This window comes from Bidens hawaiensis, unplaced genomic scaffold (assembly GCF_021521415.1).
Source record: "Bidens hawaiensis isolate Kalapana, Puna unplaced genomic scaffold, B.hawaiensis_p1.1 tig00022738_1, whole genome shotgun sequence".
NCBI classification, from domain to species: domain Eukaryota; kingdom Viridiplantae; phylum Streptophyta; class Magnoliopsida; order Asterales; family Asteraceae; genus Bidens; species Bidens hawaiensis.
In genome coordinates this window covers 142,675-214,763 of record NW_027493556.1, presented here as the reverse complement: position 1 = coordinate 214,763, position 72,089 = coordinate 142,675, and the positions used below count along the sequence as shown (strand labels likewise).

Below are 72,089 nucleotides of genomic sequence, written 5' to 3'. Positions count from 1 at the left end.
GAGTTTATGCAAAGTCATGCTCGACCATAGTCGCTAACAAGAAGATAAAACATTTAAACCGATCTCAAGAAGACGACGAAGACGAGACTAACAAAACTAACTAAAATTCAGTTTAAATATTTAAACCACTAATCCAATCTTAATGTTTAATCTAAGTCAGCATCTCCATGTTATATGAAAAACAATTGTTTTATGTACTTCCAAGATTCGATGTAGAGTCACCAAATTTACTTAATTTAAAATTAATTAACTAGATCTCCGACAAATTATTAGTAGTGTGTGTTTTCTTGTTCTTGTTTTTGTAAGTGTTGGATTCGATGGTGATAAATGATAACCTTGGATTACTTTTTATTTTCATACTTTTTAGAATTTTGAGCCAACAACCGCAATTGTAATACCTTCAAATAAAATACTATGTACGAATTACTCACATGTAAAACATGTATAAAAGATAAGATGTTTCAGTTAAATTTTATCGGTGACAACTAATTTTATTGGGGCTGACTCATGAAAACTAAAGAGAACTCAATAGAAAAAACTAGAGAGAGATTATCAGAGAGGCGGTGCTATTATAAAAGAAAACTAAAAACTCAAGAGAGAAAACTAGAGAGAATATATATAAGGAATAAATTTCTTTTTTCAAGGATGACTTACAAGTAAGGGGAAACATTCATTTTATAAACAAGGAAAACTAACTAACCTCATAAAATAAAATACATGACATAAGGCCCATTCATGTAAACTAAACCTATAAAATAAGACAATCATCCAAAGTAAAGGGAAGAAATAACAAGAATGAATTATCTGGCAGAGTTAGACCATCCACAACACCCACTTTAGAGGGTGTTCTTGGACTCACGTGTAGAAGAGTAGAGATGAAGATGAGAAGCTCGTAAGGACGTCGCCTTTGAATAGATTCTGTGAGAGGGGAGGAAAGTAGGGGTTGTAAACGAGCCGATCTAAGCCCAAGCTCACCTATGCTCGATCATGTCTCATCTAAATTACGAAAGCTTAAGCTCAGTTTGTTTCGAGCAATATTATTAATGCTTGAGTTCTGCTGTTTAATATATAGTTATTAATATTCTTATGTATCATTTAACAAAACTAGATAAAACAGAGTGGGGGCTTATCCTCTTGCAAATTGCAATATTTTTTATAAATTCATTGGACCAAAACACCACACAACTCACCTTCTTCCAATCTAGCTGAAGAAACACTAATTGACCCCGGGCAGATTACGGATAATCTGGGGGTTAAATAGATGTTTCCCACAAGGGGTTAGATCCGGCAAAGATGGTTCTTCCGATGACCTGCAAAACAGACACTGTGAGCTCGTCACTGAGAAGGGGGGGGGTACCTCCTTGTGACCACCCTCCGGCGTGAGAATCAGACTAGATTGCTCTTGAGTATAAGTGTATATTAAGAGATTGCTAGAAAAGATAAGATGATAATAAGATATCCGATAATGTAAGATAATGTGTCCATACCATTCCAAGGTGTTGGAGTATTTATAGCCGAAGGTAGGTTTTCAAGAAGGTACAGCCGGCTGAATAGTATTCCTGTTCTGCCAACTGTGGGCTACGCACATGCCATGCTGGTGGTTGGTGGGTAGGCAGCGGCTGATAGTGACCAGGCCGGCTATGTACTATTCCTTTTCCACCAACTGCAGGCTATGCACGTGCTACGACAGGTTGGTGAGTAGGCAGCGGCTGATAGTGACATTAAGTAATAGAGCATGTTGCTCGTTGTACTGTTGTCAGTGAGCTGTCGCAGCTTTGGTCAAATCTTTTGTCCATACCTCGTCAGGTACAGTACAAAAGATCCTCCAGTAGCGTACGGAATGGCTCATTTGGGCGGGAGTTTTCCCGGCTTTGGGCGGGAATATTCCCGGCTTGCTCACTCCTTCTTCAGGTGACATTACTGAATTATTTAAGAGTTAAGTGCCTTGTGCGTGTAGCCTTGCTGCGCGGATAGCCTTCCCTGATGGCTAGTATCCGTTGCTGCGGGAACAGGTGGAGTACGTCGACCATTGGGAGGCTTTTCCTGCGGGAACAGCTTGCGTACTGCGTGTAAGGACGTCACGTCTCTGAGCATGGTGGGTCCTGCGGATCCAGTTGGTTTCTGCGTAGACGTCTCTCTTTCAAGGTGAGTCTTGCGAGTTTAGCCTTTGCGCAGACGTCCCTGTTGAAAGTGAGTCTTGCGGGTTCAACTGCGCAGACGTCCCTCTTTGAGGTGAGTCTTGCGGGTCCAACTGGGCTCTGCTGGGACCTACCTCTTCAAGTCCCCCCAGTCCAATGTTCTTCTCATGAATTGTTAATAAGTGAGGTGAACTTTTGGACTTAAGCAAAGGGTTTTGAAAAGGGTTTAGTTTTAAGGTTTTCCATGGGGATTCTTCCCGCGGAAGTCCTAATGTCACATGCAGAAATTCCTGACTTTTCTGCTTGATCTTTGGGTATGATGCGGGTAGGTCTGTAACCTCCTCGCAAGTCAGGAGCGTTGAGTTCCACTTGTGTAGATTCTCCTTGAGGTTTTGGTAGTTTTGAACATAGTGATCAATTATGTTTAAACAACCAATTCCATCTTGGAGCTTCAAACAATCTAGTTCTCGACGTTCCCGCTATGCGGGGATGTTATTCCCGTTTCCGCAAGCACTGCCCAGAAGATCCTTCTTGGTTTCAATTCCCTGCGGAATGCTAAGTATGTGAAGGGTTTCGCCTTGACACTATACCCGCACTCGTCTTATAGTTACTTTACTTCCAAGGTATTCCTGGCTTCAATTCCCTGCGGGTGCTAAGTATGTGAAGGGTTTTGCCTTGACACTGTACCCGCACCCGTCTTATAGTTACTTGGTTGCCGAGGTATTCTTGGCTTCAATTCCCTGCAGGTGCTAAGTATGTGAAGGGTTTTGCCTTGACACTGTACCCGCACCTGTCTTATAGTTACTTGGTTGCCAAAGTAAGGGGTATAGTCCCGCTTACTTTTGAATCTTTTTGAATCTTTTTGAAATTTGAAGAGTTGGTGAAAGGATAAGAACAATCCAAACTGTTGAAACGTCGTCCGACGGTTTCTTCTGACAGTGTCAGGACGTGCAGGAAATTATGGCGACGTGACAGTATATGGTCATTCCAGACGCTTTTTCAGGCGCGTGGGTGCGAGTTTTCGGGCGCGTGGCCGCGAAGTTTACGGCACGCGTCCTGTCAACAGCTGTTGCCAGCTTGCTTTTTCCACGTGTCATAATTTCATTGCACCGGCGTTTTTCTCTCTCTTCCGCATTAAATTCATCGCATTCATTGCGATGAGTATATAAAGGGAGGAGAGGTTGCATCTCAACTCACAGTTTCACCTCTCTTCTTCTTCTAAATGATTTCCGGCGAATACTCTAACTTTTCTGTCGAGCATTCTCCTGAAATCGTTCTTCTTTACATTCAAAACATGTCTTCCGTTCATGATCTTGAGGCTACCGCCGAGGAGTCTGACGTGTATGCCGAGAATCCGTCGTCTACTTCTGATAAGGACGATAAGAGTACTGCTGGTGAGTGCCAGTGTGCTCTTGCCGTCGACCTGTACCAGTACATTGTTAGGAAGTTCATGCTCGAGCCTTTCGAGCCTGAGTTTCCTAAGCCTCATCAGACTGTGTACGATGCCCCCAAGGGCAAAATAGGGGTGTATGCCGCATTCTTCATCTATGGGAATCTCAGGTTCCCATTGACGAAGTTTGTGTACCGTGTTTTGGAGAGACACGGTGTACATCTGACGGAGGTACACCCAATGGCGATCGCCAAGATTCTCCATTTTGAATGGGTGTGCCTCATTCTGGGCGTGGAGCCCCATGTCGACCGCCTGATGACCTTCTATTCCTGGAGGTGCATCCAGGGGTGGTATACCTTGGTCACTCGGATCAAGGGTTTGAAGATCTGCGCTACCGAGCGCAGTCTTCGGTCTTGGAAGCGGGAGTTCTTCTATATCTCCGCTCGCGTCGTCCCCATAGCGATGACGTTCAAGAACGGGAGAGCTCTCCCGAACCTTCACGCCTCCAACTACCAGGAGGCGGAATGGTTCTCCAAGATTTCCCGGGTCCAGTCTCCGGTTTACCGCTTTGCGGAGTCCGGGATGGTGATGCTCGGGATGAGCCGGGTGTGGAAGGATGCTGGGGCGGAGGCGCCACAGGTTCCCATCGTCCTTGAATACGGTTTGAACTCTATCCCTTACGGTATGCTTCATCTTCTTTGCTGATTTAAAGTTTTCTTCTAACTGTTTTTCTTTTGTTTTCAGAGGGAAACGACCTACAATCGCTCCTGCATCCGCGGGAAGCTGGTGGTCCCGCTCGGATGGGTACCCGTGCTCTTGATGAGAACGAGTTGCCCATCTTGGAGCAAACGGCGGATCGGTTTGTAGAGGTCTACCCGCCGGGCCACCCGATCATGAGCGCCACGCGGCCAGGTAAGGAGTTATTTAACCCTCGCCCTGTCAATGCTCAAACCTCTGCTGGAATTCCTCTAATTTTGTCATCTTCTGATGAGGAATCCGCAGATGGTCCTTTCTTCACGCGGAAGAAGATGGCTGCTGGCGGGAAGGGTAAGGCGAATGTTGCCTCCACTGCCGATCAGGGGAATCGGTCAGAGTCGGAGACCGAGAGTGAAGAGGTGGCGGGGAACCCTGGTGGTGATGAGACCACTGTTCCGGAGGTTGAGACAGCTGTCACCTCCGGGCAACCTAGTACAACGACGGTGACCGGCGTGAAGAGGCCGGCTCCATCGGGTTCGTCCCCGCCTATTCGCACCTTCAAGCTCAAGAGGACTCGTAAGTGTAAACTTAACTTTAACTTCATATCTTTCCGCCATTATATTTAAATTTGTTGTCTTCATGCAGGCGTGGATGCAACCGCGTTCCAGGGTGGAGCGGGGAGAAGTACCTCTGGACCCATGACGGTAGGTTTGGTCAACCTACCCGAGGCGATGACCCAGGCGACTGCGCCTGCTTCAAGTGTTGGTTCAGTTGCTCATTCGGTTGAGGCAACTGTTCCAACTGTGACGTCGTCTCCGCTGGCTGTCAGTGCCATATTCACTGATTCCTTCACTGAGCCGGCGGTGAGTTTTTCTGCGGGCTCTTCCGCAGTGGCGACCACGGTTGTGAGTTCACCTCCGTTGGTTTCTACGACGGCGGCTTCAACCGTGCCTCCGGCACCGGTGACCACCTCGCCCCCGGCCGGTTCAGCAGGTATGTCTGGGGCTTCTAGCCAATCTCTGCCTCCTTCCCATCTGCCTGACCTCTTGGATGGATATCCGTTAGGTTCGGGTGATGGGTTTGGCGGCTACAGGCCTGTCATCGACCCTACAGGTGCGTAGGGTTATTTTGGCCTGTTATTTTTTTTTTATTTTTTTTTATATCTCATCTTTTCCTAACTGTTTCTTGTTTTTGCAGTGTCGGATTCGAATGAGGTGTTTGTTCCGCGGTGGAACATCTGCCGGGGAACCACCCTTCGGACGGCTGTGGATTGCGTCGAGTGGGCGCGCCACGCCGCCCCCAGTGGTGCACTGGGAGAAGCTATGTCGAGCTACCAAGAGGGTAGGCTGACAAACGAGCTTCGAATTCTCCTTGCCCGGATGCAGCCGCGCGTCGAGCTGCTTTGTCGTGAAAACGACAAGTTAAAGGCGGATCGTATCCAAGAAGTAGCTCAGGCGCGGGCTATCCGGGAGGAGAACAGGAGACTCTCCGCCGTTGCTGCGGAGAAGGAGAAGGCCTTCACGGCCCTCGAGGTTGAAGTTCAGGCCCGTCTCGAGGCCCGTTCCAAGGCTACCCAAGCTGTTATTGAACAGTTTCGGTTGGCTAAGGAAACTGCACGGAACACAACTGAGAGGGCCACCAAGGCTGAAGCTGTTGCTGAGCCTCTACGCACTGAGAATGAGGAGCTCAAAGCCAAATTAGAGAGGCTCCAGCAGGCTCATGATGCCTTGGCCATGGAAGATGCCAAGAAGCTCCAAGAGATCTTGGACCAGAGGGGGGTGCTTGACCACACTGAGCGTAAGCTAAAGGGCGTCGAAGAGGCTGCAGCCAAAGATGTGTTGCTTGCCAACCTTACAAAGAACGAAGCCGAACGCGCCCGTAATGAAGCTCAAGCTGCCCTCCAGAAGGCTCTGGTTACCAAGAAATGGCTTCTACGAGAAGCGTTGTCGCAGGTATGCATAGCTTCATAATATCTTTACGCTTTTCTTTGTACTTAGAAAAGGTTTTGATACTTGTATTTTTGTTTTGTAGGTTGTGCATCGGGTCTTCACGGACACATCATATGACGATGCCTTGAGCGCAGCCCTCAACGCTTCTCATGAGCATGGGGAAAAGGCTGGCTTCCGCTTGGTCTAGGGTTCGTTGAGAAGGGCATCCCGCCTTCCAACTTCCCTTTATATGATGTGGATACTGAAGCTGTATATGACAAAGCAGTGAACCAGTATGCCGCCTTCCCGCACCCGGTGGTGGAGAAGGTGAACGAAGTTGCTGCTGCTGATGATGGGCTAACCATTCTCAAGACCTTCCTTGAACCGCCACAGCCAACTGATGGTGCGGGTACAAGTGGGTTTGGAGGGAGTGGCCCTGAAGCTTGATCTTTTAAATCCCTTCCCACTGTTAGGATAGATTTACGTCTTTGTATAGATTTATATTCTTGTAGGCGGGTAGATACCCGGCCATTCTTGTAACAGTTGAATTTTTATGGAATATAAATCTTTTGTGCGGGTAGGACCGTCACTCTTGCTTTATAAACGTTATACGACTTGCTCATGCATATTATAGTTTAATTTGGCACTTGTTTTGCCGCATAAACAATATATGATTCGCTTGTGCATACTTTAGTTTAACTTAGCAATTTCTTAAGTACTTTGGATAAGTTAACCATTCAACGTGGCAGATAATAGGTTAAAGTTTTGCTTCCTCTTTCGTGATTGTGCGGGTAAGACCGTCACTTTCACTTAGTAGGATGGCTAAACTTTACCTATATCTGACCTGCGTGGAGGTTTTCCTCATTTTTTCCTTAAGAGATTTTCTAAGTGTTCTGAATAAGTTAACCTTTCGACGCGCGGTTGTCAATAGGTTAATGTTCAGTTTCCTCTATCATGATTGTGCGGGTAGGACCGTCACTTTCATTTAGTAGGATGACCAAACTTTACCTATGACTGACCTGCGTGAAGGTTTTCCTCATCCTTTCCTTAGAAATTCTTGCCGTTTTTTGTGTTTATGCGGGTTTTGCCGCCTTCCACACGCAACGACTTCTTTTCACACTTATTTATGCGGTGAATACCGTCATATTAGTGTTTTGGATAAGTTAACCGTTCGACGCGCGGTTGTCAATAGGTTAAAGTTCAGTTTCCTCTATCATGATTTGTGTGGTTAGGACCGGCACTTTCATTTAGTGGGATGACCGAACTTCACCTATAACTGACCTGCGTGAAGGTTGTCATCTGTTTTTTGTGCTTACGCGGGTTTTGCCGCCGTCCACACGCAATGATTTCTTCACACTTATTTATGCGGTGAAAACCGGCATATCAGTGTTTTGAATAAATTAACCGTTCGACGCGCGGTTGTCAATAGGTTAGTTCGGTTTCCTCTATCATGATTTGTGCGGGTAGGACCGCCACTTTCATTTAGTGGGATGACCCAACTTTACCTATAACTGACCTGCGTGAAGGTTGGCCGTTTTTTGTGTTTATGCGGGTTTTGCCGCCTTCCACACGCAACGACTTACTTCCCCACTTATGTATGCGGTGAAGACCGGCATATCAGTGTGGAAAGTTCATAAGTATAAATGTAAGATTATCAGCGTCAATGTGATAAGGAGAATCATTTCCATTAGAAGTGGCTCTAGGCATTTTCTTTTACAAGTTTGGAATTGATCTACATGCAGACTGTGTAATTGAGCTCCCTTCCATGTTGTTTGGATGGGAGTGCCATCGAGCCAATATGCACTTGGTTCGGAATCTCGTTGTTTACGCAGTATGTAGTCTCCACAACATTGTAGCTGCAGTTTCGTGTTTTTCCCAACTAGGGTTCTACACGCGTTGGCCTGCTCAGCATCCTTTACGCCACGAGGTGTGCGAGTTCTCCATCTCTGACGAATGTCTCGATGATGTCCTTCAAGTCTATGCATTCGTCGGTGGTGTGGCCTTTTGTCCTGTAGAAGTCACAGAATTTGCTCTGATCAGCGTTGTGACGCTCTCGGATTATTGGAGCCTTTGGCCATGGGAGCCTCTCGGTGTCGAAAATCTCGGTGACGCTTTTGGTGAGCGGCGTCCACCGGGGGTTCCGGTTCGACGACTGCCTGTTGTCCTTTCCGCCTAACCGAGGGTGCGAGCCGGATGAGGTGTCGAAGTTTACCCTTGACTGCCAAATACCTAGCTTCCTCTTTTTGTTTAGTCGGGCGGTAAGGACGTTATTTTCTCTTGTTTTCTGGGTGTAGAGGTTTGTGCTTTGGGGAAGATCTCTACCCAGTTGCTTTTCCGTTTCCGCGAAGCACTTAGCTGCTGTCATGATGGCATCCCATGTAGATGGCATGCCATCTTTACCCGTTAAGGTGCGGATGAGCTCTGGGTCTTTCGCGCCCTCGATGAAAGCAGCGCGAACAAGATCTTCGCTAATACTGCCCAGACTTAGCTTCTTTGAGTTGAAGCGAGTGATGAAGTCTAGCAAAGATTCATCTTCCTCTCGGATGCAATTGAGGATTGTCCATTGCTCTTCGGTATACTTTCTTTGTTGGCTGAAATGTTGGCTGAACTTTTGTTGGAAGTCTGCCCAATCGTAGATGTGGTGGACCGGTAGACGGTCGAACCACGCTCTGGCTGCTCCAACCAGCGTCATCTGGAACATATAACACTACGTGGGTTCCGTCCAGTTGCTGACGGTTGCCCCCGCTATGAATCTGTTCAAATGATCGTCTAGGTCAGATATACCATCATATGTGCCTATATTGGACATTTGTTTGGCACTTTTCGGGACGATTGCTTCCGCAATGTCCCTTGCAAATTTGGACGTTCCCGCATTTGCAGCAGTTGGTCTGAAGGTTTTGGAGAAGTCACGCGGGTTTCCCGCCGCATTCCTTGGTTTGAAGGTTTCTCCGAAATGCCTTCTCGGTTGGAAGTCCGTTTCCTTACGCTTCCCTTTCGCCCTATGGCGAGGGTTTGCGTCGGTGTCGGATTCCTTCGAATCATCGTCCAAGTACTCGCACTCATTGCTCATGTTGAGCTGTTGTCGAGTGCTTCCGAATTCGTCAGCCTGTTGGAGTGAACGTAAGCGTTCATCCAACTCAGCTTGGAATTCCTTCTGACGTGCTTCGGCCCACGCTTTGACTTGATCGAGTGTTTGGCGGGGGAGCTTCGTCTGAAGTCTCTCCAACTGGGCATCGGTGAATCCCAGTGAAAGATTGTTTACTGCACTTGCCCCGGCTCGGGTGACCGGGGTAGTGTTCGTAAAATTTACTGCACTTGCCCCGGCTTGGGTAACCGGGGTAGTGTTCGTAAAATGTGTGTACTCGCCGGTGTTCCCCCCAGTAGCTGGGGTTGTGGTTACCGGGGTTTCTTGGTTACCCCCTGGCCTTGGGACCGGAGTAACGTTAACCATCTTTCCAGAAGTTTTGAAAAAAAAAAACTGAAAAAGATTCAAGTTCTAGCTTTTATGCACGGATGGCGCCAATGAAGAAACACTAATCGACCCCGGGCAGATTACGGATAATCTGGGGGTTAAATAGATGTTTCCCACGAGGGGTTAGATCCGGCAAAGATGGTTCTTCCGATGACCTGCAAAACAGACACCGTGAGCTCGTCACTGAGAGGGGGGGGGGGTACCTCTTTGTGACCACCCTCCGGCGTGAGAATCAGACTAGATTGCTCTTGAATATAAGTGTATATTAAGAGATTGCTAGAAAAGATAAGATGATAATAAGATATCCGATAATGTAAGATAATGTGTCCATACCATTCCAAGGTGTTGGAGTATTTATAGCCGAAGGTAGGTTTCCAATAAGGTACAGCCGGCTGAATAGTATTCCTGTTCTGCCAACTGTGGGCTACGCACATGCCATGCTGGGGGTTGGTATGTAGGCAGCGGCTGATAGTGACCAGGCCGGCTGTGTACTATTCCTTTTCCACCAACTGCAGGCTATGCACGTGCTACGACAGGTTGGTGAGTAGGCAGCGGCTGATAGTGACATTAAGTAATAGAGCATGTTGCTCGTTGTACTGTTGTCAGTGAGCTGTCGCAGCTTTGGTCAGATCTTTTGTCCATACCTCGTCAGGTACAGTACAAAAGATCCTCCAGTAGCGTACGGACTGGCTCATTTGGGCGGGAGTTTTCCCGGCTTTGGGCGGGAATATTCCCGGCTTGCTCACTCCTTCTTCAGGTGACATTACTGAATTATTTAAGAGTTAAGTGCCTTGTGCGTGTAGCCTTGCTGCGCGGGTAGCCTTCCCTGATGGCTAGTATCCGTTGCTGCGGGAACAGGTGGAGTACGTCGACCATTGGGAGGCTTTTCCTGCGGGAACAGCTTGCGTACTGCGCGTAAGGACGTCACGTCTCTGAGCATGGTGGGTCCTGCGGATCCAGTTGGTTTCTGCGCAGACGTCTCTCTTTCAAGGTGAGTCTTGCGAGTTTAGCCTTTGCGCATACGTCCCTGTTGAAGGTGAGTCTTGCGGGTTCAACTGCGCAGACGTCCCTCTTTGAGGTGAGTCTTGCGGGATTACTGAATTATTTAAGAGTTAAGTGCCTTGTGCGTGTAGCCTTGCTGCGCGGGTAGCCTTCCCTGATGGCTAGTATCCGTTGCTGCGGGAACAGGCGGAGTACGTCGACCATTGGGAGGCTTTTCCTGCGGGAACAGCTTGCGTACTGCGCGTAAGGACGTCACGTCTCTGAGCATGGTGGGTCATGCGGATCCAGTTGGTTTCTGCGCAGACGTCTCTCTTTAAAGGTGCGTCTTGCGAGTTTAGCCTTTGCGCAGACGTCCCTGTTGAAGGTGAGTCTTGCGGGTTTAACTGCGCAGACGTCCCTCTTTGAGGTGAGTCTTGCGGGTCCAACTGGGCTCTGCTTGGACCTACCTCTTCAGTTGTTTAGGGATTAAAAATTAAATATCTACAAAGATTATATGAGAAAACTATTAGAAAGGAACGAAAGTGTATAACATTTTTAAAACTTAATAAATGAATATAACAGTTTATCATGAGGGCACATTTTTATGCTTTAGTTATCCCCAGTCAAATACAAAAAAATCATTTATCATAGAACACACAAAAACTTATATATGCATGTTTGATCTATACATAAACATTTCCGTTGCGAAATTGAGGATTCGTAATAGGTTCTTGAAATCTATTAGAATTACCACGCGAAAAAAGGAAAGATAATTTATATCTTGAAAAGTTTTTATAAGTTATGTCACATTTCTGTTTAAATTTAACATGTGGAATGATTTAACAAGATAAAGCATAAAGTATATTGGTTTTTATGGCATTTGTCCCATATACACACACACTCACACAATTATAAATGTATGAAAACTAATTAATAAATAGTAATGAGATGAGCTCGAGCTTGAAAAACTACTTCTGAGTCAAGCTCGAACTTTAAAAATAAAAATCAAAAAGATCCGAGCTCGAGCTTTATGTAAGTTAAACGAGTCGAACGTGAACTTATCTGAGCTCAAGCTTGGCTCGTTTGCACCTCAAATGATAAGATCCTGGTTTAAGCCAATAAACCATTAAATAAGGTTTCTTCTTAACTATTACTTTTAGACTATGTGTAATGAATGGCAAGTCACTAGCCATATCAGCGAAAAAGTGTGTTAAATATTGCGTTGTGGGTGCCAAGGAGGGGTGTATGTATATTGCACTTCTGTGAGAGGGTTGGCATACACAAGAAGGGCGTATTATGGTGTTATGGACCCCAGTGATCAGCTAATGAAAACCCGTTATTTGAAGTGACCTGAAAACCACCACATAAAACCTTAACGTTTATTTCTCATCCGTCACTACTCATTTATTTTTTTAAATCTCATGTTAAATATAAATTCTTAATTCTTTCTTATTAATATTTTTTCTACACCCACGACAAAGTTATATAAAATAAATACATGAATGAATACTAAATGTAGTGTTAAATTTGATGAAACATTTTTTTCACTTGCTACTTTTTTAGAATTTATTCTTTTGGTCACCATCTAGCCCCTCATCTTCTGATTGAAATTCGAGTTTCAATCAAATTTCTCTAATGTATCTATAACAAATACACGAGACACGTTACATATTACATGATGGACTTTAATCTTTCGACATCTATAACAAATGGATGAGCCACGTTACAAGACCAACGTATATCACAAAACTGTAATCCTAGTACAATCAAACTCATATAAATACGATGCCCATAAACCTTCACAGCCCTCGCTTTTCTCGTACAAAAACAAAGCAGATTATTGATCGATAAAAACATTCATATTCTTTTTTGATGTTTATTGTCGGAAGTCAACCGAGGCAAAACCAAAAACTTAATCAAAACAATGAAAGAAACATTGTAAGGGTGCATTAGAGCGTTCATATTGAAATCTTTATTCTTATCCCTTATAAACTAAAAACACATTTATCAACAAAATTTTATCTTTTAAAATTTATCTACATTTGATTCCTTATATTAATCTCCATTCAATTAAATAATACTTATTTATTAATTTTTTTATTATATTTTCGTTTTTTTTTTCATTCACAAAAAAATGAAAAAATAATTTAAATAAGCCGAGTTACAACCAAGCAACGAGCTAAACTAGCCCTGGCTTGAGCAAGGCTCGTTATAAAACAAGTCGAGTTGAGCTGGCTCATTTAGATTTAAGCTTTTTTTCGAACAAACATTTTTTAATTTGAAAACCATTAAAACCATCAAACAAGTAAAAGTGTGAAAACCATATATTCAAGATTTTAAAGAGACGATATCTTTGATTAGTTAACAACACGAACTTTAATCTTTCGACATCTATATAACAAATGGATGATACACATTATACACGTAACAAGATTAACGTGTCACGAAACTATAATCCTGGTACAATAAATATGAAAATGTGACGCTCGTAAAGCTTCACAACCCTTGCTTTTCCTGTACAAAAAGCATGCAGATTACACACGATCAATCAACGTTCATATTCGTTTTGACCTTTTATTGTCGGAAGTCAACAGGGCGAAACTGGAAACTCGATCAAAACAATGAAAGAAGCCTTCTCAGCCTCCCTTAGATACTGTACACTTCCGTTCATAATCTTCACGAGTCGTTGACTTATGTAAAGTCCAAGACCTTCTCTCGACACATTTCGGTTACTATGAAACATGTCCTGAATCAACTTCTCCGGCATCCCAGGCGACGGATGGGTAATTCTGTCATTTCACATTCCACTTTAATATTAAAATATATATAGTTACTAAAAATCATCATGCACCGTGTATAAGCGCGTTGTGCAGTTATAGCAGTTCTCAACATATTATTGGTTTTAAAAGAGTAAACTCTGGTTTTTGTCCCTGTGGTTTATCTAAATTTGCGGTTTTAGTCCAATAGTTTCAAATTTGTGATTTTCGTCCCTGTGGTTTCATTTCACATTCAATTAAACCCGAATTTATTAACCCATTAAGTCTGGTCATTAAACCCATCAGCATATCCTTCACGTGAGGGGGCAGTTTTGTCCTTTTTTTCCCAAATACACCCCAGCCCCTCACGTGAGGGGAGGGGGGATTGCGAATTACGACTCGGGTTTATTTGGGGAGAAAAGGACAAAAATGCCCCTCACGTCCGCTGATGGGTTTAGCGACCAGACTTAACAGGGTTAATAAATTCGGGTTTAATTGTAGGTGAAATGAAACCACAGGGACGAAAATCGCAAATTTGAAACTATTGGACTAAAACCGCAGATTTGGACAAACCACAGGGACGAAAACCGCAGTTCACTCGTTTTAAAATAATCTTTATATGTTCAATTAATTACATAAATACCCTATGAAATATAAAGTTAAAACATACGCGATAAAAAAGATATTAATGACCTGAATTCGAGATGTGCGACTTGTATCTTGGCACCAATGTGTTCCATTTTATGAGTTACACGGAACAAAACCGAAGATCCTTCGAAATCGGGAGTGAAACTGAGAGCGTTAGATAAGAAATCCGAGAGTACTTGTTGAACCCTCAAATTGTCACCGAATACGGATAACGAAGTAACTTTTTCGGGTGCATCTAAAACGACTTCCACTTTCCGCTCACGGCTCAAACTCTTGACCTGGTTCAAAACCACCTCTAATGACTCCCCGAGTTTGAACTCGGCGCATTTCACTTCCATGTAACTGAAACAATGTATTCGCGTTAACTTAATTATGTGATATCGAAATATAAGATTCTCAATGTAATAATCAGATAATCATTTTATTGGAAATTTAAAAAAGAACTATATTTTTTTATTTTTCACAACAAAAATCCTTCAACCTGATTTTGGTCTCTCTCAACTTGAAAAAATATTACGCGTAAACGTCTACTAATTTTGTATGATTTAATTAGTAAACTTGTCTAAAATGCGTGTATTATGATTTTTTTTAATAATGACTTGTTAACTCTTAAATTTGTCAAAATTTAACAAAATGACATTTTAACCCTTTTGCAAATATACATATATATATATATATATATATGGTGAGGATCCTAAGAGCACCCTTTGGAAATTAAGAATTTTGAGAACCATTTTACAAAAAAAAAAAAACCCTTTAAAAAAATTATAAAACAAAAAAAAAACGGAAATTTTTAAAAAGTAAAAAAACCAAAAATTTTATTTTTCATCCCGGTTTCATATAAAAAGAGGAAAAAAAACCTTAATTATACACATATGTATATTTTTATTTAATCTCGATTTATATAATGTATACATATGTACATTATCATTTATCTTAATTGTACATATGTGTATACAGAATAATGTATAAAATTAAAAAATACGTATTATACATATATGTATAATTTTGCTAAACCGATATTTTTTTCCAATTTTTTTTAATTTTTTTTATGAAACCGGGATGAAAAATAAAAAAAAATGGTTTTTTTACTTTTTTTATTTTCGCTTTTTTGTTTTGTTTTATTTTTTTTTTCATTTTTCTTAAAAAGAATTTTTTTTGTGGTTCAAAATGGTTCTCAATTTCAAAATAGTTCTCACATGATCCTAATCCTATATATACATATATATATATAAAATATAAAAAAAAATAGAAACTTTAATATAGAAACTAGTTTAGTAAAAAAGAAATACAATTTTATGACAAAAACTATTAGATTATCGAAAAATGATGATTTTATCAGTAAATAATCAAATAATACAAACTAATTACCGCGGTTTCTAGGTAAAGTTACAACCAAAAACCACAGCAGTATCTGATAACGAACAAAATAAACAAGCTCGATTAAAAACCATACCATTGTTCGATACTCTCTATATCCGAATCGTCAACAATTTGTTCCAGCTGTTCACGACATAAGCATCCATTACGCAAAATCCGTATCTGCTCACCACACAACTCGGATTCCATCAAATCCTCGATAAACTTAATCCCATTTAAACCATTCTTAAGGTCATGTTTCAAATACGACACTTTCGTAAGACTATTCAACGCCGCCTGTTCCGACATCTTTTGCACCAGCATCGCGTGTTGCAGCTCGGGGCTCGTCACATGTATAAAACACAACACATCCGTAATCTTTCCGTCCCCGTTCACCCTTTTGGTAGCCGAAAGCAACCCCTCGACGTACTTATCGTTTTGGTCGAAAAACCCGAACATTAATTTATCCGTATCCAACCCGGAAATAACCTCGTTTAGTAATATCCGGAGTCGGGTCAACATATCGCCTTTGACCCGACACCCGAAATTACCATCGGTGAAAACTTCACCTAACAGCATTTTATTATCCGCCTCTTCGCGTGGAAAGCCCGTTAACTTTACCATCGCGTTGTTCCATTCCAAACATTTACCGTATTCATCCATCATGAAAATCGGCGGGATAAGTGCACACGGGCTTCGGATAATACTCGCGTAATCACCTTTCGCCTTCGTGTATTTTTCGACTATCATTTTCTGAGCGGTTAGATCTTGCCCGACAAAGCACACGCCTACGATCGTTTGCTTTAGATCACGGCTGCAACACGCGTTCGTCATAAGGGTAATTTGGTCATTTGGCTCTTGACTACCGAAACATTTAAACTTTATTTCAACGTCTTTTTCTTCAACCCCTGTCATTATAAAAAACGAAACCTCGTATTATTAACCGCTAATTATCTTGTTCTGATTATTCAATATAAACAAACGTAAACAAAATACCTCGTAAAGCAGACGAAAGCATGACTTTGACTTCTTCAACCGAATCGTCAACAACCAAATCAACTAACGGGACACCAACCGCTCGATCCAAGGGCAATCCGGTAATTTCCGCTATCTTGTCATTCCAACCACTAACATTCCCATTTCCATCAACCGCAAACACCGGACCGACGCGGTTTCAATCAACCGAACCATTTCATTAGCCACAACCCGCAACTCATCAACCCGTTGTATACTCATACCAACATCCGGAACTCTAACAATCTTCTTATCATTATCATCGTCATCACCCGCCACGTCACCACTACCCGCCACGTCATCATCTTGCAAAGACCCTCGTAATATCAACTGCAACGAATGAATCGCGTCCATCTCCACATCTTCCCACGGTAAGCTTCGGTTTTTCACGACTTCGAGAAACGCCTTAAACGAGGATCTCGGGTGCATTTTCCGCCAGTCGTCTTTATCATCCGGGTCGTGTTTCGCCCCACCCCATTTAACCTCCTTCGCCGCGTGGGACCGGAACCAAAACAAAAAATCTTTCGACGTTATTTTAACCGCCGCCATTCCACAAACCGCTTTCCCGAGAATCGGGGCGTTTCGATACCCAGCATCCATTAAACTATCCGTGCTTAAACCCGTGCTCCCGACATGTTCTTCCAAAAGCCAGTTCACGATATCTTTAACTTGCGATTCGGCTGGCGTGACACCGAGTAACCAAAACTTGTCTTTGTAATATAAAGCCGCCCCGTCACACGTAACGAGATCCATCACGTTAGGCGATTGCGTCATAATCCCGATCGGCGCGTCTCTCAAAAGCATATCGCAAAGAACCGTCTGCATTTTTAATATATGTTTTTCGCGTTGTTGACCGGCTAACTCGACTTCTTTGTTGATTTGAACGCCGAACACTTGGATCAAAAATTCACACGCGTAACGTAACGGAAACGATACGAACCGAGCACTCGAATGATGACAAACAACCAAACCCCATAACCATTTACCCTTTTGCGAATGTTGAATATTAACCCCACTTTGCGACTCGTTAACATTATCGTTATCGTCATCGTCCTCGTCCTCGTCATCACCTTCACCGTCGTTAATGGTAACCGGCATTACCAGAGACGCCAGCGAGCCCATATTCGCCATGTACTGCGAATGACACCCGTGTGGGGGCCGCAAACCCGACCCGGAAAGATTTAACGGTTCGGTTAAGTTCTTCGTTTGAATCACTTTAACCGGTTGAGCCAAACAATCACAAATCACTCTAACTTTATTCTTCATAAAAAGCGCCCGCGACGCCTGCGGGATGTCGGTCGCGGGATAATGCAACCCGAGATACGGTTCAAGTTCCGGTTTTTTACACTCGGCGATAACCTCACCGTGCTCGTCTTCATGAAACTTATACACCATAACTCGATCATAACCGGTTAACTCACTCACTTCTTTAACTAAAACATCACACAACCGCGATATATTCCCGCTTTGTAACGACTGCAGCCGCGAAATCGCTTTCGCGGCGAGCTTATACGATTTTAAAGCTCCGGCTGCAGTTACGGGTACTTCAGCGGGGTTTACAGGCTCTAAATCTATTATCAACCCGATATCATCTCGATGCAAAATTGCGTAAAACGGTTTATTCGAAGTTTTACAATGAACTAAAATCGGGTTTAGCAGATTAACCTCGGGGAAATTAACGGCTTTTTGAAGAGTGGACGCGCTTGACGATCTAAACAGTGTCCGAATATCCGTCCCGAATGTTAACACCTCCTGCTGCTCGATACTCGGGACAGCGTGCGGGGCGAGATCGAGCATCTCCAAGGTGTTTTCACTATAAGCTAACACACCTAAAGTTTGATCATCAATGGCTATCATACACCCAAAGGGTTGTATTTGACTACCTCTTTGGATTTTTCTTAGATAAGCTGACACGGTGGTGGATGGAACGACGTTGCTGGTGGACGTTATTGATGTCGAGTAGTCGAACTGGCGTTCGGACTCTTCGAAATCGACGTGGAGTTTAGCGTCGATTGGGGTTTGAGAGTTAACACGGGCGTCTCGTTTTAATCTTAAGGAACTGCTCCTGGAGCAGTGGGATTTGGATGACATTTTTGTTTGTGAAATTAGGGCTTTATGATCAAGAACTCAAGAATTCAAGATTCTTTGAATCCAATAAAACAGTGAGAATTAGAGAAAGATTATAACATGAAAATTGATGGGTATAATAAAAAGTTTAAACCCAGATGGGAATCAAACAGTAAACATCAAATTCAAGTAATTCAAGATTAAGGTTTGATCAAGAACTCAACTTTGAATCCAATAATATAGTGAGAATTAGAGAAAGATTATAACATGAAAAATGATGGGTATATTAAAAAGATTAAAACCCAGATGGGAATTAACCAGTAAACATCAAATTCATTGAATTCAAGAATTCAAGATTAGGGTTTGATCAAATACTCAAGAACTCAAGAACCATTGAATCCAATAATATAGTGAGAATTAAAAAAAGATTATAACATGAAAAATGATGGGTATATTAAAAAGATTAAAAACCCAGATTGGAATTAAACAGTAAACATCAAATTCATGTAATTCAAGAATTCAAGATTAGGGTTTGATCAAGAACTGAAGAACCTTTGAATCCAATAAAACATTGGGAATTAAATAAAGACTATAACATGAAAATTGATGGGCTTGTTGTAAAGATTAAAACCCAGATGGGAATCAAACAGTATATATCAAATTCATGGAATAAAGGTTGAGATTCTTTTAAAAAGATCAAGAAAACAAGAATTCAAGAATTTACCCTTTAAAATTAGATTCTTTTGGGGATAAAGTTTGCACCTTTTAACTCTTTTGGAATAGATGAAGATAAGGGTGTAATATTCTTGACAAATTGCTACTCAAAATTGACTCAAAAACACATGATTTTTTAAAGAATGGTTTACTGTAAATTATCAGCAAGATATGCCAAACTTGGAGGATAAACACTGGAGTTTAATATTTAAAAATTTTAATAATTTAAAAAATGACAACTTTAAATCTCTAATGATGAAAATTTGGTGTAAATAATAAAATAGTTAGTGAAAAAGTGTGATGGGCCATATGGATTAGAAACTTACAATTTTAAGACCGACAGAGCTTCTATGTTTAACATTATTTTGTGTTGTGTTTGTTTTGTTTACTATATTTGGGGATTTGGCTAGATTGGAAGAAGGTGAGTTGTGTGGTGTTTTGGTCCAATGAATTTATAAAAAATATTGCAATTTGCAAGAGGATAAGCCCCCACTCTGTTTTATCTAGTTTTGTTAAATGATACATAAGAATATTATTAACTGTATATTAAACAGCAGAACTCAAGCATTAATAATATTGCTCGAAACAAACTGAGCTTAAGCTTTCGTAATTTAGATGAGACATGATCGAGCATAGGTGAACTTGGGCTTAGATCGGCTCGTTTACAACCCCTACTTTCCTCCCCTCTCACAGAATCTATTCAAAGGCGACGTCCTTACGAGCTTCTCATCTTCATCTCTACTCTTGAAGAGGTAGGTCCCAGCAGAGCCCAGTTGGACCCGCAAGACTCACCTCAAAGAGGGACGTCTGCGCAGTTGAACCCGCAAGACTCACATTCAACAGGGACGTCTGCGCAAAGGCTAAACTCGCAAGACGCACCTTTAAAGAGAGACGTCTGCGCAGAAACCAACTGGATCCGCATGACCCACCATGCTCAGAGACGTGACGTCCTTACGCGCAGTACGCAAGCTGTTCCCGCAGGAAAAGCCTCCCAATGGTCGACGTACTCCGCCTGTTCCCGCAGCAACGGATACTAGCCATCAGGGAAGGCTACCCGCGCAGCAAGGCTACACGCACAAGGCACTTAACTCTTAAATAATTCAGTAATGTCACCTGAAGAAGGAGTGAGCAAGCCGGGAATATTCCCGCCCAAAGCCGGGAAAACTCCCGCCCAAATGAGCCATTCCGTACGCTACTGGAGGATCTTTTGTACTGTACCTGACGAGGTATGGACAAAAGATCTGACCAAAGCTGCGACAGCTCACTGACAACAGTACAACGAGCAACATGCTCTATTACTTAATGTCACTATCAGCCGCTGCCTACTCACCAACCTGTCGTAGCACGTGCATAGCCTGCAGTTGGTGGAAAAGGAATAGTACACAGCCGGCCTGGTCACTATCAGCCGCTGCCTACCCACCAACCACCAGCATGGCATGTGCGTAGCCCACAGTTGGCAGAACAGGAATACTATTCAGCCGGCTGTACCTTCTTGGAAACCTACCTTCGGCTATAAATACTCACCTTGGAATGGTATGGACACATTATCTTACATTATCGGATATCTTATTATCATCTTATCTTTTCTAGCAATCTCTTAATATACACTTATATTCAAGAGCAATCTAGTCTGATTCTCACGCCGGAGGGTGGTCACAAGGAGGTACCCCCCTTCTCAGTGACGAGCTCACGGTGTCTGTTTTGCAGGTTATCGGAAGAACCATCTTTGCCGGATCTAACCCCTCGTGGGAAACATCTATTTAACCCCCAGATTATCCGTAATCTGCCCGGGGTCGATTAGTGTTTCTTCAACAACTGAGTTGAATTAATAAAGATTATGTTGTCACAATCTTAAAAAAAAAGAGGTTCTCACATTTGTGAGACAAAAAAGGATTTCATTGACTTGTGAATATGGCAATGGAGGATAGACAAAGAAGACACCAACATAGCAATGTAGCATGCAACAATTGTTTCCTTGTTGGAGTTAACTGAATCTTAAAAGGACTTGATTATTTTGATACTTTTTAGTTATATTCAATCAAAACGAGGTGGGCTTCAATGGGTTTTGCGTATAAGTTAGATGTCGAATAGCTCCATATTTATCGTCCTTTACATATAAGCAAAAAAAATCAATTACATACTATTTTTATAAGTTATGTCACATTTTTGTTTAAATTTAACATGTTGAGAGACGTTAACGTGTAAAAAATTGTTGAAAGACTTTAACAAGAAAAATCAGAAAGTATGTAGTTTTTTTATGGTATTTGCCCATTATAAATAGAAGACTCATTTAGGTTTACGAGTCAGCTCAAGCTTGATAACTAAAGCTCGGGCTTAGGCTCAATCAAGCACTTTCAAGCTTATTTTAGGCTCGGTCTTGGGCTCGTCTAAACTCGGATCAATCAAGCATTTTCACGAGCCGATTTAAAATGGCTCACTCGCAACTCGAGTAGTTTACACCATGGACGAGAAAAACTGATACTGGTACCGATTCGATATCTGTACCAAGTTTTGAGTTTCCGTTACCGGTATCTGTATTTCTAGATTTTTTTCCTTCAATACCAGTATCAAACCGAACATTTCAATATCAATATAATTTGTAAATATCGATACCGGTACCGGCTCATCTATACTTTTCAAAAATACCATCATTTCTTCCCGGAGCTCGATTATCATCACCTTCATCTCCGGCACCAATTTCCGGCAATTAAACCCAAAATCCCACCTAAATGAATGGCAAAATCACATCAAACACATTATTAAACATCACCCCATTCTTCACTCGCACCACACTCCACACACCCACCAAAATCGAATCCTTATTATACCATTTTGCCGCCATTAAATCCATAACAAGCATAACCAAACTCCACGCCACTATCATCACATCAGGCCTCCTTAAACTCACACCACATGAATCACGCTTCATCCCAGGCTTATTATCATCTGGGTACGCTTTATCTGGCCATATTAATTATGCACGCCAACTGTTCGACGAAATGCCTGATAGAACCAAACGTGTTTATAACAGTATGATCAAGGTGTACACTGAAAAGGGGTTGTGGGGTAATGCAATCCAAGTGTTTGTTGAAATGGTTGAGTCTGGGAAAGTGAAGCCGGACCGGCTTACGTACCCGTTCGTGGCGAAATGCTGCGGTGAATTGGGGATTAATGTGTTTGGGGTTTCGGTTCACGGGTTGGTTGTTAGGAGCGGTGTGGGTTCGAGTACTTTTGTCGGGAATTCGTTGGTGTCGATGTACATGAGTTTTGGGGAAAACGGTAGTGCACGGAAGGTGTTCGATGAAATGCCGGATAGGTGTGTCGTGTCGTGGAATAGTTTGATTAGTGGGTATTTTAGGAACGGGTTTGTTAACGAGTCTTTGTTGGTTTTTGATGAAATGGCTGGTGATAAAGTGGAGATTGATGTTGCTACTGTCGTGTCGGTGCTTCCCGCGTGCGCGTGTTTGAAATGCGTGGATTTCGGGAAAAAGATTCATGATTTGGTGAAAGGTAATAATTTGGATGGGAATTTGTTTGTTCGGAATGCTTTGGTGGATATGTATGTAAAATGCGGTCGAATGGACGACGCGCGTGTTGTCTTTGACGAAACTAGTCAACGAGATGTCGTCACATGGACTGCGATGATCAATGGTTACATTGTAAATAACGACGTGAAAACCGTGATCTCGCTTTGTCCGTTAATGCTGCTTGATAATGTGAAACCTAATGCGATAACGTTAGCTTCTTTTCTTTCGGCTTGTGCAGAGTTAAAGAATTTACGTCAAGGTAAAACCTTTCATGTGTTTGCGATAAAGAACAATCTTGATTCTGATGTTAATGTAGAAACCGGATTGATTGACATGTATGCTAAATGTGCGTCCGTTAGTTATAGTTTTCGTGTGTTTGATAAAACATCCAAAACAAGAACCGCGCCATGGAACGCAATTCTTTCTGGAACGACTGAAAACGGGCTCGGTTCAGAAGCGATATTATTATTCAAAGAAATGAGGCGAAAACGTGTTTTACCGAATGAAGCAACGTTAAAGTGTGTGTTACCCGCGTACGCGATTACAACCGATCTTAAACAAGTAACTGGTTTTCACGGTTATTTAATAAAGTCAGGGTTTTTATCGAAAGGTGATTTGGCGACCGGGTTAATCGATGTATACTCAAAATGTGGAGCTTTGGAACACGCTTACGTGGCGTTTAACGAGGTTGAAGTGCAAAAACGAGATATTATATTATGGAGTGTGATAATATCTGGTTATGGGAAACACGGGGACGGTGCGACTGCAGTTTCACTTTTTAACCAAATGGTTGAAACGGGTGTTCAACCGAACGAGGTCACGTTTACTTCTGTGTTACACGCGTGCAGCCACTCGGGTTTGGTGGACGAGGGTTTGGGTTTGTTTATGTTAATGTTGAAAGACCATAAAGTCAACCCACGTCCGTATCATTACACGTGTATCATTGACCTTTTGGGTCGAGCCGGGAGGCTTCACGAGGCGTATGAGTTAATTACCACAATGCCGTTTGCACCTAACCATACCGTTTGGAGCGCGTTGTTAGCTGCGTGTGTGGTTCATGAGGATGTGGAGTTGGGTGAAATAGCTGCAAAGTGGTTGTTTGAGTTAGAACCTGATAATACTGGGAATTATATATTAATGGGAAATATTTATGCGGCGGTTGGTCGGTGGGAAGAGGCGGAGAATGTGAGGAATATGATAAACCGAATCGGGCTCAGGAAGTCGCCAGCTCATAGCTTTTCATAGGCGTGCGCCATGAATGATTATGAAGGTGGTTAAAAACATAGATTAGACAAATTTTAGAACAGAACTGTTCAAAACAGAAAGATAAATCTGGTGTTATGATATTAATATAGGTTGTAAAATTTAAATCTATGTGCTTGTTAGTTATAAAGATTGTTATTCTTGATGTTGGTAATGGCAAATTGGCAATTAGGGGTGTTCACGGTTCGAAACCGTGAAACCGTCCAAACCGGTCATCGGTTTGGTTTCACGGTTGGTTTTCTTTCTTAACTTTCGGTCGATTGGTTTGAAAATACTCAAACCATAGTGAACGGTTTGGTTTACGGTTTGTACTGAAAACCGACCATATAAACCGGACCAGACCATATGATTTAATCATATATATTTTTTATATTATATATGTGTGTATATAAATATATTACTAGACACATAATATTTCATTATTAATATGTGTATATAAATATGTTAATAAATATTGACAGTTTCTAAACCAAAGTGGGCTAAGCAAGTCCAAAATGCAAGAAACATTGTTAGGTCTTTAAAACTTTTAACTGGAAACAAAGTCAATAGTTGTATGTTAAATTTTATAATTTATTGAGAACTTTACAATGTAATATCAGAAATTATTTGAGACATTTTATAGAAAATTCCGACATGCCCAAACCGTGAAACCAAACCGTTACTAACGATTTGGTTTTGTTCGGTTTAAGTGTTCAACGATTTGGTTTTGGTTTACGAAAATTAAAAACCGTTACTAACGGTTTGACCTAAAACCGCGAAAACCAGACCGTGGACACCCCTAATGACAATGTTATAATCTGGGATTTTGTGCTTTTTTGTTTGTTTTTTTTCTCTTTCACTTGGAATAGATCTTAATTTTGAATATCATAGTTTTATGATTTATTATGGTACTATTATTATTCGAGTTTGTGTTAATACTTTCTCAATGTTTCATATTAATTTTATAAGGATCATGCTAAATATACCTTCCTAATTGCTTGTCATACTTCCATATTCCCCATTCACATCTTATAATTTAAAACTTACATAAAACAAAGATTGAATAGAATGTTTAGTTAACTTTATATTGATGATGTGATTTTCTTTGCCGAGTAAACTAATTTTTTAATTTTTAAATTTTTTTTTGTAATTTAATGTTTTCAACTGTTCAAATATAAAAACTATTTCCATGTTAAAAAAACAAATTATCACATGTGACATTATTTTTTCCTGATTACATCTTCCTTTTTTAAACATAAACATTATTTCTATGTTAAAATATTAATTATCACATAATATTTAATATTTTATACTCAACTAATAAAATTTATGAAGTTTATTACCTAAATACACTATTCAATGAGGTACGTTATGTACATGATGTTGTTGTAACAAACTTGGTTGCTGGCGGTTTTTTAGTCCGTCTTCGGTTGTGGTGGTTACGATGGCTTCTGTAACCACTCTTACCATTCGTGTTTGAACTGTTTGTGGCCGTCTTTGGTGCCGTTGTTATTGGTGAACTTATGAGTGCATTTGTTTTTGTATTCTTTGTTGTGAGGGCGGTACATTTGAGGCCATGTTTTTTTAATATGTTGGTTATTATGCGTTCTAAAATTTATGCTATAATTTATTAACGATTTTGGTAACTCTGAGCCTTCGAAGATGTTGATTTCACTAACATTTGTTGATTTTATTCACTTGTTTTCCTCTTTTGGTAATTGAATGAACAACATCTGCAACATGCAATGATTTTAATCTCCGGTTATGACGTCTATATGCACTATACATTTTGTGGTTATAACCAATAGTAAAAAATAAACAATAACCATTTTGACTAAAACATGCAAAAATAACCAACTTTTACTTTCTTACGTGTTCTGAACCAGCTCATGCTCAAAAATTTCATAAAACGAATAAACTTTATGCCAGTATAAACACAGTTGGAATAGCAATTAAACATTCAATAAACATTGCAAATATACACAACAAAAACATCAATTGGGCAAACAAGTTGTGCCAGGTGAGCCCACTAGTTTCATATATAATAATTAGGGTGGTCATCATTGTATAAGTGAACCTTGTAAAACCTTACATGTCAACTTAAGTGTGAGTTGGAAACACTTTTGTTTTATCCTTAACAAAGTAATATTAGAATTTAGATCTAACTAACGATAGTATATATTAAAAAAATGGGATGTGAAATATAGTGTTCACACTTTTCGTCCCATTTTGGCATTTTCTACATTATAGCATATATATATTCTCTTATTCATTTAGCTTTTTGAACTAAAGTGCTAATATTTAGGCTATGCGTAGCGGAGGGGCTACAAATTGGAGCGTTTTGCGTCGTGTGACGCCCAGTCAGTAAGGATCGAGAATTTGTTTTTGGGATGTATTGGTGTAGAGGCTACAAATAGTAATATATATATATATATAACACATATTTAATATAATAATAATATTCCTTCCCTCTTTCCAGCAATAAAAACAATCCCCCGCCCCTTTTCGTCCAAAAATCGCCGGGGTGTGTGTGTGTGTGTGTTCCCCTCTTGTCGCCTCTATCCTCGCCCCACTACAGGTAGTCTTAGTTCCTGCTTATTACAACAGATACACGTATAAAACCGTATAAAGAATAATATTGATAAATAATTAATATTTATATTTTTAACAGGTGTTTTATTCTCAATTTTTAGGATATGTTAATCTATATTATTAAGCTCATGATTTCCCTGGCGGACGGTTTCAACTTCGAATTTTGCTTCTATTGATTTGCAGTTATAACCTTTTTATTTGTCTGAGCCTCTTCAATTCTAATTTTTAATGGTTTAAACGGGTTAAACACCATAAATGAGGTATTGGTTAAACATCGAGTTTTTTTAACAGTTTTATGCCACGCCCCAACACCGGGATCTTAGTATTAGTTTTTAACAAAAAAAAATCAACCTTTTAAAAATATTTAGTTACATAATAGAAGAAAAAAAAATCTAGATTTAAAATACACACAGTTCTTGTTAGATGGTTGAATGGAGCATTCTAGCACAATTCAATGGGTTTTAATCTTTATTATAATACAATATAAAATAAAATAATATAATATATAAAACTAACGAAAAGTTAAATTTATTTTTTTAACTGCTAATTAATATTTTAAATAGGCTACTAGCTAAATTTACAATATCAGGATACACTCGTCTATCAATCCGGGAATAACCCTCACCTACTGCCAACGCTCGTGAACACTCGCCCGAAGGCACGACAATATGGTAAGATAAAACTCGTTCACTTCAAAGATCCAACTAGTGAAAATCACATACTCGCCTAGTCTCCCATCATCACCCCCTGGTGCTAGTGAAACTAAATGTCTGGGGGGGGGACAGAAATCGAACCTGGGTCACATAAAACACCAAGTATCACTCCATCACTATATGATTTTTAAATTTGAATTTGATTTTTCAAACAGCAGAGCAATGGTTGGTTTGTCTATTTAGGGAAAAAAACACTAATATTTTGAGATTCTTCTCTTTCGATCGCCCATCGCAATGAGATGGTGTAAATGGATCGCCCATCGCAATGAGATGGTGTAAATGGAGACCAACTCAAGGATTTTTTTGTGTGACAAAAGGTTCCGAACAAAAGTAAAAGAAAAATTTTACATGGCTGTAATTAAACCTACGATGCTTTACATAACAGATTGTTTGACCACTAAAAACACATGTAAGCTGGATGTAGCAGAAATGTGAATGTTGAGGTAGATGAATGGGCACACAAGATCTGCTCAATAAGAAATTACATTTATTGAGAAAGGTTAGGGTGACTTATTAGAATTGATTAGAGAAAGTTGTGAGCCTCATTTGAGTTGACTTGTTGTGTACACAAGAGTTGTTAGAGAGAATATAGACAAAATCTAATGATTGGAAAGGAGTTTTGAGGTTTTTTACTGCTATATTACTTTCTGTAAAATTTTTCATTGCTGATTAAGACATCACATATCACAAAACATTTATATGTGTTTAGTTACCATTATACATGGTTTTATGTTTAACCTTTTTGACATTTTATATTTATTTTTTGTTTTTACTTTACTATTTATTATTTATGTCTTGTTTCTTTAGTTTTTGTTTTTATTTTTATTTCTATATTTATATTTAGTTTTTCATATTATCTTACTTTCTCTATATTTTTTGGTACCATCCTATTATCATCATAAATCATTCGTGTAAGAGTCCCAGATTTTTTTTTATAATTCGATAAAAAGATTCATTTTCTTCATAAACAATAGGAAAAATAACCAATAAAACAAAGAAAAATGTCTTATATCTTATTACCTTTAAGTCTGGCACTAGGGGTGTTCAAAAAAATCTAAATCCGTATCCGAAAGATTCGAAATTCCGAATCCAAATTATCTGAATTCTCGGATTCGGATTCGAATAGTGAATTTGATTTTTTTCCGAACTATCCGAAATTTTTTTCGTTATTAAATAATAAATATTATGTATAAATATTGGATATTTTTTTATATTTAGTGAATTTTTCAGATATTTCGAATAATTTTAAGATATTTTGGATAATTTTTTGGATATTTTGGGCAATTTTTTGGATAGTTCGAATAGTTCATTAAAGCCATTTATAATTATTCTTTTCTAGATAATTCAGATGTATGATTCACCTCTGATCGAATATCCGAAATTTCGGATTCAAATAGCGAAATCAACTATCAAAAAGATCTGAATAAGACTTTGAACACCCCTAATTGACACTACCTTTATCTATCTATCTATTATTATTATTATTATTATTATTATTATTATTATTATTTACATTTATCATTTCTGTCCCCCCCCCCCCCGCGCTGGTATAGAACTATGTGTTTCTCTTATAAATTACAAAACTCACTCGTGCATTTATAGGGAATAACTATGGAATGCTTTGATTCCGAATTCATCCCGCGTCTTCAAATCTAAAATGATACTGAAATCACTAATTTTTCTCTCATTTGCAATTTATAATATGTTTTATACATTTATTATTAACTCAACTCACAACTACTTTAAAAAATATTAAAAGTTATAGGCGTTCAAATTACTCATGAACAACAACATTTTCTCTCTTTCTCACACCTTAAAAAATGATGAAGACATAATCACATAATTTGAAGAATGAATTGTGAATGATCTAACACCATTCTCAACATTGTCACGCCCCAACCTATGGCGTAAATGCCGGGGCGTGAACTGATTGTCACAGCTCGTAAGGTTATTATCATGCAAATATTTAAAATTCAAATATCTATTTATTTATTTCAAATAACACCATTATTCATTACAAAAAGAAATCCAAGTAAACAAAACATCAAATAATTCAAATGAACATTTAAAGTCTCAAAATAAACTCTTCTAGCATAAGTCCTTAAACAATTCTTCTAAGTCCACACTTCACATCAAACGATGACCTGCATATGCGTTGAAAATAATATAGTTTGTCAACACGAGGTTGAGTGAGCAACACACCAGTTCAGTTTACATATATAATAAAATACGTAGCTGCAACGAGTCAAATGAGATTAACAAATCAACCAATGAGCAAATAAAATGAGATGTCGAAAAGCACAAGGCTAAATCGACTAGCGTATGATCATACTATTTTATGAGATTATGCTGGACCTCTCTGAATGCGGTTCACATTGAGCACATAAACATATAGCAAGTATGACATGAGATTAGTTAACACATAGGACAACGATTGCAGTTTTGTGTATAGATAAAGTGCGAAGATATACTAAGTTATGCATATGTCCCCAAAATAGTATGAAAACGAGTAAAAATGGGGAATGTGGTACTCACCTCAAAGATGAACGAGGATGGTTAAGATGATGAGAATGAGGAAACGAATCATATGCGAACGTTAAAGCCTAAGAGAATAAAGAATAATCAGACATGCTAAGTACGGGATCTAACTAGATAATTAATAACAAAGAAATATTATTTTAATATTTTATTTATAAGGATTTATTATTAAACTATATTTTTGATTAAAGAAAACATAATAAAATATTGTTTTTAGTTTTATAACGAAAATTACTTGATTTATATATTTGTCAAAACGTTAGTCGTTAAGTTATAATCTCCTTTATTTATATATAAATCTTTATATCTATACGAAAAACGTGCATTAGTAATAAGTATATTTGAACGAAAACGAATATTAAAAGGTCGGTTTTTAGTTAAACAACTAGGTTTAATCATTATTATTACCATTAAAATGAATTTATTGATTAAAAAGGAATTAAAAGATCATTTTCCAAAAATAAGGGGTGAGGGAGAGTCGAACCCTTCACCTCCACCCTCAACCTCACTAGAGTTAACCAGCAGGCTAGCCCAGCAGACGTACAAAGAGATTCTGGTTCAAACATTAATAAACAGAAAACTGTTTATCCCCAAATTGAATATACAAACCCTAATCTCGATTTGATCCCAATTCGTTACAATTGATCAAAACAAGTTTAGGGGTTTTGTTCCCAAGTAAACACGACCCAAACCATACAATTAATTACCTAGATTGATGAACAGAAGAGGAACGACGAGCGTGAACAGGGCCGGCCAGAAAACGATTTGAATGAGCAATTACAGCTCAAGAGAATTCAATTATTTATAGGGGTTTTGTCGGTCACGATATAAGAAATGTATCCTCACAATTAATTGGAATAATAACAACGTTTACGCGATCATTGATGGACGATTAGTGTTGGCCAGGTTTAATAAAGGAAAAACGAGTCAATATGATGCGATTAACATATATAGGCTGTCGGTGAGCCGCGCCTAACATAATTAAACGATTTCCACAATCAAAAGTTGGTTATTGACGATCTTGGACACCTAATTGCTTGCTTGTTTGATCACGGGTTCACGAAATCTAGAATATGGGTCGGGTATGGTGATGGGTATCCATCTTGCAATATGGATTATAACAATATTTATAAACAGACCCTCAAGTTTGGTGATGGACACAGAAACGGTTGGAACTTGTACATTGGGTTAAAAGCGTCATAATTAAATAGTTTAAATATAAATATAATAATAATTTGTAACTCGATAAATGCGGGAAGTTTATTAATGATGAAGCCCAGACCCGTAAATGGGTCGGGTAACGGTTACAAATGAAAAGGTGGAAAACCCGAAATGTTACAGTATCCCCTACTTTTGGGAATTTCGTCCTGAAATTAGAGAATCAGCAACGAAAAGATGAGGATACTTGAGTTTCATCTGGTCCTCACGCTCCCACATAAACTCGGTGCCTTGCTTAGAATTCCAACGAACTTTAACCAAAGGGATGCGGCTTCGCTTAGTAACTTTATCCATATGATCCATAATCTCAATAGGTTGCTCAACAAAATGCATAGTCTCATCGATACTAACTTCATCGAGAGGGATGTGGAGATTACCCTCGGCAAGACACTTCTTGAGGTTAGAAACATGAAACACCGGGTGAATATTAGAGAGTTCAACAGGAAGTTTGAGACGATACGCAACAGGACCAACTCTATCAATAATCTCAAAATGACCAACAAAACGAGGAGCTAGTTTTCCCTTCTTTCCAAAACGAACAATTCCCTTCCAAGGGGAAGCTTTGAGTAAGACAAAATCACCAACACTGAACTCAAGGGGTTTACGTCTCTTATCAACATAACTCTTCTGACGACTACGAGCATCAAGGAAATTTTGACGAATTTGAGCAATACGATCAGTCGTTTCTTGGACTAGTTCAGGACCAGTGATTTGAGATTCACCAACTTCGTTCCAACAGATCGGAGATTGACATTTACGACCATAGAGCGCTTTAAAAGGTGTCATACCAATACTAGAGTGAAAACTATTATTATAAGAGAACTCGATAAGCGGTAGATGAATATCCCAATTTCCTCCAAAATCGAGGATACAAGAACGGAGCATATCCTCTAAAGTTTGAATCGTTCGCTCGGATTGACCGTCAGATTGCGGGTGATAAGCAGTACTAAGATCCAATCGAGTACCCAAAGCGGATTGAAGCGACTTCCAAAAATGAGAAGTAAATCGACCATCGCGATCAGATATAATAGATAACGGAGTTCCATGATGACAAACAATTTTCTCAACTTAGATACACGCCAATTGCTTGACAGAATAAGTCTCTTTGATGGGAATGAAATGAACAGACTTGGTCAGACGATCAACAATTACCCAAATACTATCATGTTGCTTGCGGGTAGAAGGAAGCTTAGTGAAAAAGTCCATGGCAATACCTTCCCATTTCCACTAAGGGATGGGAGGTTGCTCGAGTAAACTAAAAGGTCGATGATGCTCGTCTTTCACTTTGGAACAAGTGAGGCATTTAGAAACATACAAAGCGATATCTTTCTTCATACCAGGCCACAAATAGACATAACGAAGGTCAGCGTACATCTTATCCGCACTAGGATGTATGGAATATCATGACTTGTGAGCTTCATACATAATAAATGTGTGAAAATCATCACGATTGGGGATCCATAAGCGGTTAAGAAAGTAAATCAGACCATTGGGTTTCGTTTCAAGTTGGGTTTCAACACCACACGACATCTCGTCATACATATTGCCTTCTGTGACGGATTCGTGTTGAGCATCGAGAACACACTTTTCGAGATCATTTTGAACAAGAACACAAGTAATAAGTATCGATTTGAATGGCTTCTTTCGACTGAGAGCGTCGGCCACGACATTCGCCTTTCCAAGATGATAGCGAATTTCGCAATCGTAGTCGCTAAGCAACTCGGCCCATCGACGTTGTCTCATATTGAGTTCTTTTTGGTCAAAAATGTGTTGGAGACTCTTGTGATCGGTGAACACCACATACTTCGTACCCTAGAAATAATGTCTCCAAATTTTCAAGGCAAATACGACAGCACCAAGTTCAAGATCATGCGTCGTGTAATTTTTCTCATGAACCTTGAGTTGTCTCAAAACGTAAGCAACAACCTTGCCTCGTTGCATGAGAACGCAACCAAGACCTTGGTTAGAAGCGTCGCATAAAACGATAAAATCTTCATTTCCTTCCGGAAGAGTAAGGATAGGAGCATTGCAAAGCATGTCCTTAACAGTTTCAAAGGCTTCTTCTTGCTTTGACCCCCACACAAAGGTTTCAATCCTTAAGAGTTTCAAAGACTTCTTCTTGCTTTAACCCCCACACAAAGGTTTCACCTTTGTGGGTTAAAGCGGTAAGAGGCAATGCGATATTGGAAAAGTTATGAATGAAACGACGGTAATAACCCGCCAAACCGAGAAAAGAACGGACTTCGGTGGGAGTCCTAAGCGGCTTCCAATTCTTAACAGCTTCGATCTTTGCAGGATCAACATGAATACCCTTTTCGTTAACAATATGGCCCAAAAACTGAACTTCCTTCAACCAAAACTCGCACTTAGAAAACTTGGCATACAATTGCTCCTTTCGAAGCGGATCAAGAATGGTATGGAGATGATTCTTGTGGTCGCTTTTGGATTTTGAATAGATCAAAATGTCATCGATGAAAACAATAACGAACTTGTCCAAATAAGGTTTACAAACATGGTTCATGAGGTCCATAAACACCGCGGGTGTGTTTTTCAACCCAAAAGGCATAACACAGAACTCGTAATGACCATAAAGAGTACGAAAGGCGGTCTTGGGGATGTCATCTTCACTAACTCGGAGTTGATGATAACCCGAACGGAGATCGATCTTCGAGAAGCATGCGGCTACTTGAAGTTTATCGAAAAGATCGTTGATTCGAGGGAGCGGATAACGATTCTTAACGGTAAGCTTGTTGAGTTCACGATAGTCAATGCACATGCGGAAAGAACCATCTTTCTTCTTGACAAATAGCACAGGTGCGCCCCAAGGAGAAGAACTCGGACGAATAAAACCCTTGTCCGAAAGTTCTTGGAGTTGGCTTGAGAGTTCTTGCATCTCGGAGGGTGCAAGATGGTAAGGGGCTTCAGCTACGGGGTTAGCTCCGGGGATAAGATCAATTCGGAATTCGACTTGAGGAACCGGAGGAAGACCGGTGACATCATTGGGAAAAACATCGGGAAAGTCGCGAACAACCGCGATATCGGATAATTTCTTCTCTTTTCGCTCTTTCTCTACCACGAGTTCTAGGAAGGCGACACATTTCTTGTGCAAATAACGTTGAGCTTGAAAGCAGGACATGAGATTAATCTTGGACGTTGGAGTATCACCGAAAACCTTAAGAATACGACCGTTTTTGAGAGGTATACGAATAAACTTTTCGAAACAAACAACTTCCGTACGATTAAGAGTTAACCAATCCATCCCTACAATTACATCGAAACTACCCATTTGCATCGAAATGAGGTCAATTAGAAACTCGAATTTGTTAAGAACTATGACACAATCACTGACTACCGAGTCAATCATAATAGAATTCCCGTCGGCTACTTCTACGGTAAAAGGTCTAGACAACTTATCCCGAGGCTTATCAATAATATACACAAAATTCAAAGATATAAAACTCTTATCGGCACCCGTATCAAACAAAACCGAAGCATAATGATTATCAATGAGAAACGTACCATTCACCACGTCGCTAGAACTCTGAGCTTGATTCACATTCATCATAAACTCACGACCATTGGACCCTTGAGGGGTTTGAGCAACTTGGTTCAAAGGAGGAGCTTGAATAACAGGAGCTTGTGTTGATGCCGATGGGGGAGCCATGAGCTGAGGCACATGAGGTGCATGGGTTTGAGGTGCATAGGCTTGAGGTTGGTAGGTTTGCACTTGGTAGGCTTGGGCAGTGTAGTACGGTGCATGGTATACTTGGGCTTGTGGTGGATGGGTAACATAAAGAGGTACACACATGATATGGGCTTGGTTAGCATGGGTGAGTAATGGGCAGGCATTACGGAAATGATCAGGGTCTCCGCAGTGGTAGCAAGCTCGGGTATTAGGAACACCGGACTGAGCAGGGTTAGCATCAGGTCTAGCAGTAGGGGGTGCAGACCGGGTTTGGACAACTTGAGAACCAGGCGGTGCACGACAAGTATTGTCAAGATGGCCGTAATGGTTGCATTGAATGCACAACCGGCAGCGGGATTGAACCGGGTGATGGCGGTTATACTTGGCACAAAGTGGATGTGGGCCAAAGTAAGCTTTCTTGTTTGGAGCATTAGGGTCATTTGGGGCTTGGTTGTTGGATTGGTTAATGGAGTAGTTTTGGTAGTTGGGCTTACGTTTTTGGTGGTTCTTGTTGAAGCGGTTGTTGTTGTATGATGGTTTGGCCTCAACTTTGGCATCGGTAGAGGAGTCGGTCTTTGTCTTGTCGGGAGTGTGCTTGGATTCCTTGCGAGACAAGGCTCCATCCCGAACGTGACTATTGGTGAGGGAGGCAGCTAGGTCCATTGCCTCACCGATTGTTAGTGGGTCACGACTCATTACGGCATCACGGAAAGCGAGCGGGAGACCGCGAATGTATTTCTGGATTCCGCGGTTCTCGGGGGTTACCAGGTGTGGCACAATACGGCTTAGTTCGCGGAATCGGTTAGAATAAGTGGAGTTATCGCCACCAACTTGCTTAAGATCCCAAAACTCCGCTTCCAACCTCTGCAGTTCATGTTCCGGGAAAAATTCCTTTTTCATCGCCTCCTTCAATTCCTCCCAAGGCATATCCACGACCAAATCAGACCCTTGGTCGTTCCTCAGGGCATTCCACCATACAACAGCTCGATCCATAAAGCAGCTAGAAGCAAACTTGGTCCGTTTGACATCCGGACATTCACAGTGGATAAATATGTTCTCTATTTCTTCAAACCATTGGAGCAAGGCGGTGACATTTTCCTCACCACGGAAGGATGGAGGTTTGGTGCTCAAGAATTTACGAAAATCATAGTTGTTGGGTGCGGCCGAGGTGGCTGATCCGTTAGAATTGAGGCTTTGGATCCGGGTGACAATTGCTGGCATAGCAACAACAAACTCTCTCGTGATTCTAGTAGCCAGGCGGCAGTCGCGTGAGCCAGCTGAACGTTGATGACGACGGTGATTTTTTAGTGACGACATTCTACGGGAAAATAAGAGTAAAGATTTATGAGTTGGGTGTAACATTTCCAAATTTTCCAAAATATATGATGGAAAATATAAAATAAGAAAATGAAAATACCTCACTTTGAATAAAATGAAAGGATAAGTTCATCACACATTGAAAGATGGAAAAATATGGAAGTTCCCACATGGGTATAAATATGGAATGTAATTTGATCCCACGTGGAAAATTGAAAGAAAATGATAGCTCTTTATAAGGAAATGAGTTTCCATAATAATATTCTTATATGATAGGTCACACTCAAGTGGTCCTAGCGGAGGGTGCGTAAGCACCCGAACGCGCGCGCGCACGGGCGATGGGCACAATGTGGCGCTTTGATTGCACACTTTGAACTTCGCACGCTCGCATCGCCGCGAGCCGCTATAGGGCCGCCTTAGTATTTTCGTGGAAAATTAGAACTTTTAGAAAATCAACCTATCGCGGTACGCGATAGGCTCCCAAAGTGACCCGTCGCGGTACGCGACGTGGAAGTTACGCATACTGCCATGTCACCTGACACACGTCAGAAATGGGGATGACTCATCAACCCGTCGCGGTACGCGACACCTGTTTATTGAACCCATCGCGGTACGCGATGGGTCAGAAAATCAGCTATAAAAGGGGGCGAAATCAGCCTTCATTTCCTGCTCAGAATTTTCTCTCTCTCAAATTTTCTTAAGGATGTTGGTATAATACCCGAGTGGTCGTAGCGATATCCTATCCGATCGTAAGAAGCTTTTATACACGAATCCAAAAGCTCTACCTGAATAAGGTAAGACATTGTGTTATCGTGTAAATTTTCTAATCTCGTGATTATCGTTATGATTATGGGATTATATTAACTTAGCAAATGGTCATGATGATTTCAAAACCTATAAAACTCATGGCAAATGGTCCAAATGTTTTCAAATATATTTTTAAAGTATTTTAAATACATTACAGTGATTAAGTCTCTGTAGACTTACGGGATGGTTACTACTGGTATTGTGGGGTTTTGTATACAAGGCTTACCTACTGGGCTATTACACGTTACTTATTGGAAAAGTGTTAGCCAATAAGTAATATGACCACAGTCACAGATACGGTCGAGTGACAAGTACCTTTCGGTAATTTATAAGCAGGCAGGTGTAAAAACATCTTAATGCTGTAATTGTATATGTGGCATTATAAATGAATGTACTCACCAGTATTTCCCACTGATCAAATATTTTAAAAAATGTTTCAGGTGAGATGATAAAGATAAAGGGATGGTGCCTGCGGGCCTTCCATCTTAAATAAGTGGCTTATCACCAGAATAAAGAAACATGTTTTTTTTTTTGTAAAATAGGGTTTATCCCTATAAAACATTTGTAAGGATATAAATGGATTATATCCAACTAGATGAAATGAAAATCATGGTGTTTTACACTCTGATAATTTTTCCTAACTACGGTCCTGATGAATATTTTTCGCTGCTAAATAATAAACACCGATACCACCACTCGCGTTCACGGCTTCCCTCCCGGGGTATGGGTTCGGGGGCTGTGACAGAAGTGGTATCAGATCCACTGGTTTAAGCAACATTTGTATTTTTAATAATACATATTCTTAAACATAAGAGTTAGGAAATCAACATGTTTACTTCTGTGATAATTATACGGATAAGATTCTAGCAATAAATATTATATGGTTTATTTTAGATTTCGTTAAATAGTATAAGTAACTTAATAGAAGTATTCCAAAAATCTATCCATCACCAACATGAGTATGGATATAATAAACCCAGCAAATAGAAATTAAAGAAACGGAAATGAACCCATGGTATTTCAAAATCATAACCAACCTTAGAAAAAGAAACTAATTGGAATCGATAAGAATAATAAAAGGAGAAAGAGACAAGAAATTTGTGTAACACAACTACAGCCAGAACCACAACTCACATGGAGCTGCATAGAAACCCATATCAAAGAAGATAAATAAATGTCTAGATGAGTATGAAATATTCCAATAGGCAATCAATAATAGCAACGTAGGGACGTCTATCAACCCTCCAGCCACAATCAAAAAGTTGATATTTTCCCGACGAACAATCAAACCTAGGCCGGTTAGAAAGAATGATGAATAAAAGATTGGCAGTTCCACATTATGATAAAATCCCTATGCACCTTGTTAACCTTTAAACTCCAACCCATTTCTTAAGTTGGAATAAACACAACTAATCTCTAGCAAGTATACTTAAGGGAACATATGAGGCTAAGACTCAAGATATAAGATTACAAACAATACGAAGATAAAGATCTGAAAGCTATCAACTGATGGACATTAATCAAAGCTTTACTTAGAATTATTACGGTCGGAAATCATACATCTAAAAGGTAAAATATATATATAGAAATGATACATATAAATAAAGTAAAAGTAGCAATAATCAACAATTTTAAATGCCAATTTGATATTCTTAAGAGAAGATAGAGTTATTAGGTTCTAAGCAAATTTACTTTCGATAAATCTGACCGGATTCAATGGATTGGTTAGTAGCCAATCATGATTAAATTCTATGTAATAAGAATTATGTTGAGAATTGTACGCCTACAGGAGAGATTATTACAATTGCAAGGAGACAAGATCTCTAAGCCTATAAACTTCAAGAAAGCAATAAAATACCGAAGGAAGTAAGGCATAGTATCAGAATATGCTGATGTTTTTCCAAGAGATTTACCTGGATAATCACCAGATTGAGAAATTAAAATTTAGAATTTATGTCATACCAGAAGTAGCGCCAATTGCTAAAGCACCTTATCATTAAGCACCAACATATTTGCTAGAATTAAAGAAGCAATTAGACGAATTGCTAGAAAAAGGATTTATAAGAGCTCATTTGGATAAGCATCAGTTGAATTGATGAATATGTGTATAAATTATTGAAAACTGAATAAGGTCACAATTAAGAATCGATATTCATTATCAAGAACTGATGATCTATTTTAATTAAACCTTAATGAGCTCGATAAATTTTCTAAAATCGATTTACGTTCAGGATACAATCAATTAAGGAAAAGAAAAAGATTAATGACATTTAGTAACCTTATTCCTTGACAAGTGAAAATCTATACAAACACAAGCAAGTAAGCAATATTTTTTTAATTTTTTAAACCCTAAACCAAATCAATCGGTGTCGGCAATTAAAAAAAATAAATTAAAACAACTAACCAAGTCAACCGTAATATAAATGACCAACAAAGAAAGATTAAGAAAGGATTTGAAATGTTAGGGAACAAGATATTCTTGAGACTGTGTATAGATCGAGACATGGTCACTACAAGTTTACAATAATGTCGTTTGGTTTAACCAATGCCCAAGTTACATTTATGGGTACGATAAATCATATATGTAAACCGTATTTGGAATCATGATGTACTTATTCATTCCAAAACTAGTTATGATCATGTCAAACATCTTTATACTTTTTGACACTATTGAGAAAAGAAAGACTTTATGCTAAATTCTCAAAGTGTAAATTTTGAAGTACAATTTCTAGGTCATTTGATTAACAACGAAAATATTCATATGGACACTTCCAAAATAAAGGCTATGGGAAGTTCCTAAAACTCATACAAAAATCATAGTTTCTTAGGGTTAGCAAAATATTATAGACTTTTCATTCAAAATCTTCCTCGAATAGAAGTCTTGTTAACAAAGTTAACATGCAAAGAATATTAAATAATGAACCAGGCAATAAGGAAATTTTGTAACTTAGAATGCAAAAAGTTAGCAGATACCCTGAAACTCGCCTTACCAGAAGGAATTGAAAATTTCACCGTTTATAGTGATACTTCCAAATCAGGATTGGAATGTATGCTAATGCAATATGAGAAAGTTATTATGCATTTAGACAATTGGAGAAGCATGAAGAAAATTATAAAATACGTGATCTAGAATTGGGAGCAATAAATCTTGCCCTAGAGATCTAGAGGCATTATAATAAACTTTTCGTATTCACAGATAATAAAAGTTTAAAATATATTTTTTTAACAAAAGGAGCTCAACCTATGTGGGTCAGTCCAATATTTATCTCATAAATATCTATGAACCTTGGCAGCAAACCCTTACTATATTCATACTTCATGAATATCTACCAATCCAAGTTCATGATAGTCTTTCCTTCACATTTGTTCCCACAAATATGATCGACTAGGGACATTTAGAATAATTGACTTATTCACGGACTTAAACATGCAAAGTGGAACATAACTCAAAAACATAATCATAACCAAAACCATATGATTGAGTTAAAATAATTGTTCTGATATCCAAATACAAAATTTGATCAAATCCAATCACTAGAATATCGAAGTCCTAAGGCGCAAGTATGACCCTCATGCTTTGGCCTTTCTAGGAGTTTCGTGAGTGGATCCGCAATTTTTTGATCAGTGTGAACTTTGCGAATACATATCTTTCCCTTTTCAACTTCATCCCTTATGTAGTTGAATCTCCGCTCAATATGTCTTGTCTTTTGATGTGCACGGGGTTCCTTGATTTGAGCAAACGCTTCCTCGTTGTCACAAAAGATTTCTAAAGTGTCCTGAATGGTACAGACTACCCCTAGATCGGCAATGAACTTTCTAATCCACTTATCTTCTTGAGCTACCAAAGAGGCGGCGATGTACACTCTATGGAAAAATTTTAGCAAGTATAAAATTTAGCCTAATACGCTGACAAATGTTTAAAGCAGTAAGCATCATGAGAAAATCAAAACAAGTGTATGCTCTTAAACAAAATCTGCATATTGATTTAACAGAGCAATTAAGAAAACACTCATGAAGCAACTACTACTAATGATACTAAAGGATTAAAAGAAATAAAAATGATAATACTGGAATTGGAAATTCCAGGAAAAGAAGAATCTGGCTACTCATCCAAAGAAATCTACAAGAAAGGATTCTCAGCAAAACAAATATACGATACGCCCTAAAGGAATAAGATATATTAGGATGGAAGAAAATCTATTGGCAGATTAAGTATCAACATGTTCAACTTGTTCGCAAGTGGAAAGCCGAACATCACAAGCCATTTAGGATTACTTCAACTAATTAGATTTGTCAAAATGGAAATAGGAAATTAATAACAATGGGATTTGTTAATTACCTATGGCAAGAAGAGGTAATGGCACAATCTGGATGATTGTGGATAGATTAAGAAGGACAACTCATTGAATACCAATAAAGGGAACTTTTAAATAGAAAAATTAGCTAAATTATATGTAGACAGGTTTGTCTCACTTTATGTAGTTCTTAGTGTCTGATCAAGATAATCGATTTACTTTTCATTTTTAGAAGAATTTCTAGATAGCTATGGAAACAAGAGTAAACTTAAGCATAACATACCATACAAAGACTAATGGTCAAAATGAAAGGACCATACAAACATTAGAATTCATGCTACGAGGATAGTGGAAATTGGAATAACCATTTGCCACTAATGCTTATCACTTATACATTAATGCTACCTCATTTAAAACACTTTATGGAAAAAAAAAGTGTCAAATTCCAGTATGTTGAGCAGAAATATGAGAAACAAATGCTTAGATTTACAAATACGAAAAAACAACAAGAGATCATCATAAGAGTTATGTAGATCATCTACGCAAGCCAATAGAAATCCGAGATTAGAGATAAAAGGATCTCCATGGAAAGGAGTAATTCAATTCAGATGGAAAGGAAAGTTGAGTCCAAGGTTTATTGGACCATTCCAAACTATTAAACGAATACGATCAGTAGCTAATTAGCTAAAGCTGATATACGAAATTACTGGCGTACATAATGAACACGGGAAGGTTGTCATCATTACACAAAGGATATAAGAAATAAAGCATGATTAGCTGAAATGTTAATCAAGAAGAATGATTCAAAAGAAGACTGAATCAAAAATACATTCTAGTTAACATCGGTAAATGTTTAGAATACAGAAGTAAGGTAAATAATTAAACACAACTGGCCATTGTGCTTAGAAATTTACAATTACTTATGATGTTCTATATCATTAACTGACTGCATCAATTACATATGCAGAAAAGTTAGAATAACCTCTCTTAAGGATCTCGAGGACTAGATTTATTCCAAGGTGGGGATAATGTAACATTTCCAAATTTTCCAAAACATATGATGGAAAATATAAAATAAGAAAATGGAAATACCTCACTTTGAATAAAATGAAAGGATAAGTTCATCCCACATTTAAAGATGGAAAAATATGGAAGTTCCCACATGGGTATAAATATGGAATGTAATTTGATCCCACATGGAAACCTGAAAGAAAATGAAAGCTCTTTATAAGGAAATGAGTTTCCATAATAATATTCTTATATGATAGGTCCTCTCAAGTGGTCCTAGCGGAGGTTGCGTAAGCACCCGAACGCCCACGCGCACGGGCACGGGCTCGGGCGATGGGCGCAATGTGGGGCTTTGATGGCGCACTTTGCACTTCGGACGCTCGCATCGCCACGAGCCGCTATAGAGCCGCCTTAGTATTTTTGTGGAAAATTAGAATTTTTAGAAAATCAACCTATCGCGGTACGCGATAGGCTCCCAAAGTGACCCGTCGTGGTATGCGACGTGGAAGTTACGCATACTGCTGTAACATCACGTAAATTTCGAACCAAGAATGTCAATTTCCATAGTCAAGGGACCAATTTTGCCAATTTCCAAACTTTAAGGGCTAGAATGTAATTTCTGAAATCCTGACACATCACGCTACGCGATGGATCAAGAGGAAGCCCCATCGCGTACCGCGATGGGGTTGTCTGACACATGTGACACGTGTGCCACGTGGCACACGGTGGCCGCATCTGCCGCCACGTGGCAACACGTCCGCCACGTGTTGCCACGTGGCTCGGCGCTTGCCACCTGTCGCCACGTGGCAAGCCTAGTAGGTGACTGGCCAGGCCTACATCGCGGTACGCGATGGGCCGGCCAAGGAACCCATTCTCGTACCGCGATGGGGTCCAAAGTTAGCCCTATAAATAGCAGCTACGGGTTCAGTTGTTCCCACACCAAATCTCACACATTCACACTCTCTCTAGCTTCTCACTCTACCTCGAAGTTCGTACCATCGATCCGCCTCGATAACCGTGCCCCGTTACCTCGTTTTCCGTGCCCTACACCTCGATAGACGTGCCACTTTCCGATGACGTTCCGAGTAAAGAGGAGGTGCTGCCCGACGTCCCGATAGCTACCTCGAAGTACGTGCCAAGAAGTATTGGTGCCTCGAGAAACGTGCCAAGTGTGGAAGGAAGTGTTGATCAAGTGAAAGTTGAAAAGTGAGTAGCGTCAGACTGCTGCCCAAATGTCTAGGGTATTTCTAAGACAACTAAGGTAGGCATAATGCCCGGCCAAAATAATAATAAAATATTATAACGGCTTAATACCCGAGTCGATATTATTCTCGATACACAAAGAAATGAATAACAAAGAAAATAAAGAAAGAGAAATAAAAAATATATATATATGAGTATATATATGTGTATAAATATTCTTTGTTATAAAATATATTATTTAAGTGTAATGAGTATACTTAAATAATAAAGAAAGAAATACGTTTCTTAATGAAGAAGAAACGTTGGGTTTTTATAAATAAACTAAAGGTTTATTAATATTACTTTTCAACTAAAGGTTTTAAAGCAAAAAGAGATTATGAACTAAAGGTTCATCGAGATAAATAAGACTAAAGGTCTTAAGCCGGATCGTGTATCCGATTAATAAAAGTTATACTCGTACTATAGGTGCGAGATAGCGAGAAAGACTCAACGGACGGTGTTGGAAGCCGATCCCATTTGAAAGGTGAATACGCCCGACTTTTACAAACTTGTTTTCAAACAAACAAACATGTTATGTGTAAAACTTTACATGAGGCTACGTGTCTCTAAAATCATTATAAATAAGAGTATAAGCCAGCCCTCAGGCTATGGTATACATTTGTCTGGATCCTTACATATGTGGAATGCGGTGGGCACATCGCACCACGCTTGGTCACGACCTCCAGCCACGATGGGCCGGACCTAAGTTACGTCCAAGTGGGGAATGGCCATGTGTATATTTATGGTACCTAAGTTATGTAATAAACGTTGCGGTGTTTCGCTGAGGTGACCTAGTGCAGAGACTCGAGTTTATGATGATTGTTTTAACTTGATTATTCCTAAGCCAAGATGGGCCGAGACCTACGTGGTCTCGAGGGGTAATTAAGTAAAGAAAATATTTTAGCGTCAGCATATTCACCAGCATTCGTTGATGACGTATTTTAATAACATTTTGCAGGTAATCAAGATTAGAGCTTGAAGGACGAAGAAGCTCTAGAATCCGATGTCTCGGATAATTTTGTGTAAATATTAAAACATGGTGGTTTTGTAAACTATAAACAAGTAAATACTAAACGAGACTTTTGTTTCGTCTTTTGTAATGTAAATATTTTATATTATCGATCATTATGTTTTTATAAAGACTTCCGCTATAACCCGTTACTCTGATTTATTTACAAATATGGTTCCAACTATGGATCATACCCCTAGGCCTAGAATGGGGGTGTGACAACTGCCACGTCACCTGACATGTGTCAGAAATGGGGATGACTCATCAACCCGTCGCGGTACGCGACGCCTGTTTATTGAACCCATCGCGGTACGCGATGGGTCAGAAAATCAGCTATAAAAGGGGGCGAAATCGGCCTTCATTTCCTGCTCAGAATTTTCTTTCTCTCTCAAATTTTCTTAAGGATGTTGGTATAATACCCGAGTGTTCGTAACGATATCCTATCCGATCGAAAGAAGCTTTTATACACGAATCCAAAAGCTCTACCTGAATAAGGTAAGACATTGTGTTATCGTGTAAAGTTTCTAATCTCGTGATTATCGTTATGATTATGGGATTATATTAACTTAGCTATACTACATTGTCTTTAACCTAGGTGCTTAATACCAGGAAGCTCATAAACCGTAAACTTGCAAAGTGAGACATTCGAGTTTTTGTATCACTCACATTTGCGAGAGACAACTATTTTTCCGAAATTGCCATGATGATTTCAAAATCTATAAAACTCATGGCAAATGGTCCAAATGTTTTCAAATATATTTTTAAAGTATTTTAAATACATTACAGTGATTAAGTCTCTGTAGACTTACGGGATGGTTACTACTGGTATTGTGGGGTTTTGTATACAAGGCTTGCCTACTGGGCTATTACACGTTACTTATTGGACAAGTGTTAGCCAATAAGTAATATGACCACACTCACAGATACGGTCGAGTGACAAATACCTTTCGGTAATTTGTAAGCAGGCAGGCGTAAAAACATCTTAATGTTGTAATTGTATATGTGGCATTATAAATGAATGTACTCACCAGTGTTTCCCGCTAATCAAATATTTTAAAACATGTTTCAGGTGAGATGATAAAGATAAAGGGATGGTGCATGCGGGCCTTCCAGCTTAAATAAGTGGCTTATCACCAGAATAAAGAAACATGTTTTTTTTTTGTAAAATAGGGTTTATCCCTATAAAACATTTGTAAGGATATAAATGGATTATATCCAACTAGATGAATGAAAATCATGGTGTTTTACACTCTAATAATTTTTCCTAACTACAGTCCTGATGAATATTTTCCGCTGCTAAATAATAAACACCGATACCACCACTCGCGTTCACGGCTCCCCTCCCAGGGTATGGGTTCGGGGGCTGTGACATTGGGGGATCATATGTGTAAATATTTATGGGAAAACAAAGTTATGTGAAAACATTAAGTTTCTGTTAGGTTAGTTTCACAAAAAAATATAATGAAACGCATCTAGGGACGTTGGCCTCTCATGAGCTTTCCATGGCAATTTGAATGGCCCAACAATAATTAACGAACAAACATTTGAGTTGGCAGCCCATGAGCGTTACATGGCAATTTGGTTGTCCCAACTAATTAACGAATTATCGATGCAATATAGTTTTTCGGCCCGATTAGCGTCTTTGACCGACCAAACTAAATAACGAACTATCGAAATAAAATATGGGTAATCAGAGTATCTTGTGGACCACCACGTTGATGACTCCGACAAAAATACGAAACAAGTTAGTAAATGGATAGTCGGGATTCCCGACTAACCACTTGAAATAACGTAAAAACCATAATCGGGGGGCTACCGAATTTATGCAACGAACCACCGTGAATTCGGTTTTAAAATGTACATAGGAATGCAACCACTAGTGTGGTCACGGTTGACAGCTTAGGGTGTCGGTCACATGGCATTTATGGGTCTCGCTCGGGTCCATAGGGTTGAGTACTATGGTCAGGTTATCACCCAGGTAAGTAATAGCGTCTTACCTTTGGTTCTTGGAACCGATTTGCCAGTGCCCAACTCAAAGTTGCTCACCCCTTTTTATATGATAGGGACATGCCACATAACCTATCCCTAAGGAGAACGAGTTAAAACAACATGTAGGAATTCTTAAGGAATTTCCCGCAATTAAAAAGCAATCTAATATTAGTTTTAAATTTAAATAAAAATTTAAAGTTTTGAGGGATAGCCTCGGAGAAGTGCGTGTGTGCATGACAATAATATAATAACAATAAAAAAAATTATTAACTGAGGGAAAGCAATAAAAATCAAATAGAACACGTAAGGTAAGCATATAAGCACGTATAGGGCTCCTAAACATGTGTCTAAGGCAATCTCTAACGACCTATCTTAAACCTTCGGCTCTGATACCAATCTGTCACACCCCAACCTACGGCGGAAATGCCGGGGCGTGGACTGATTGTCACAACTCGTAAGGTTACTATCATGCTAATATTTAAAATTCAAATATCTATTTAGTTAATTCAAATAACACCATTATTCATTACAAAAAGATTTCCAAGTAAACAAAACATCAAATAATTCAAATGAACATTTAAAGTCTCAAAATAAACTCTTCTAGCATAAGTCCTTAAACAACTCTTCTAAGTCCACACTTCACATCAAACGGTGACCTGCATATGCGTTGAAAATAATATAGTTTGTCAAAACGAGGTTGAGTGAGCAACACACCAGTTCAGTTTACATATATAATAAAATACGTAGCTGCAACGAGTCAAATGAGATTAACAAATCAACCAATGAGCAAATAAAATGACATGTTGAAAAGCACAAGGCTAAATCGACTAGCGTATGATCATACTATTTTCTGAGATTATGCTGGACCTCTCCGAATGCGGTTCACATTAAACACATAAACATATAGCAAGTATGGCATGAGATTAGTTAACACATAAGACAACGATTGCAGTTTTGTGTATAGATAAAGTGCGAAGATATACTAAGTTACGCATATGTCCCCAAAATAGTATGAAAACGAGTAAAAATGGGGAATGTGGTACTCACCTCAAAGATGAACGAGGATGGTTAAGATGATGAGAATGAGGAAACGAATCACACTCGAACGTTAAAGCCTAAGAGAATAAAGAATAATCGGACATGCTAAGTACGAGATCTAACTAGATAATTAATAACAAAGAAATATTATTTTAATATTTTATTTATAAGGATTTAATATTAAACTATATTTTTTATTAAAGAAAACATAATAAAATATTGTTTTTAGTTTTATAACGAAAATTACTTGATTTATATATTTGTCAAAACGTTAGTAGTTAAGTTATAATATCCTTTATTTATATATAAATCTTTATATCTATACGAAAAACGTGCATTAGTAATAAGTATATTTGAACGAAAACAAATATTAAAAGGTCGGTTTTTAGTTAAACAACTTTGTTTAATCATTATTATTACCATTAAAATGAATTTATTGATTAAAAAGGAATTAAAAGATCATTTTCCAAAAATAAGGGGTGAGGGAGAGATTCTTTTAAAAGGAATTAAAAGATTCGAACCCGCGACCTCCACCCTCAACCTCACTAGAGTTAACCAGCAGGCTAGCCCAGCCGACGTGCAAAGAGATTCTGGTTCAAACATTAATAAACAGAAACTGTTTATCCCCAAATTGAATATACAAACCATAATCTTGATTTGATCCCAATACGTTACAATTGATCAAAACAAGTTTAGGAGTTTTGTTCCCCAAGTAAACGCGGCCTAAACCATACAATTAATTACCTAGATTGATGAACAGAAGAGGAACGACGAGCGTGAACAGGTCCGGCCAGAAAACGATTTGAACGAGCAATTACAGGTCAAGAGAATTCAATTATTTATAGGGCTTTTGTCGGTCACGATATAAGGAATGTATCCTCACAATTAATTGGAATAATAACAACGTTTACGTGATCAATGATTGACGATTACTGTCAGCTAGGTTTAATAAAGGAAAAACTAGTCAATATGATGCGATTAACATATATAGGCTGTCGGTGAGCCGCGCCTAACATAAATAAACGATTTCCACAATCAAAATTTGGTTATAAACGATCTTGGACAGCTAATTGCTTGCTTGTTTGATCACGGGTTCACGAAATCTATAATATGGGTCGGGTTTGGTGATGGGTATCCATCTTGCAATATGGATTATAACAATATTTATAAACATACCCTCAAGTTTGGTGATGGACACAGAAACAGTTGGAACTTATACATTGGGTTAAAAGCGTCATAATTAAATAGTTTAAATATAAATATAATAATAATTTGTAACTCGATAAATGCGGGAAGTTTATTAATGATGAAGCCCGGACCCGTAAATGGGTCGGGTAACGGTTACAAATGAAAAGGTAGAAAACCCGAAATGTTACAATTCTCAACAGGTTTTGTATATTATTAATTATTGTGAGTGAAGTCTCTATATTATATATAGATTAGTTATAAGTGGATGTGAGTGGAGAAAATAAAAAAAAAACTTTTGTTATTGAGTAAATTTGGAGAAAAGTTGTTCATCATGTATCATTTTTTAAATATATTTTGAAAGTGGTTGTGAGTAGAGAAAAGCGAAAATGTAATGATAAAAATATAAAAATGTATTATTTAATTAAAACTGATAGAGAAAATATAATGTTTTTTAATTTAGTTATAGACATAGCGGTAGAGGTAATGTTGGAAATGCTTAAGTAGATACTAGGATAGAGCCCGTGATACACACGAATGGAACATATTTTAAAACATCATACTTATGAAAATTTAAAACATGTTAACATGTATATATTATAACTTTAGTAAACTACAAATGTCATATTTATATAAAAAAAGGATACTTTTACATAAATTATTTATTTGCACACAGTTGTAAATTCTATTATTAGTAAGTATTAATTACTATTTATAAATAATTATAATTAGTAATAACAAATAAAATTTAATTTTAAGTCAACTATATTTCAATATCAATTGATTAAGTATTCTTATTAATTCAAAAACGTTATTTTCAATATCATTCATATATAATAATTATTACATAAACTTTATTTTAGGAATTGTCTAAAATAAAGATTTTGATTTTTGTGACTTAAAATTTAAAACAGATGTATCAAATATATAATTTTTGGTTATATAATGGTCAACTTATTTTAAATAAAACCTTCATTTTCGTCCACAAATAAATGGTCAACTTATTATTAAAAATACATGGAGTTTTGCCTATAATAGAACGGTCAACTTTTTTTATGAAAGCATAATTTTATGCTATAATTAAATGGCCAACTTATTTTTAATATATCAATTAAAAATTAACTTTTAATATTAACTTATCTCTTGTGTATGTGTATGCAGAAAATAAGATGAAATGTAACATCCTAAAATTTATAATGTTGAATAAAGAAAGTTACGTTTAGTGATTTCCGCGTTATTAATTAATTAATATCGAGTAAAGAACGGATCATGGATTTAGATTAATTGAGATGGGTTAAATGAGAATGGGCTTTAGGTCCATGGGCTTTAAGAGATATAAATATCCCCTAAACCAACCTAAAACCCTAAACCCTCATTTCATTTCCATCATAATCTCTACACACTCCAAAACACACACACACCACACACCGCCATATACGGCCGGCGGCCGAGGGAGAGAAACGAGCAAGATCCTAGAGAGAGTAAACGATTAGTTGTGATTAAACAAGTTAAACGAGATCCAAACGAGCACAAAAGGTATGTTCTTGACCTTTAAAGTTTATGTTTTATTGAATGTCCTTAAGCTTAAAGATCCAAGCTTTATAGTATATACGGGATATATATACGAACGAAATGGTTAGGGAACGTTAGTGGGTGATGTCGAACCATAACAAGGGTATTAAAATCGCCAAAATGCTTGATAAAAACCAAACCCGTAGCTGAACTGGGCAACTTCGCCTGCGAACTGGGCAACTTCGCCTGCAAACTGATAACTTCGCCTGCAAACTGGTAACTTCGCCTTCAAAGCTTAACTTCGCCTTCAAAGCTTAACTTCGCCTACGGCCAAGTTCGCCTAGCTGGTAACTTCGCCTAAAGCTAAGTTCGCCTAAGGTTTAACTTCGCCTAAAGCTAAGTTCGCCTAAGGTTTAACTTCGCCTAAAGCTAAGTTCGCCTAAGGTTTAACTTCGCCTAAAGCTAAGTTCGCATAAGGTTTAACTTTGCCTAAAGCTAAGTTCGCCTAAGGTTTAACTTCGCCTAAAGTCAAGTTCGATTAGAAAATAAATTAAAAACCTAATGGAAAATGTGTTAAGACAGTTAATGTAAATAAAATTAAAAACCTAAAGTCAGCTCGACCCCAGCCAGGGGCTCTGCCCCTTGGACCCTGCTAGGGGCTGCCGCCCCTAGACCCCGCTGCCAGGGGCGCTGCCCCCGGACCCCCGTTCGTTTTGGGTTGTATAAAGATAGAAATACAACATGAGTAGTAGTAGTTAATTGATACATGTAAATATTATACAGTTAGCCGTGCACAGCTCAAGAAGGGAATAACGATTAACGGAGAGCGTAACAGGATTCAGGTGAGTTTCTAGCCCCATTTATGTGTTATGTTTTCGGGGCTGTGTGCATACTCGATGTGTTGTTAATACATTTATCCTAAGTGATAAGTGTATGCCATATGTGATATATGTGATGGATATGAATGATTGCTTGTCGGTACGCGAACGATCTTCGGATATTGCGCGTACTGTCAGGTCAAAAATAAAGGTACGAATATTATATATCGAAGATGTATGAACATTACAAATGAATACTTGTCGGGGCGTGAACGATCTTCGGATATTGCACGTATCGACAAGAGGTATGGTTGTTAAATGAATGATGTAAAGAACGCCTAGAGTGTTCTTATGCTATAATGTAATTATTGTATATGTGAAGTATGTGTATACAGGTACACGAATGGTATGTGAGTTCTACGTTCGACATAGTAAGTTAGGATGGCAAATCCCTCTAGCTTTTGTCGGACATAGACTCGGCTGGTGATGGCGTAGTTAAGGACTGCGGGCCTTATACGTAATGTAGATGATATATGTAAACGTAGATAGGGACGGTGGGCCTTATACGTGTTACAGATAATAGACGACAACGTAGTTAAGGACTGCGGGCCTTATACGTAAAGTAGATGATAGATGTAAACGTAGATAGGGACGGTGGGCCTTATACGTGTTACAGATAATAGACGACAACGTAGTTAAGGACTGCGGACCTTATACGTATTATAGATAGGCATCAGCATAGGAAAGGACTGTGGACCTTATACGTGCTGTATTTGTATTGTGGTAGCATAGGGGAGGACTGCGGACCTCGTACGTGCTATGGTTTAGGTTGCAACATAGGGAAGGACTGTGGACCTTGTACGTGTTGTGGATGTAGGATGGTATAGGGAAGGACTGCGGACCTTGCACGTACCCTAAATGGTGAGCATAGGTAAGGACTGCGGACCTTTTACGTGTTCACGACCTTGAGTACAGGTATAGACGGCGGACTATGAACGTACTCTCGGTAGACTGAGGTTAGTGATTGTAGATATGTATGTATGTATGGTAGTAAGTATGTATGTAGAATAGAAGGGTAACTGGCTAAGTATGGATATGTATCTTCGGATATGTATGTATGTGTATGTATTGTATGGCGTCCGATTAACTAGAACTCACTCAGCGTAGCTGACTTTTAGTATGCACGCAGGTGAGTAGAATGAGACAGCTAGCTTGAGCGGGCACATGGTGGGCGAATAGGAGACTGGCATCTGAAGACTCAAGATGTTTTAATGTAATTGACGTTTATTTTGAAAGACAAGAATGTTTAATTAAGGCAAGTTTTGGATTGCTGTAACGTTTCATGAAAGTTTTTATATTCCGCGAAAGTTTTAATGAACTCTGATTTGTAAGAACTGTGTTTATGAGTAAATCCGACGCTAAAGTAAGGCTACCGGGTTCGGGACCTTACATTAAAGTATATGCAGTTACTAACACAGTCAACAAAAGGATTGATAAATCATTTGTAGTTGATAAGGTATGTTTTCTTACCTATTGTCATGTTATTCTGTATACACTTATAATAGTTTGTTTTGATAAATGATTGATATATGGATAAAGAAATCGATGGTAAGAAAAATAATTATTTATTTATGATGATATTGTTGCGTTGTTTAAAATATTTTTTCTTTTTTTTTTTCTGTTTTGGAATATGCTCATGTTGAATAATTTCATAAAGAAATATTTCACAAAATAAAAAATAATCAAATATGATTTATAAGGAAATATTTAGTAGTTTATGAACTTTATGGTTTAAAGTTTAAATTTTTGTTATTTTGAGAACCTGAATTTGATATTCGGTTAGATATATATATATATATATATATTATTTTTGACATATAGAAATAAATATATTAATGAATTTAGTTACTAGTGACGTTAAAATCATAATAACTTAAAATATTTAGAAATGGTTATTAAAAATATTTTTTTATTTAAGGCATGAATAATGAAAAATTATGAAATGGTCAAATTCATTAAAATTCGGTTTTGAATAACTAGTTTAAGTCAAACTATATAACATATTTTTGTAAACTTCATATAAATGGTGAGAATCTGAATTTAAATGGTGAAAATCGGTTTCTAAAATGTCATATTAAATGTGTATTATTTTAAAATGTAAAGCCGATAATATTGGAAAGTATAATAATGTTTTAAATTGCGTTGACATTGTTGATTTAATTGGCTATGATATTAAATTTCAAATGATTCAAAATGATTGGATTCTGATATACATCCTAAAGAGATTATAACAAAATCATATAACAATAAAAATAAATATAAAACCTTACCGGAAAAATATAACATTGTTTGTCATTATAGTATGAAATACAACCTTACCGGAAAACGATTAATTCACATCTACAATGCTGGAATATAGGAGATGGTGGAGGTAATAAGCCGAAAGAGAGAGAGAGAGATTAAAATGATTAGGTTGGAAAATCTTAAGGTTTAAATAAGATATATGAGATGATATATACATACTATTAAAGCAAGGAGTAATTTCCACATGTCATCATTCTAGGGTGTCCACATAAGATGCCACATCATTGCCAACTCACCAATTTCCTTTCATATTCTTGCCAAATCATCACCTACCCTATATTTAAACCTTAACAATTAACAAATTTTTACCCTAAACATATTTTCTCTCTTTCTCTACTAGACAGATTCTTCTTCCATTATCTCATATATTCTTTTCATCTAGATCTAGATTTGTATTAATCGTTTTCCGGTAAAGTTATATTTTATAATAAACTTTCGATTGTTGATATATGTTTTTCCGGCAAGACTATACTTTTTTCCGGTAATGTTTTCCTCTAACCTTTATCTTGATTTTCATTGTTATATGATTTTATTATAATCAGTTTATGTTGTAAATAAAAAACGACGATGTAATTGATATGTGAACGTTATTACGTTTTTCCGGTAATTTTTTCGGTGATGTGTTATATCTATAAAAATGGTTGTTTTATATTTTATTTGAAATTTTATATTTTTCCTGTGTTTTTGTTATACATGTTGTTCTTTTAGGTTCTAAATAAAAATAGGAGATACCATGGACATTATCAATATTTCGTTTTTCTGGTAAGGCCATTTAAATTTTCCGGTTAGAAATTATTATTCAAATATTCTATAATATCAATGTTATAACAAAACTTTATTATTTCAGGTTATTGTCCCGACAGATGTAAGGAATATTTCATTTCTCCTTCTAAATCAAGATCTGAGATACCATGGTTATTATCATTATTTTATTTTTCCGATAAGATATTCAAATTTTACGGTTATAAATTAAATATCAAATGTTCCATAATATCAGCATTAATATTCTACTTTATAATTTCATGTCAATGTCCCGACTGATACAAACTAATTTCACTTTAAATTCTAAAAAGAAATCCGAGATGCCATGGTCATTCTCACTATTTCGTTTTTCCGGTAAGACCATTCAAATTTTCCGGTTATAAGTTATAATTCAAATCTATAATATGAATTAATATTCGACTTTATCATTTCAGGTTATTGTCGCGACTCATATGACCTATTTTCTGGATTAATCATTAATTTTTAAGATTTATATATATTTTTTTATATTGATGTATTTTTCTTTTTTTGAATATTCATGTATATTCTATATTTGTAAGATTATAATGTACATTAATTTAAATTATATACACATTTAATTTTCCCATTAATACAATTTATATAGTTTGAATTTCCTTATTTGTTTAAATAACCGAATGAACAATTAATTAAACTTTCCAATCTAAATAATTAAATATATATTTTATTTTAAATGGTTTGACTTAGTTTAATTATACCATTATTACAATTTATATAGTTATACTTTCCTTTTTTGTTAAAACTTGAATAAATTTTCGTCCGGATTACTATTTGACCATTCATACTAAATCATTTTTATATTTTGCTAATTCATTTTATATTAATTACTTAATAAAAGATTAAGTTCTTTGATTAACGAATTATAAAATAATTTCAATTTATTTTCCCCAATTCAAATTCAAATTAACTTTACGGTAATTGTATACATCTTTGTTATATAATTAAACCTTTATTTTATAATTAATGATCCATAATAATGATTTCAACCCTTTTTTATTTTTTTTAATTCTTTACAAAAATATGTTATACAGTTTTAGTATATTATTTTGGGTTTTATTTGATAATTAATGATGACTCTAATTTTGGCAACAATGTGTACATTATTATAATTTTAATAATTAATTATTTGACTCAAATTCAAAAATATGTTATACAGTTTGACTTTGACTATATTTTTTAAAAACCGGATTTTACTAAATTTCATATTAACCATTTGACTTAATTTGACCATTTATATTAAATATGTTTAAATAACATTTACATATTTAAACCTAATTCTTATTCCGAATGTGACTAATTTTTTTAATATTATCCATAATTATAAACCCATTTCATAATTTTTCAGTATTCATGCCTAAAATAAATAATATTTTAGCTTTAATAACCATTTCAAAAAATTCAAGTTATTATGAATTTAATGTCGATTTAAAATAAATCCCTTAATTTATTCCTAAATTTGAATAATAAAATATATGTATATAAACCATTTTGAAATTCGAATTCTGGCCACTTATATGAAGTTTACAATAATATATTATACAGCTGGATTTTAACCATATTTTCAAAAACAGAATTTTTATAGGTTAATAATTTAACTTTAAATTGGGTAAATTTGGAAATTATTATAATTTTAATAATAATAATTTATTCTCATTTCTATTTATATGAATTTTTACAAAAAAAAAAGTTAAATAATTTTCAAATTCAAATTCTCAACATTTATATGAAATTTACAATAATATATTATACAGTTCGACTTTGACTATATTTACAAAAAAACTAAAATTAGCATAATTACAGTTTTCTTAGTTTAGTAATCTTGACCAGTCAATTCTAAGTTACAATTTTGTTAATACTAACAAACCGAAATTCAAAAATATCTTCCAATCTATTTCAATTTTAAATCCAATATTATAATCTCTACAACTACTACGAATTATTTCGTACTTTCGTTTCAAATATGACACGGGTTTGAAATATATTTTTAGTTCAAATACTAGCATTTGGAACCATATTGAACTATGACCTGGGTTTGAAAAAAATAAGTATATTTTTTACAAGTTCTTATGTTATTGATTTTATGTTTTCAACCGTGTGTAACACGGGCTCTAATTTATACATCAATAATAACGAGTATATCAATAATAATCGTTCCAATAAATATATTAATTTTTCATTTGTTCAGTTTATATCAATAATAATCATATTACCAAAATTATTGATATATTAAATACAATTACTAATTAATTCTTTATTTAGTAACTGTTACACTTTTAATTATATTATTAAAATTATATCAATACCTTATTCCTAACTAAAAATAAAAATTATTTGTAACTTTTAACTTATAATTATTTAAATAAGATTAAATATAAAGTTTATTTAATAGTCATCAACCATATTCATATGTATCATATACTAATTTATGTTTTAAATTGTATTTTAATCACTATGTTTATTGTACAAAAGGATAATACTTTTCTTAGCATAATATAAGTTTTTTACTTCAAATCCATTCTTAAGTTGACAACCATTAATTTACATTTAATATTTTATTTTTAAACACCTAAAAATGAGGCATAAAATGATTTTAGCATAACTGACAAACAAATAGTGGTTACTAAAAATAAAAAAAGTTTTCTCCTCAATTTATACATTTTTTTTTCAAAAAATAACTATTAGCGAACATGGAATGTTTTATTAAATTATTCATATTATTCCCAAAAGGAAAAAAGCATTTTCTAAATATTTCTTTGTTTAAAGTTTAATAAAAGTAAATTTCTATTTTCATCACTACTAAATTAGCATGTACGAAATATAGCGAAAAGTTTAATCTCCTAAGTAGATTCAATTATCTAAATGGGTAAAAAATAGTATACCTACAATGAAAACGGGTTAAATGGATACACGTTGAAAAAAAAACATAAAAGCTAAATAGCACAATCTATAAAAACAATATTAGATTATTATTAGATTTATATGTATTTAATAATTATTTAACATAATTTATCCACAAACGAGTTATAAAAATTGGATGAAAAAACTTTGGCTAATTCCTGAATGATATATATTAGGAACCAACTATATGTCAAACACTTGAATGAAAATTAACATGTTATTGAATATTGATTAAAACTTTATTTTAATGATCAATTAATTATAGTATTATGAAAGACTAAATTTAAGTTTTTGATTGTCATAACAGTTTGTTTTATAACATAATTTTAGAATATTCTTATAAAAAAGAAATGTCTTATACATTGTTCATCTTTTACATCTTTTAACATTAATGTGTAATAAATGTTTAAAATTGATGTGTAAATAAATATGGGTATTATCTTAGAGTAATAAACAATACAGTTTTTTTATGTGTAATAAATATTTTAGATATAGTTCATCTTTTATATCAAAATTGAGATAGAAGTTTTGTTGAATCGGCATTGTAGAATTGTTTTATTGATTTGGAGATTAATTTCCTTTGTTTGCTTATTATTGTACTAATGGTATAAGTTATAAAATATTTTAACTTTTCATTTATCTTTGTTAGTCTTTTTATGTTTTTTGTATTTGACTCAAATAAGTTATGATGTCTTATAGGTCATGTAAAAGTATCATTTATTTATAAGCACAACATTTGCATTTTATTAAATTTATATGATATTACATATATATTATGTTTTTAAATATGTTACACCGTGTGTAACACGAGTACTATCCTAAATCAATATTGGAATCTAATGGTATGTTTCTTTGAAGAGATTTGGATCACTTGAAGCTTGCTAATGTTAGAAAAGAAAGGGCAAATTTGAATTTGGAAAATGAAGTTAATGAGAAGGTAAAATGGTTGTTAGAGTGTGAGAACTACAAGTCAAATTTTAATGATCTTCTAAACTTTTTGGAATTTGAAGATTACATTTAAGGTAACACTTATTCAATAACTTAGTTATATAGTTGATTACTCTAAAATTTTACTTTCATTGTTTACTTTGTGTTTTCTGTTTAAGTTATTAGTTTAGTCCATAACTAGAAACTTTCAAAAACGTACAATAAACTTCCATAATAGTTTATTTTGTTTGTCAGGTTGTGAAGGTAATTTTTTTTTTTGTGAAATTTTAAAGAAGTTAATGGTTGGTAAATTTAACTCCGACATGCATGTTTGGATCTTCTTTTGGTCTATCATCTTTATGTGTATATTTAGTTTGTCTTAATATTAAGCTTGTATTAAGACAATCTGAATGATCAATAGTTTGGTTACTAAGTTATGTTTATTATGTGTGTTTGTTTAATATGACAGTGAAAAAATATTATGATTTTGATGACCAGTTTGTTGCATTTTTTTTAAAACATCTAAATTTTCTAAGATTGTGGTTATAAAGTTATGTTAAATTTTATGATTTTCTAAATGTTTTCATGTGAAATTTTATGGTTTTCTATATTTATATGGTAATTATTACATTCACACATTTTGTTTTTAGTTTTACATAATGTTCTAGATATTAATGTTAAATAAACTCATTATGACATACATTAACATTTTAGTTTAATCCTTAATCATGTTGCATGGTTTGTTTTGTTTTCATAGAATAGTAACAAAGTTTCAAAAGTGTTCCAATTAGGTTACTCAACTTAAAAAGTGTTTCAATTAAGCCACTCAACTTTTATATTTTATTAAATTAAAGGTTTTAACATGTTTTTAGCTTTTATCTTTTTTGTTTCATATATGAACTATTTTTATCTTTTTTTTTATGTTGACGTTGAGTGGCGAAGAATCGGTGAGACTTTATTTGAAGATTTAGTGACCCGATTTGGGGAAAATATGCATAAGTGACATAATTTGAACACTTTGAGACTTGGTTACTATTCTATGAGATATTCCCTTTCAGGTTCTATAGAAAAATGCTTTTGTTTTTGGATGAAAATTTTTTAAGTTCATACTGGGATAATACGATTTAAATATTTTCATGACTTTGCTAATATAGACAAGTTTGTGTAATTATTATTTTTTTATGTAGACAATGTTACTCTCTAAGATTTTGTTTAGGCCATCCTAATGTTAATATATAGTTGTCTATTTATGAAATTTTACGGTTGTCTATATTGATTTTGTTATTTATCGATTTTCAACCCGTGTGTAACACCGGTACTATCCTAGTTTGACAATAATAGGAAAGAAAATAGATGACTTGGTAATGATGTGATATTAATGTGAACATCTTAATTAAATGTCACATGAAATATTGTATTGCTTTAACAGTATTTTGAGCAGGGCCGGCTCGGGCATAGGGCAACGTGGGCGACCGGCCAGGGCACTTAAATTTCGGGGGCACAAATATTTTTTATATTAATATATTTATGAAAAAGAAAAATGTGTATTTAATGTTTAACTCTAATTATACAATAACAAGCTTGATCTGGTGGCAAATGGTTATCACTTGAGACACTTTGAAGCTTATTTTTAAACATAAAGTTTTTTACACAACCTAAATCATAACGAAGTAAGCTCACTTAAAATTTAATTGTTTAATCCAAACAAAAAACCTATTTACATAAGGCCTAAATGGTTATTTGCTTTTAATATTTCGTTAATCTTTAGAGTTTACGGGCCTTTTATTTCGGCTCGGCCAAGGCATATAAATTCTCAGAGACGGTCCGATTTTGAGGTATCGAAAATTGGATAGTTTAGGATGGGAGTGGCCGAAATGTGTGACCTTTTTTGACGTATGATGATAAAATATTGTGATTATAATTTGCCAACCGACTTCTGCTTGGAGTTAGTGGGCCCAACTCCGAATATCTTCATCCTCGTTGACATCCTAAACTCTAAAGTGCACTTGACTTCTGTGTACTCAATTTCAATTCCTATCAACGAAAATTGTCAAATAACTTCACATTAAAGTTAATGAACATAAATAAAACATATTCTTTTGTATTGATTAGTTTATAGCTTAATCTATTTTTCTTTTTTAAAATGCACCATATATAATAACACTTAGAAATGCGTGTGTAGTCAGTAAAAAAATAAATTTATTAAAGTTTAAATACAATAGATTACATATTTAAAATAAGTAAAAGTCAAGCGTTGCGGTGAAGCACCAACACAAATTCGGTTGGTATCAGTTTGTGACACCAAAACTAAACAAAAAACTTCAACAGCAAAACACATGACGAACAAATAAAAACCATGCATGTTATGGCCGTGAACTGACTTAATTCGGCCGACAATAGAACAAAAAAATTAAAAAATGTGGATCATTCTGATATCACCATATAATCCAATAACCCTGTTATGACACCAAACCATCAATTTTAATCCATAGTAATAATATATTTAAGAATAATATTTTACATTAGTTATAATATAAATACGAGTGCTTAAAGAAAACCGATCAATAGTTATTATAGTTGTATCGATTTACTTGTTTTAGTTCGTTGTGTTTTGAAGTGTTTTTTTTTAAAGGCCACTATATTAAAAAGAAAGAATGGGTAGCTCACAAGAAGCAAGATGCCTAAAAAGTACAAACGATAAACAAAGACGTAATAAACAAACAACGAATACATTCAATAAAAAGTGGCAAGAATTATTCTAATTTTTAAAAATATGAATCAGACCCGAGTAAATTCAATGAAAACTAAATCAAAAGTAATTCAAAGTGTTGGCTGTTACAATACACACATATATATATTGCTTTGATATATAGTTATGATAACAGAGTTATGTTCAAATAAAGTATAATTTGTTGATCTCATAATACCGAAACAAAAAAAAATGGTTAAGCTTTTATATAATTTGGTTTTTAACAAAATATATTGGTTTTCAATAAAATCTATGTACTGAAACATTTAAAAAAATGTGTATCTAGATTTTCTAAATATATTAGATACAAATGTAATTAAGAAAAAAAATTATGTTATTTTATATTAAATCAAACTTGAAAAGGAGAAAATAAAAATTTAGTTGAAATAGCTCTCAACTAATTGGTGGGGTTGGGAAATCAAACTTTAAACGGCACCGTCATGCTCATGACGATAATAGTGGTTTTATTGGTGCATGCACGTGAGTTCTCTCAAAATGTAATATTTAACAAAATCCCAACTATAAAAGAGTTGATGAGGAGTAATATTCAAGTTCATTCGATTAAGTGTATTTTATTTGATTCGTTGTTCGAAACCGCTGATCGCATTTTTACCAACTGTTTGGTGGTTGTGGTGGTTTGGGATGAAGTTAGTCAGTGGTGTAAAGTGCCATAGATTACAATATCTTCAGTAAGAGCTTTTCAAGTCTCATGTTAAAGTTGGTTTGGGAGACTGAGAACATGTGGCTCTCCAAGGTATCGTGCTATCGATTGTTAGATGTATCTGGAAAGCGAGAATCAAGAATATTTTGAAGTCAAAAGAGATGAAGATTGAAGACATCATTAATAAAACTAAAACGTTGGTTTTTTTTGTGGTACATATATATATCTAAATTTAAAAATATTATGTGTTCGAATTGGTGTTCTTCTGAGTTGATGTGTGGTTTTGTGGCCTCTCTTCGGGTTGGAAGAGGGGCTCAGTGTGGTGTTTGTTTGGTATGTTTTATAAAAGTCACACAAAGAAAAAAAAAAGTATACACTTGTAATACTATGGGCTTTCAATTTTTTTTTAAAGGTCAAAATATAATCATTTGGTGATTGTCTATGGTTGAAAGATTATCAAATTCTGTCACATACTCACTATATAAACTCCCCCCACACTCACTAATTTTTGCGGCAATGACAAAAAATCTCTTCATCTTCATCATAATATTTTTTTTCTTTTTGTCTCCATTTTCTATGTCAATATTTTGGTCTTGATACCATTGACAAGAAATACATATTTCTTCTTTGCATTGGGATTTTGTTCCTCATTTTTATTAATCCTTTCAATTCCAGTGATCGAGTTGATGAAGAAACTAACCGGTTGGCACAATTTGATCATGAATATTATTCAATTTATGAAGTGACACAAGTTGAAGATGAGCATGAACATGAAGATGTACATGAATATGAACACGTTCATGAATATGAACATGTTCATGAAGACGAAGTTGAACACGAACATGAGCATGAGCATGAGCATGAGCATGAGCATGAGCATGAGCATGAGCATGAGCATGAGCATGAGCATGAGCATGAGCATGAGCATGAGCATGAGCATGAACAAGAACATGTTCATGAAGATGAAGATGAACATGAGCATGAAGATGAACATGAAGATCAGCTTGAAAGCGATGATTTTCGTCTTACAATTGAAACATTCATATCAAAAGTAAGACGAAACATGCATGCATTTTGAAGGGTACATATATTAAACTTAGGGGGATCGGAATAATATTGTCATTGGTTGTTGGGTATAGCTTGTTCAATATGTAATCAGTTTTAAGCAGGAACTGTGAGAACTATCAATACAACAAACTCGGCCTATTTCTAAGACACTTGTCGTCACTATTGCCTTTTTCGACTACAAGTCCTCAATGGTCGTAATAGCTGGAAAAAGTCGTCGGTATAGGTCCTATCAAGATAGGTCTCATTTCTTGTAGTGCAAATGGAAACGCTTGTTCATTGTGCTTGTAACGTGTGTGTGTGCTAGAGAGAGAGAGAGAGAGTATTTACCCAATACAATCGGTCATGGGCGGATTTAGGAGGCTTTATAATAAGATCAAAAGAAAGTAAACTTCTACTTCAAGTATTTTGAGATAATAAGATCAAAATAAACCATTAACGACTATGTAAACAAGAAATCACAATACAATCGGTCATGGGCGGATTTAGGAGGCTTGAGGGGTAGCACGATTTACCCCTTAACCTTGTCGGCGAAATGCAAATATTTAAGGTTTTTAGTATTCTTAAAAAACCAATATGTATAAAGATGTTTAATAGTTTAATAACATCTGTCATAGTGGCTATCATAAATCCCTTGTAATTCAGCTGTGTAGGTTCGAAACCTGCTTTTCACAATTTTTTAACAGTAGTTCCAAATTATTTATTTTGGTTACCCATAAATTTCTCTTCTAGATCCGCCACTGCAATCGATCCAAACAAAGACGACTCACAACTCTCATAACAGGTAAAAGGACATCAACGTGATGAACCACTAACATTGAGCAGAATTGAATTGATAGGACGAAACCCTAGAAAATATGTAGAGGACAAAAACGATACTCTATAAAGTGTTAGGAACATCATGGCACGTAGCAGAAATAAACGATGCATGCAACGCGCACACGATTATCACATAGTAAACGGAAAATAACTGAACGACAAAAGACGCGAGAATTTTACGTGGTTCGGTCTCAATAGGGACCTACATTCGATGGGTTGCCCCTAGGTTATATTACTTAACATTGTGTTATATTGTGTTATATTACTTAACATTGTGTTATATTTTATTCGGCACTATGTTTAATCTTTTAGGTGCTTTTGGAGGGGCTAATGAATTCGGGTTTAATTGCAAGTGAAATGAAATCACAGGGACGAAAATCGCAAATTTAAAACTACTGGACTAAAACCGTAGATTTAGACAAACCACAGGAACGAAAAGCGCATTTCACTCTAACTTTATTATTCATAGGTTTATATGTAAATAATTAAATATAAAAATATTATTTTAAAAATCAATAATACGTTAAGAACGGCGGAATCAACATATATTTGATTATGAAATGAACGCTTTTTTAGTAACTATAAATATTTTTTAACATTAAAGTGGAATGTGAAATGACATAATTACCCATCCGTCACCTTGGATGCCTAAGAAGTTGATTTAGGACATGTTTCATAGTAACTGAAGTTTCTCGAGAGAAGGTCTTGGGCTTTACATAGGTCAACGACTCGTGAAGATTATGAACGGAAGTGTACAGTATCTAAGGGAGGCTGAGAAGGCTTCTTTCATTGTTTTGATCGAGTTTCCAGTTTCGCCCTGTTGACTTCCGACAATAAAAGGTCAAAACGAATATGAACGTTGATTGATCGTGTGTAATCTGCTTCGTTTTTGTACAGGAAAAGCGAGGATTGTGAAGCGTACAAGCATCATATTTTCATATTTATTGTACTAGGATTATAGTTTTGTGGCACGTTAATCTTGTAACGTGTATAACATGTATAATCCATTAGTTATAGATGTCGAAAGACTAAAGTTCGTGTTGCTAACTAATCAAAGATATCGTTTTTTTTTAATCTTGAATATATGAATCGATGAATGGTTTTCGCACTTTTACTTGTTTGATGGTTTTCAAATAAAACATGTTAAGATTGTTGTGGGTTTAAATTTCATTGGACCAGAACGGTTTGGTTTTCAAATCCACCGACTTACTTCAGTTTAGACGGGTATAGCGATGAACGAAATCATGGCAGTTGATCAAAGAGCATTCGTAATTTAAAGCTTTTCAAAAATCTTGTGGGTCATTCTCGACTTGATTTGTTTTAAAACAAGCTTTGCTCAAGCCAGGGTTGGCTCAGCTTGTGGCTTGGTTGAACTCGGCTTATTTAGATTAATTTTTTATTTTTTTGTGATTGGAAAAAAAACGAAAATATAATAAAAATAAATAAATAAGCATTATTTAATCGAATATAGATTAATATTCGAAATCAGATGTAGATAAATTTTAAAAGATAACAAATTTTATTGATAAATGTGTATTTAGTTTATATGAATTGGATGAGAATAAAGATTCCAATGTGAATTCTCTAATGCGGCCTTACGATGCTTTTTTCATTATTTTGATTAAGTTTTTAATTTAGCCTCTGTTGACTTCTGACAATAAAGAGTTAAAATCAGAAGATTTTGTGCTTTTTTATTTGTTTTTTTCTCTTGGAATAGATCTAATTTTGAATATAATAGTTTTATGAATTATTATGGGGTCAAGTTATTCTATAAAGGAGAATAAAAATGTAAATGATGAGAAGGATTTGTAGTCACATAAAAAAACCCTAAAAATTAAAAATAAATAAATAAATAAAATCATAACTCAAAATTTAATAGTAAAACGAATAAAATAAAAACACAAAAATGTTTACACTGTCTTTCTCGACTCATATAAAATATAAAAAATAAAAATAAAAAACAATGGTAAGTGAAAAAAGTCGTGCCTTTTTGTTTATCATTTGTTTGTGTTTATTTTCGTCATTGATTGTGTCTTTATTCATTGACATTGTGTCTTTTTTTCTTATATTGTGTTATATTATCTAACATTGTGTTATATTTTATTCGACATTGTGTTTATATTTTGTGATTTATTGTGTCTTTTTTAGTTATAATTGTGTGTTTTGTTCATTTTCGTCATTGTGTCTTTGATCTCGGCATTGTGTCTTTTCGTTAAATTTTTTTTATTTTTTTTGTTTTTTTAACGGGAATGATGATGGAAACATATTAGTGTTTTTAGTTTTTTAGGTGTTTTATTTATATTTTTAGTTATGATTTTTTTATTATTTCGTTTAAATTATTTTTAAAAAGTTTTTTGTGTTATCACAAATCGTTTTCACAGTTCTTATTTTTGTCTCTCTTTATATTTTAATTTTACCCTTATTATGGTACTATTATTATTCGAGTTCGTGTTAATACTTTCTCAATGTTTCATATTAGATTTTAAGGGTCATGTTAAATATTGTGCTCTTCTAATTGCTTGTCACACTCCCATATTCCCCATTCAAATTTTATAACTTAAAACTTACATAAAACAAAGATTGAATAATATGATGATGTTAATGGATGATGATGTGGTTCAATAAGTGGAACGCATTAGCTGTCCGCTCTCAGGTTGGACAGTAAGGGTCGGAGAAGGGCAATCACTCATTCTTAAAACCAGCGTTCTTAAGGCCAAAGAGTCGGCGATTTTCTTTTCCGATTTAACTAATTTTTTAAAATTTTTTGTAATCTAATGTTTTCAACTTTTCAAATATAAAAACTATTTCCGTGTTAAAAATACAAATTATCACATATGTGACTTTTTTTTTGTCTGATTACACCTACCTTTTTATTTTTAAATATAAACATTATTTCTATTTTAAAATATTAATTATCATATAATATTTAATATTTATACTCGATTAATAAAATTTATGCAGTTTATTACCTAAATACACTATTCAGTGAGATACGTTATGTACATGATGTTGTCGTAACAAACTTGGTTGCTTGCGGTTTTTTTAGTCTGTTTTCTGTTGCGGTTGTTACGATGGCTTCTGTAACCAATCTTATCGTGTTCGAACTGTTTATAGCTGTCTTTGGTGCCGTTGTTACAGATGAACTTATGAGCATTTGTTTTTGTAATCTTTGTTGCGAGGGCTATACATTTGAGGCCATGTTTTTTTAATACGTTGGTTATAATGCGTTCTAAAATTTATGTTGTAATTTATTAACGATTTTGGTAACTCTGAGCCTTCGAAGATGTTGATTTCACTAACATTTGTTGATTTTATTCACTTTTTTCCTCTTTTGGTAATTGAATGAACACATATTTGCTACAAATTATATACAACATCTGCAACATGCAATAATTTTAATCTCCGGTTATGACATCTATATGCACTATACAATTTGTGGCTATAACCAATAGTAAAAAATAAACAATAACCATTTTGACTATGACTAAAAAAAATGCAAAAATAGCCAATTTTTACTTTCTTACATGTTCAGAATTAGCTCAACTTAAAAGTCATAAATGAATAAACTTTATGTCAATATAAACACAGCTGAAATGTCAATTAAACATTCAACAATTGGGCAAACAAGTTGCGACGAATGAGCACACTAGTTTCATATATAATAATGATTCAAATACTTTAAAAAATATATGTTGATTCAAATACTTTAAAAAATTAAAATGATTAGATTTGGTGAAAAACAACATTTTGGGCGAAAACTTGTTACAAATGCTTTGGTGGATATGTATGTATATAACATGTGGTCAAAAGGATGGGCTGCAATGAATAATGGTTACATTGTAAATAATGACACAAAAATCACGATCAAGCTTTGCCGGTTTGTCTTTATATCAATGTAAACACTACATGTACATTTAGTGCAATATTTAAACATATTATGAACACGAAAAAAAACTTTGCCCGTCCTTAATGCCACTTGATAATGTAGAACCTAATGCGTCAACCTTAACTCCATACTATCATAGGCACGCGCCATGAGTGAAGCTTCTTAAAAACATATATTACTGTTCAAATTAACAGAAACATAAAGTTTGGTTTGATAATATTAATATAGGTTGTAAACTTAACTTAATCCATGTCACATGTTAGTTATAGAAAGTGTTAAGGTTAATGATGTTGTTCCAAGTGCCGACAATGTTATTATCTCATGTGATTCAAGTAAACTTCTATTATTAGAAGAGTTATCATTTTTTGTGCTTTGGGTTGTCTGTCTCTCAAGAACAAACTTTGTGTTTCTCTCTTTTTGTGGTATTTTTATAGTATACGGCCATTAGAGCATTCCCAACTCATTCCATATATTTTTCCCTATATTTAGCTAAACAATACCATTCAATAAAATCATTTTTCAAAATTCTTCCACATTCTATTCTCTATTCATATCCATAAATTAATTTTTATTATTTTTTTCTCTTTTGTCTTGTTATATAGTAAATGGTGATTGAGAGATAGGAGATATATCATCTGGTATGGATCAAAATTGAGTCCCTATATTTAGGGTTTTACTTTAGTTGCCATATAACTCATCCATATAATAAGGAATGGATTGGAGATGTGATTTTGATGGTTTTCTTAATATTTACCCTAAATTATATGGGTTTGACAACTTTAGAGAATGAGTTGAAAATGCTCTTAATAATTAGATTTAGAGATCCAAAATCTTTTTGTTGTGGTTTGTAAAGATAGTAAACTTCTACTTTAAGTATTATTGAGACAATAAGATCAAAACAAACCATTAACGACTATGTAAACAAGAAATCACAATACAATCGATCATGGGCGGATTTAGGAGGCTTGAGGGGTAGCTCGGGTCACCCCTCAACTTTGTCGGCGAAGTGCAGATATTTAAGGGTTTTAGTATTCTTAAAAAAACCAATATGTATAAGATGTTTAGTACTTTAATAACATCTGTCATAGTGGCTATCATAAATCCCTTGTTATTTAGCTGTGTAGGTTCGAAACTTGCTTTCCATAATTATTTTACAAGTAGTTTCAAATTATTTTTTTTTGGTTACCCATAAACTTTTCTTCTAGATCCGTCACTGCAATTGATCCAAACAAAGACGACTCACAACTCTCATAACAAGTAAAAGGACATCAACGTGATGTACCATTGAACCTTACGAGTAGAATTGAATTGATAGGACGAAACCCTAGAAAATATGTAGAGGATAAAAACGATACTCTATAGTGTGTTAGGAACATCATGGCACGTAGCAGAAATAAACGATACATGCAACGCACACACGATTATTACACAGTAAACAGAAAATAACTAAACGATAAACGGCACAAGAATTTACGTGGTTTGGTCTCAGTTAGGACCTACATTCGACGGGCTGCCCCTAGGTTATTTCATTGTGTTTAAATAAAGATTACAATTACTTGACATAGCATATATAAAGAATAATTTAGAGTTTTCAGCTTGGGTCCCAAGAAATATAACATGGGCCAAAACCGGGTCTAGGATCTCTAAGCGTTCACAAACCTAATAATCATAAGTCATAACTAGTAGACATGAGGCCCAAAACTGCTACAACATCTTCTGCACTGCTTCAAGTCCATAAACACTAAAAGCCCATATCCTCAACTAACCAACTCTCACAAAATAGAGTTAATGGCCATTTTCGTCCCTGTGGTTTGCGACTTTCGCCACTTCAGTCCAAAGTTTGATTTTTTGTCAATTTAGTCCTAGTAGTTTTCATTTTTAGCCTGTTATATCCTCCCGTCTAACGGCATCCAAGTATGCCGTTAGTTTCAGGGTATTATTGTCTTTTTCTTTTTAGTTTTAGATTATGTTTAATTTAAATCAGTTTTCTTTTCCTTATAAGACCAAAAGCAGAACGAAGCCCTAGATTATCAACCAAATTGTTCCATCAAAACTCTAGATCATCAATCATGGTTTTCTGCTCATGTGGTTGGCCTACTGTGATTCGTACCTCATATACGGAGAGTAACCCAGGAAGACGGTTCTATTGTTGCAGCAAACAGGTAAGTTATACAATTGTATTGAACAAACATTTGAAATTAGGTTTTTTTTCCCCTAATTTTTGTTAATTGCAGCCAAGGAGTTGTGGCTTTGTTGTTTGGATGGATCCTCCAATATGTCAAACATGTACTAAAATGGAATTGAAGACCAAAAGAATGAAGTTTGCATTGACTTTTGTTTTGGTTGTTTTTTTCCTTTATGTATGTTTCCACTGAATGTTGAAGTTGTTTTGCTAAGATCTCTTTGTTGTATGGTCATCGTACCACTGTATTGTCTTTTGTAGTACTAATTTTATGATATGAAAATGTATGGTCTTTGTTTGAACATATGGTTAGATTAAACAACTCAATGTTTGATTAAGTGTTTTGTAAAATGTTTGACAAGCTAATTGGTTGGTTTTGTGTAAAATGTTTGATAGGTCAATGGTACCACTGTAGTTGACTTTTGTAAAAGTCAAAATTAACCTAATTCAAAAACATATAAAATTAAAGATGATAAAGATTAACATATTATACCAAATACAAAAACTCATGAAATTAAAGATTAATGGATTAACAGTTTATATTGCTTTTGTATGTTAAGGTCAAATGACTTTTGTAAGATTAACAGATTATTTGTAGATTACCAAAATTATGCAGATTGTATGTTTTTGTATGCAAAGTACCAAAATTATGCAGATTACTAAAATGCCTTTTATCAGCCTGCTTGTTCAGATCAAACAAACAGGAAAAAAACAGACAAACAAATAAAAACCAATACAAATTACCAAAATGCCCTTTAACTACAATCAACTATGCAATTCAAACAATATACCATTAGCCATTCCAGTTGACATTTGTAAGGTCAACTAACCAATACAAAAGATTACAGGTTTTAACATAAAGTAAAAAGTACCAAAAACATCCTAATACCAAAAGATTACAAGTTTTAACATAATTAAACATAGTACCAAAATATTACAATACCAAAAGCAGTTTAACATCCTAATATTACAATACCAAAAGCAGTTTAAACCCCTGAACAGCCTGCTGCATCAGTTGCATCAACTTGTGTTCCTAAACCTCCTGCTTCTCTTATATCTCCTGTTTTCCTCTTCTTGCAAGATCTCTTGTTGTGTCCTGGTTGCTTGCAAATATCACATGTAACTGTACGACCCTTCCTTGGCAATTTCTTGGCTTTACCAACCTTTTGACTTAGTAATTCAATTTCCACAGCAGATTTCTTTCTATTCTTTTTTGGTCTACCAATCTGCACATGGTGCTTAGGAGCAGTCAATTTAGTGGGCCAAGGGGATGGTGCCCATTCTTCTTGGCCATTGATTGAATCTATGGTGTGTGCATAAACATTCTTCCATGTCTCCAACCAATACACTTTGTCAACCCATTTCTCTGGCACACCATCATCCAATCCATGTTCACCCATATCAAAAATACATGCCACTGCATGCTTGCATGGAATCCCAGTCAAGTCCCACATTCTACATGTGCAAGACCTTTGGTCAACTGTCACAACATATTGCTCTTGATTTGGACCACTAACTTGATACTTTGTAGCCCCATTCCAAATGACATTACACTTAGTGGCATCCTTCTTGATTTTTTTAAATGAAACTGTAACATTGGGTGTTAATGGACCTTTACATTTTGCTATCTTCATATGCACTTTCACAATTCTTTTCATTAGGTATTCCCTAATGAACTCTAGGCAACTAATGATAGGGAGGTCCCTTCCAGGTGTCAACTGCCTATTGAACACCTCACACATGTTGTTTAATTGCAAATCACTTAGTGCCCTACCTATAGTATAAGCATAAGTAATTCAACTGACAAGGATGTAATTAACAATAATGTAATGAACAAGAATGTAATTAATAACATAAAAATACCAGTAAAATGTGATAGTGACCAATGCCTTGGTGGAATTTCCTTCAACCAATCATATAACTCCTTATTTTTTGTAAACACCTGTTTCATTGCTTTATTAAATGTCTGAGGAGTTGTTGCATATACACACTTCCAGTACAGATTCTTTGCAGCTTGACCCTTCCACTTTTGTTTCATATTTTCTTCAATATGTCTTGCACAATATCTATGTTCAACATTTGGGAAAACTTTTTGTATTGCAGGTATTAAGCCCTAATTTTAAAACAAAAATATTTGTAAGTAATATGATATAAAACATAATCAAGTGTTAAATAATTACCTTCTGCCTGTCACTCATAAAAGTGAAATTGGAGTTAGATGTCAAATCCAGATCATCAGCTAAAATCTCCAAAAACCATGTCCATGAATTGGTATTTTCTGATTCAACTATTGCATATGCAACAGGATAAATACCATTGTTGCTATCAACTCCAACAGCAGTTAAGATTTGGCCTGGGTATATCTCCTTCATGAAACAACCATCTAGCCCCAATAATTCTCTCCCACATAATTTAAAGCCTTCCCTCAATGGAGCTAAACATACATAAATCCTCTTAAACTGTCTAGTTGGGCTGCTAGGATTACATTCACTTTCAACATCAATCTTGATAGTTGTACCTAGCATAAGTAAACAGTTTTAAGATACATAAGTAAATATATTAGCAAAACTACACTAAAATACATAAGTAAACAGTTTAAGATACTTAAAAATACATACCTGGATTGCATCTAACCACCTCTTGACAATATTCTCTAAGAATAGCATACTGACCACTAAAATCATGCACAACATTCTTTTTAGCAACTCTTTTAGCCTTGTAAATCTGGTTAGGGGTGACTTGAACTTGCAACCTCCTTTGAATATTTTTTTGCAATTTCCTCATACTTTCATTTGGGTCCTCTTCAAGATCTTCCTCCAGTTTCTTTGCCAACCACCCA

General features: G+C 36.2%; 2 protein-coding genes and 1 pseudogene across 3 annotated transcripts in view; 1 reads left to right on the top strand and 2 right to left on the bottom strand.

Annotated features, from left to right (window-relative positions):
* Nucleotides 1-12,934: 12,934 nt before the first annotated feature.
* On the bottom strand, nt 12,935-18,509 carry LOC143566181 (phytochrome C-like; annotated as a pseudogene). Its single transcript, XR_013141194.1, has 4 exons — nt 16,365-18,509; nt 15,466-16,276; nt 14,055-14,351; nt 12,935-13,394 (listed from the first exon to the last, which is right to left on the bottom strand). The product of XR_013141194.1 is annotated as a phytochrome C-like (transcript).
* A 3,316-nt stretch (nt 18,510-21,825) lies between these two features.
* LOC143566180 (pentatricopeptide repeat-containing protein At5g39350-like) lies at nt 21,826-24,036 on the top strand. Its single transcript, XM_077052940.1, has one exon. The coding sequence runs from the start codon at nt 21,893-21,895 to the stop codon at nt 23,933-23,935; it is 2,043 nt and encodes a 680-aa protein (XP_076909055.1). The 5' UTR covers nt 21,826-21,892; the 3' UTR covers nt 23,936-24,036.
* A 47,382-nt stretch (nt 24,037-71,418) lies between these two features.
* Nucleotides 71,419-72,089, bottom strand: part of LOC143566189 (uncharacterized) — a 1,247-nt gene continuing 576 nt past the window's right edge. The window contains exons 1-2 of the mRNA XM_077052949.1: nt 71,869-72,089; nt 71,419-71,768 (exon numbers count right to left, since the gene is read on the bottom strand). The exon at nt 71,869-72,089 is cut by the window's right edge and continues 576 nt beyond it. Coding sequence (XP_076909064.1) covers nt 71,419-71,768; nt 71,869-72,034 — 516 coding nt within the window. The 5' untranslated portion in view covers nt 72,035-72,089. The remainder of the gene's footprint in view (nt 71,769-71,868) is intronic.

What these genes read in the sequence shown, in the direction of transcription:
- LOC143566180 (XM_077052940.1), top strand. Translation starts at nt 21,893, where the DNA reads ATGAATGGCAAAATCACATCAAACACATTATTAAACATCACCCCATTC.